Raw genomic sequence first — 72,089 nt, forward strand, 5'->3', positions numbered from 1 at the left:
AGAAGGGTTGGAGCAAAGACAGACCCCTTCTAGTTGAACCTTCATTGCTCCACAGTTATAAAGGGAAATCTGTCATTTTAAAACAAATTGAACTGTAAACACGGCTATTTTTCTTTATCTAATTGCAGACCCTACTGCTGGCCCCTCGTTGGTGCTGATTACTGGGAATTGGCTATAATTTTCCAAAGTGCTACCAATTCAATGAAAATGTTGCTCGGCCTGCTTTTTCCATTGAGGAAGTGCGGGCCAGGAGGAAATGAAGTCAATATCCTGTCTGTCCCCAGTCCCCCTGCCCCACAAGGATAGAAGGTGACCACCCACTCAGTGAGTATGGCCCAAAGGCACTTAAGTCTCTGCCCTGGCATTGCCCTCCTCTCTCATCACACATGTGGCCTTAACATTCCTTTCTGGGATTGACCAACCAGACAGGGTCTCTAAATTCAGACTCTAGGTCCTTATGAGCAGGCCAGGTATTCCTCGGATATCTTACTCCTCTCTTCTTGGCATTTTAATCATATCAATTACTTTATCTGATGTCTTGCTTAATTTGCAAAAATATGTTCTACTCTCTAATTATCCACAGGGGTTTTATTAAGGTCCCCAAGAACCCTGTAGTTCTCGAACCTTACAGCCTTTCTTCTGGCCGACCCCCAACTGTACTAGAAGTTGGGGTCTTACAAACATGAGTGTATTTCACTGCAGAGGAGGACATGACAGCTACCAGCTTTAGGTCTTGACTTATAAAATGCCATCTTCAAGGCTAGAGATGTAATTTTGAGAAGTGGCTGGCTGGATTTCTTAGGGCAATGGGACCAAATTACAAAATAGGCTGCAGACCAAATGGCATCCTTTCCCATATTCTAGTGGAAAGGCAATCCCCTCACCACAATCAAACATTTTGTGGTTGTTCCTCAATTGTCCTATCCGTTTTTTACTCTTCAAATGTCTGTTCAGCGTTGAGCATCCCTTTGTACTCAGGACTAGGCACAGCGTCCTTTCCCACCAGGACCTTCTGCTCCACTAAAAAAGACATTGAGGCCGCCGACAGTGGTGGCACACGCCTTTAATCCCAGCATTTGGGGTGGGGGAGGAGCAGGGGCAGGAGGAACTCTGAGTCTGAGGCCAGCCTGGTCTACAGAGGAAGTTCCAGGACAGCCAGGGTTGTTGCACAGAGAAACCTCCTCATCTTGGGAAAAACCCCACCCCAAAGAAATAGAAACAGAGAGAAAGAGAAAAAGGAAAAGAAAGAAAGACAGATATTGAAACCTGGTATATGGCAGCACAGGCCTTTAAATCTCAGGAGGCAGGGGCAGGCAGATGTCTATAAGTCAAAGGCAGCCTAGTCTACATAAGCAAGTTATAGGCCAGCAGGACCACACAGTGAGACCCTGTCTCAAAAATTATCTTTTTAAAGGAGGAGATTGCAAATTCTATAGAGCAGGAGACAATGTTTCCATTTGTTCATTGTTACTGTTGATTGAAGCAGAGAATCACTGTGTGGCTCAGGATGGCCTCAAACTCCATATGTAGCTGAGAATTACCTTGAATTTCTGATCCTCCTAGTTCTTCCTCCCAAGTTCTGGAATTACAGGCATGCAATGTCATACCTGTTTTATGCAGTGCTGAGGATGGAACCCAGAGCTTTGTACAAACCAGGCAAACACTCTACCAACTAGGCTATAGCCTCAGCCAAAATATAATCAATAATTTTGTTTTGGCCACTTGTGAATTATGTAGATTTTGTATATGTGTTTATATTTTTGAGATGAGGTCTTACTTTGGCCCATGCTGACCTGGAACTCATTGTACAGTCTAGGCTGGCCTTGAATTTACGGCACTACCCCTGCCTCAGCCTCCCAAAGGCTGAAAGTAGAGGTGTGAGTCATCACACTCAGCTGGCTATGTGGATTTTAGTTAGGGAACCTCAGTTTTCTCATTGTAAAGTAGGAATAATAGTGATACGTTTAGAGTCCTTATGCACAGATATGTTGAGAATTTGTGCCAAAAAAGCCAAACACAGAACCCAGTTCTCTTCCTTTTTTGCAGGTATGTTATTATGTGGCCACTATTCAAAGACAATCAACTGCTATCAACATTTTAGTGCACTTTCTTCCAGTTTTTGCTGTTTCATTTTATTTATTTATTTATTTTAGTCTTACTGTGTAGCTCAGGCTACCCCCCAAACTCTCCACCCTCTTGTGTCAGACTCCCCAGTGCTGAGATTGTTGGTGTGCACCACTACTTCCTGTCTTCTTTTTAGAGAGGTGGGGGAGGCAGTCTCATATAGGACAGTGTGGTCTGGAACTTACTTTGTAGCTAAGGATGACCTTTAACTTCTGATCCTCCTGCCTCTACCTTCTCACTACTAGAATTACAGTTATACACTATCACTTTTTTTTAATATAGTGCTGGGGATTGAACCCAGGGCTTTGTGCATGCTGGGCAAACACTTTACTAACTGAGCTACATCCCTGGCCCCCCAGTCATTTTTTAAAAAATGCATATTTTCCTCAGATAGATAGTTTGTGATTAAACTTAATACATAATTTTATAGCTTGCTTTTTAACCTAAAATTGCAATGGTAATTTCCTTAATATTTGTAAACATTATCGTAGTGATCACATAATTGTTCATTGTGTAGATTCCTGTTGCTTTTTCAAAGCTCCCAGGCCTACTGTTTCCTTTGTTCTTTATCCATGACCACCTCAGCAATGCCCTTAATGACAGAGGTCCTTGCCAAAGACAATTACAGAGCCACATGTTTCCCATCCTCCACATTCATATTCAATTATTTCCCAAGGAATTGATTGGGATCTCCACTCTTACTTAGGCATTTCCACAGATGTCTGTCCTTACACTTTGAAAAGTTAATTTTTACCTAGCATACAAAGTAATAAAAATACCAAACGCCTCACAAATTCGCTTGTCATTCTTGCTCAGGGGTCATGCTCATCTCCATGTTCCAATTTTGGTGCATGTACTGCTGAACATTGCCCTTACACTTAATGAAAGCTAAGGCATCTTCAGATCTTTTGGTGCCATGTGTACACCAATGTAACTTTAGACTCAGAGGACCATCCCCTCTTTCAGCTCATGATGTTTCCTGTTCCCAAGCTCTAGCCTGTCTTCTGAGCCCATGCTCAAATGAAATCTTGAAGAAGTCTTTGGAGGCTAGTTATGTTTCTCCTCTACCAGGTAGAGTTAGCACCTCCAATGCTGGGGCCACACTCACGTGTTTGTTTTTGAGATAGATCTCATGAATCTCACATTGGCCAGAACTTACTATATGTAATCAAAGGCATCATTGAAGTTCTGGTCCTCCTGTCTCTTCCTCCTTTCCAAGTTCTAGGAGTACAGGTGTGCACCACCATGCCTACTTTTATATGATGCTAGAGATGGAACCCAGGGCTTCATGCATGCTAGGCAAGTATTCTACCAGATGACCTACATCTCCAGCCTGTCAACTCAGTTTTTGGTGTGTACATGAGGTCAGGGTCAGCTGTGGTGGTAATCTAATTGTATTGAAATATTATTCTGATTTGTACTGAAATATTAATTTGATTGTATGTTAATAAATAAAGTTGTCTGGGGGTCAGAGCTATTAGAGCCATAGCAAGAGTGTGGCGGTGGTGGCACACGCCTTTATTCCCATAAGATCTCTGTGTGTTCAGGGATACAGCCAGCATTGGAGACATATGCCTTTAAGACCTAGGGGGCTGTACATTCAGACAGTGACGAGGCAGTCATGTGTTTGGGTTTACAACCAATGAGAAGGCAGAACAACATACTTTAAAAATACGAACGGACAGGAAGTAGGTCTCTTTTCGCGAAGCTGGGACAGCAGGAGGAAGGGTGAGATTTTAGCTCTGAGCTCTGACCTCTCGGCTTTCTCTTTTACATTGTTTCTGTGTTTCTTATTTAATAAGACGGTTGGTTACATCAACATCTGGCGCCCAACGTGACAAGAATCCATTAAAAACTGCTTGGCTTGGCGGCAGGTCCGCTTTCCCGCAAGGGCGGCAGGCGGCCTGCGGCGGCGGCGGCGGCGGCGGCGGCAGCGGCGGCACACGGCGGCCGGCGGCGATCGGCTTCTTAGTCCGAGCTGCTGGCGTCCTAGTCCGGGTAGCAACTTCTAGCCCAGGCCTAGGTCTGTGAGCAGCTTGCCTAAAGCCGGTGCTACAAACAACTCAGACCTGCCCTGCCGAACAGGGCCCTGCCTGTAAAGCACGTGGTCGGAGCTTAAGGAAGCCAGACCCAAGCCTTGACTCGGCACAAGAGGGAACACGTGGCTGCATTTAAGCTTTAGCCGGCTACGCTTTCTTGTGCGTTCTCTCTTTCCTCTCTCTCTCTCTCTCTCTCTCTCTCTCTCTCTCTCTCTCTCTCTCTCTCTGGATTTACACCTGGGACACTAGGTGGCTGCTTTGAAAATCCCCTCGGATTTCTACTGTTCTACGCAGATTTGGTAAGTCATAATATATCAGATATTTTAAAGGAAACTATCTAAAAGAGAATTTTTTTCCACATTAAAAAACAAATGGGTTTTATGTGTGCATTGGAAGAAAATTGGTTTTTGTTCGAAATTTTAGGCAGTCTGGCAATGGAACAACTATATAATATTAGTATTGGTGGAATTATGCACCTCATCACTATAATAATCCACATTTTAATATTTAAAAAGATAGTCAATTTAAGTGCCAGGATAACAGCGTTAGAAGAACTTGTTAAACCTGTAAAAATTCAGACAGAAGAAATTAACAGTGAAGTTGTTTCAAGTCGGGATCATAAGGTTGCAGAAAGAAAGCCTGTTTTCACACAGTCACCCTTAATTTATCCTGTAACAGTACAGCAGATGCCTGATCAAATGGCTACACAAAATACTTGGGCTCCAATTGAAATGTTGGATTTAAAAAGGTTTAAGGAGGCAATAGTATCTTATGGCATGCATTCCCCATATGTAAAGCAAATGTTAAACACTTGGTCAACATATAATAGGATAGTACCACAGGACTGGCGGGACCTCGCACAAGGTGTTCTGGAACCCAGCCAGAGACTTCAATTTCTGACTTGGTTTAAGGAGGAGGCTAAAAACATAGAAAAACAATGGAGGGATAAAGGAGTACAAGTTTGCCAGGATCAGCTTATGGGCGAAGGCCAATATGCTTCAGCACAAGCACAATGTTTATATGATGTCCAAACCCTAATTTTATGTCGAACGGCAGCCTTGAATGCATGGGACAAAGTTGAGGAACCAGGAAAAAAATCTGAGTCATTTACAAAGGTGAAGCAAGGCCCAAAAGAGTCTTTTACAGATTTTTTACAAAGACTGGCTTCAGCAGTAAAGAGAACGGTCTCGGATTCAGAAGCTGGTAAGGCAATAATTGAATCTTTGGCCTTTGAGAATGCGAATGCAGCATGCAAAAGAATAATCAGGCCATTAAGGGCAAGATCTGCACCTATGGAAGATTGGATTAGAGAAACAATTAATGTTGAAGCTGATGAGCATGATGATACATGGGTAGGAGAAGTAATTTCAAAAGGTTTGAGGAGTGTTAGATGTTTTGGATGTGGAAAGCAAGGACATTTGAAAAGGGACTGTAGACAGGTCATTTCCAGAAACAATGTTTCTTCAAGGAACAATGGCAACAGAATGCCCCTTCCTTCTGGAGTATGCAGAAGGTGTGGTAAGGGAAAACACTGGACCAACGAATGTAGATCAACAAAGGACAGACAGGGTAATCCTTTGCCTCAGTCTTCGGGAAACTCCCAGAGGGGCCTCAGGCAGGCCCCCAGTGCAAATCCAGTTCAAACCTTTCCGGCAGCCATAGAGGAAATGCCTGCTCTGGAGAGCGATTAAATAACCAAATGCCTATTGGAATAAATCATGCTGGTCAGAATGATGAAACAGAGAGAATAGAAAATTCAGGAGAAAACATAAAGAAAATTTTTTGGCAAACTTCTATTAATGAACAAAGACCAAAATTAACGATAAAAATAAATGGTGTTTTGTTGTCTGGTCTGGTAGACACAGGTGCGGACGTTACCATAATTGCACCAGAATTTTGGCATCCAACTTGGCCTCTTCAGGAGGTAAACGTTCAACTGTTAGGAATTGGGACATTATCTCAGGTGAAACAGAGTGCAAGATGGCTCGAATGTATAGGTCCAGAAGGACAGAGAGGAAAATTAAAACCATATGTGGCTAACATAACTATGAACCTGTGGGGTCGAGACTTGTTGCAACAATGGAATACTCAGATTAACATCCCTCCAATCTCAGAAACAAATCATAAACTAGCACATGTTACTGAGAGAAATATTAGAAGATATTGTTCTAATGAGTGGTCACCAGCCATCCATATTATACAAGAACAGGGCACAATAACTGATGATCTTCCAAAGACACCAACAGCTCTACCTTTAAAATGGTTAACAGACAAGCCTGTATGGGTCCAGCAATGGCCTTTAACAACAGAGAAACTCCAGGCTTTAGAAGAGCTGGTAGAAGAACAGTTAAATGCTCAGCATATTGAAGAATCAACCAGCCCTTGGAATTCTCCTGTATTTGTTATTAAAAAGAAATCTGGTAAATGGAGAATGGTAACAGACCTTAGGGCAATTAACAAAGTAATTCAGCCAATGGGTTCTCTACAATCTGGGATGCCTTTGCCTACTCTGTTACCAAAAGGATGGCCTCTCATAGTTATTGATTTAAAAGACTGTTTCTTTTCAATACCCTTACAAGAAAAAGACAGAGAAAGATTTGCTTTTACAGTGCCTACTTATAATAATTCTCAACCGGTTAAAAGATTTCAATGGAGGGTCCTCCCACAGGGAATGTTGAATAGCCCAACTCTGTGCCAATATTTTGTACAACAGCCATTGGAAGTGATACGTAAAAAATTTCCTAAATCTATAATTTATCATTATATGGACGATATTTTACTAGCTGACTCAAATGCAGATACTTTAGAAATAATGTTTGAAGAAGTAAAGAAAATTTTGCCTCGCTGGGGATTACAAATTGCTCCTGAAAAGATACAAAGAGGAGATTCTATTAATTATTTAGGATATAAAATAGAGCTACAAAAAATTAGACCCCAAAAGGTGCAAATTCGGAGAGATAGACTACAGACCCTTAATGACTTTCAAAGATTATTTGGAGATATTTCTCATCTACGAACTATTGTTGGGGTAAAAAATGATGAACTGACTAATTTGTTCAAAACCTTAGAAGGTGACAAGGACTTAAATAGTCCAAGAGAATTATCACCTGAAGCTGAGAAAGAATTAGCCTTGGTAGAAAAGAAAGTGCATGAAGGACACGTGAATCGTATTGATCCAAAGCTGGATTGCATTTTGGTTATCTTACCTTCTAGGCGTTCTCCTACTGGAATATTAATGCAGAGGGAAGATATTATATTGGAATGGATATTTTTACCAAATAAACCAAATAAAAAATTAAAAACTTATGTGGAAAAAATCTCTGACTTGATTTACAAAGGAAAATTGAGACTTCGTCAATTAGCAGGCATAGACCCAGCAGAAATTGTCGTACCATTAACTAAGGAGGACATTGAAAAATTATGGACAGAAAGTGAACCTTGGCAAAGAGCTTGCAGTAATTTTTTGGGAGAAATTAACAGCAAATATCCCAAAAGCAATAGAATTGATCTTATAAAGAGAGCTGAATGGATCTTGCCTCGAATTGTACGGCAAAAACCCATATCTGGAGTTCGTACATTTTATACAGATGCCAACAAAGAAGGAAAGGCAGGTTACAAATCAGAAAATTTAAGTAAAGTGGTTCAAAGTCCGTATAATTCAGTGCAAAAATCAGAATTGTATGCTATTCTGTTGGTATTAATGGATTTTTCAGAACCTCTCAACATAGTAACTGACTCTCAGTATGCTGAAAGAGTGGTGTTACATATTGAGACTGCAGAATTTATCCCTGATGCTTCAGAATTAACTTCACTATTTATTCAATTACAAGATACAATCAGGAAAAGGAATCATCCTTTATATATAACTCACATTCGATCCCATACTGGTCTGCCAGGCCCTCTAGCACAAGGCAATGAAGAGATTGATAAATTATTGATAGGAAATGTGCTGGAGGCCTCAGAATTTCATAAAAAACATCACGTTAATAGTAAAGGTTTAAAAAAGGATTTTTCCATAACCTGGCAACAAGCCAAAGAAATAATAAAGAAATGTCCTACTTGTTCCTTCTACAATCAGACGCCATTACCAGCAGGATGTAACCCAAAGGGTACTCAGAGAAATGAAATCTGGCAGATGGACGTGTTTCACTTTGCAGAATTTGGAAAATTGAAATATGTACACCACACTATCGATACTTATTCAGGATTTCAATGGGCAACTGCTTTGAGTTCTGAAAAAGCTGATTCTGTAATCACTCATTTGCTAGAAGTTATGGCCATCATGGGTATACCTGCACAAATCAAAACTGACAATGCTCCATCATATGTCTCTGTTAAAATGAAACAGTTTTTTGCTTATTACAATATAAAGCATATTACAGGCATACCACATAATCCTACAGGTCAAGCAGTTATAGAAAGATCAAACAGAACTCTAAAGGATATGCTAAATAAACAGAAATGGGTAACAAAAACCCCCAGAAATAGACTGCATAATGCTCTTCTAACTTTGAATTTTCTGAATGCCAATGAGAAAGGAACAACAGCTGCAGAGAGACATTGGATAATAGAAAAAACTACAGAATTAAATCAGCCTATATACTTTAAGGATGTGCTGACCTCAGAATGGAAACCAGGGTATGTATTACATTGGGGACGTGGTTTTGCTTTTGTTTCTACAGGAGAAGATAAGCTGTGGGTACCATCAAAATTGATAAAGGTTCGATTTGAACAAGAGAGACCTCTTAATTAGAGGAGGTGATAGTTCATCAACCAGCATGAACATCCAATTTAAACTAACTTGTATCAATAAAACATGCCTTTTCATTTCATCAGATAATAACTTGCCAAAAAAGGAACATCCCCAAAATTAGTCTTGGGGAAAGGTTTTTGTTTTTGTCTTTTAGGAGAATGAAGGTTAAGGAATCTGAAGAACACTGGACAAATGAGACAACTGAAGAAAAGGGACAAATCATCTATCCCAAGAAACAGAGTGAAACGGTGTATGGGTATATATTATCTAAAAAAAATTTTATGTCTTCCTAAATGTTTGTTTCTGCTTTTCTCTAAAGATTTAACACTATTGGTCTTCTAACAGTCCCAGTTCAATTAAAATTTAAAGCTGACTTTGGAGTTGGAGAATGGCTCTCTCCTTCTTTAAAATCAAGCACGTTGTTAAAAAAAAAAATACAAACTCCCTGTATCGTGCCAGAAGAAAAGAGCCATCTTCTGCTATGGTACAGGACAAAAGCAAATTTAATTAAGGGACTATTCTATTACTAATCTCAACTCTTTGATTCTATTCTGATTCTTTAAACTTTTCTCAAAGTATAAATTTTATATCAAAATTTACAAGATTAATATATATATATATACATTTTAAACTTTGTTAAGATATGAATGGTCACATAGAGTACTAACTAATTCTAGAAAAAAGGCTAGCTGCATATATATGTTTTTGTGTTCGAGTCTCTTATCAGTTTTCTGCAGGAAATCACGGCCAGGCCTAATATCAACTGAAGTCTCCAGAAAGAAGATGGGGCCCCACAACAACAACAATTCCACGTGGACGATAATAATATCATTAAGCTGACAAACATCATCCACAGATCAGCTTTGAACTACAAGGTGCTCAGAGCAATTTTGAGATGACTAGCTGAGATGATCCAGTCTCAAAGACTACTTGAATAAGGACTTGAGATAAACCCTGAACTTTGGCATTATACACAGACTGGATAGTGAAGGATATAGTTACCTCTCTTAGAATTTGACAATTAACCTAAAATTTTTCTTTCAGGATAAAGAAAACTTCGCCCATACCCAGCAGGAAGCAATTTTAAGAATACGACACCCACATTCCCTAAGAGGTGGTGTGGGGCAGGTGGTTTTTTGGTCTTTTTAATGGGTTTTGGGTCTAGGATAATTTTCAGTATTTAGGGGGGTTGGTTACAAGTTATTGTCAAGGGTTAGGAAAAAGGCTAAGCAAAGGAGATTAGATTTAAGGTTCTTGTTTAAAAAAAAAAAAAAAGAGAAAGAAAGAAAAGAAAAAGACAATTACTAGTTTTAAATACTTTACATTGGATTGAATTGTTTTATATTGTACACAAATTTGAAACTGATATTGTTAGAAAATGCTATGTGTATATTTCTAATTGTATTTATTCCATCCATTTAACAATGTAATGCAAATTTCTGATCCTTGAATGTTATTATTATCAACTATTAGGATATAAAGAAATGAAAGCTAGTAGTTAGACATTATCATAGAACTTGTAGTCATATTAGATATGTTTTAAAAATTGAGCAGAGATGTTTTAGACAGGTCATCTTCAAACCCTTCAGAGATCTACAGAATATGGCATTTAAAATGTTTTAATAACTTAGAAAATTTTTCTTTTTTGAGACATGTCGGCTCCTGGCAGTACCAATCTACTTTAGAGAAAATATGGGCATTGAAGAAACTGCATATGGAGTCAACTTTCATTCTGGCAAAAGTTAGCCACTGGACAACAAAGTATCCTCGAATCAACAGGACAAAATGGACAGACAGATCACGAAACAAGGGACTACTGATTCTTGCCAAAACAAGTGTGGTTATGGCTTTATCAAAAGGCATCTTCTGAGGCCAGGACAATATGGCCCCATCCCTGAAGTGGCCTTCGCATCCGGAAAAGGTACGGTGCCCTTTTCTTCGAAGGCAGCTTAACAGGCAGAGGGCCGATGGATTCTGTTGTACAATGGAACAGCAGCTGAAAGCTCATGCCTCTCAAAAGTAGACCGGCATTTAATAGAGGGATGTGGAGAAAAAGGGGATGCTGAGATGAAGCCATATATACACAGCCAAGAAGAATGGACAGCTGAATTAAAAAACTGTCAACAATTTCCAGAATTTAAAATCCTGAATCATGACAGGACACTAGTGGAATTCAGGTGTTTCTGGTACGTGGACTGCTCTCACCCAATGTGAGGTTGAACTGTTGACCTTGTGTACATCCTACTTCACAAATGAGTCTGTCAGATACACTAAGCCTATAGGCTGAAGATGATGCCCCAACACTGCGGAGAAACCTCAGGTGACTGCCCAGGCAGCTGGCTGTTTCTGTCAACTCACAAAATTTTTTTGGAAGTTGCTTGCATGCACTTCCTGTTTTTATTTTTGTTAGCTAATATTATTCCCTTCTTGGGTCTCTGAGGGAGTTGAAGATTAGTTAGTTATGGTTGAAGATTAGTTAGTTATAGTTGAAAATTAATTAGGATAGAAAGTACATTAGATACATCTTGGAATTATCAAAATAGGATAGATAATGGAATTATTTTCTCTGATTCGTCAAATACCTGTTTAGGTATTTATTACTTGTATATATTGTATATAGTTATTGTACTTTTGTATATAGTTTTTCTTTTGTTAGTCATAACCTTTTGCTTTTTTTCTTTTTATTAAAATAGAAAAGGGGAAATGTGGTGGTAATCTAATTGTATTGAAATATTATTCTGATTTGTACTGAAATATTAATTTGATTGTATGTTAATAAATAAAGTTGTCTGGGGGTCAGAGCTATTAGAGCCATAGCAAGAGTGTGGCGGTGGTGGCACACGCCTTTATTCCCATAAGATCTCTGTGTGTTCAGGGATACAGCCAGCATTGGAGACATATGCCTTTAAGACCTAGGGGGCTGTACATTCAGACAGTGACGAGGCAGTCATGTGTTTGGGTTTACAACCAATGAGAAGGCAGAACAACATACTTTAAAAATACGAACGGACAGGAAGTAGGTCTCTTTTCGCGAAGCTGGGACAGCAGGAGGAAGGGTGAGATTTTAGCTCTGAGCTCTGACCTCTCGGCTTTCTCTTTTACATTGTTTCTGTGTTTCTTATTTAATAAGACGGTTGGTTACATCAACAGTCAGCTTCTTGCTATTTACTCCAAGCTGGCCTGGAACATGAGGTCCTCCTGCCTCTGTCTTCAGAATGCTAGAGGGGCAACTGTATGCCACCAGGTCCAGCTTTTAACTCAGTTTTGCTGTCACCTAAACAGTAGGCCAGGAGGTAAGTAAGCACTATAGCCACTGTCAGGCCTTAGGGGCCCAGGTCAGGAGGAAGGATACTGTATACCAGCTGAGTGGTGATGAGTGTAAGAAATATAAGGAGCCAGTGAGGGGGTGGAGAAGAAAGCTAGGGCTTTCCTTGGGCCATTTCTAAGTAAACTCTTCGAAATTATGTCTTTGAGTTTCTCTAACCTGAGTCAAGAACCATCCAGTAGATGGTTTACTATGGGGGGCATGAAGCTCAGCAGGCCTATTCCTGAGTGGCAGCCCTTTAGCTTCAGGACAAAGGAGACTGTAGCTAGTCCTTAGCCAGAAGCTTTGGTCTGGAGCAGGCAGGTCTGGGCTCCAGAAAAGGAGAACAACCCATTGGAGTTCTAGGAGGAATGGGGTCAAAGGGACAATTCTGGAGCAAGAGTTGATTTTTAAGGGGAAATTTCACCCATTTCAAATCAGTGGAGAAGAATGCATTACTTAATGAATGGTTTGGGGATATGTGAATATTTGAGGAAAACAAGTTAGCACCTCATGTCATCACCAAAGAAAATCATAAAAGTGGCATAAAGATAAGCAGTTAGTGATTTCTTCCAGGGATTGATCCTAAGGCTGAACACATACTAATCAGTGCTCTACCACTGAGCTGCTCAGTCAAGCTCTTGGTTGCAAGCTATAGCATCTAATCCTAATGAAAGCATACGAAGAGTTTGCTGAAAGCTCTCTGGGATCTCATTGTGACCAAATCTGTGAAGATCAAGGCCGGGAAACAGCTCAGTTAGTGGAGTACTCCCCTAATATGTATGAAGTCCTGTGTTCTAACACCATCACCAGAGAGAACCAGGCACGGTAGCAAGAACTGGAGGCAGAAAAATCAGAAGTTCAAGGCTGTCTTCATCTACCAAGCTTGAGGCCAGTCTAATTTACATGAGACCCTGTCTCAAAAACAGAACAAACTAACCAACCAAACAAACAAACAAGCAAAAATCATAAAGGGTCAGCCTCAGATAAAGGGAATAGTCCATGTCATATGCCTAACTTGCTTAGGATGCCATGACATTAGGGTTCCCTCCAAAGACTTGTTACTATTCTGTACGCCTGGACACAGATACCACCAGGATTTATTGATGTTCTCCCCTGAAGCACAGTAAATGCTAAAGTCCCAAAGTCCAGAGGGAACTCTAGCATTGGGCTAGGCAAGCTCTGGGTGACATGTTTTGACCTAGCTGTCAGTTGGGTTTACTTTAAATCATCAGGGCATTGGGATACTGAGCAATATAAACCAGGAATGTCGGTGCTGGAGAGATTGCTCAGTGGTTAAGAGCACAAACAGCTCTTGTACGAGGCCTGAGTTTGGTTCTCCACACGTCCATCAGGTGGCTTACAACTACATCTATCTCCAGCTCCAGTGGAATCTGAGGCCATCTATGAAGGCACCTCATGCACACATACCACACCCCAACACATGTACTTTCTTTTTTCTATTTTTGAGACAGGGTTTCTCTATGTAGTCCTGGCTGTCCTGGAACTCGATTTGTAGACTAGGCTGGCCTGGAACTCAAACTCACGGAGATCTACTTGCCTTTCAAGCACTGGAATTAAAGGTGTGTGCCACCATGCCAGGGCCTGTTGCTGCTTTTTTTATTATTTATTTATTTAAATTTCATTTTTTTAAAAAAATTATTTATTTTTATTTGATGTTCATTGGTGTTTTGCCATGGGGTCATTGGTGTTTTGCCATGGGGGTCAAGTCCCCTGAAACTGGAGTTACAGACAGTTGTGAGCTGCCATGTGGGTGCTGGGAATTGAACCCAGGTCCTCTGAAGAGCAGTCAGTGCTCTTAACTTCTGAGCTATTTCTCCAGCCCCCAGTGGTTTTGTTTGTTTGTTTGTTTTCGAGACAGGGTTTCTCTGTGTAGCTTTGCACCTTTCCTGGAACTCACTCTGTAGCCCAGGCTGGCCTCGAACTCACAGAGATCCGCCTGGCTCTGCCTCCCAAGTGCTGGGATTAAAGGCGTGCGCCACCACCGCCCGGCTATTTTTTTTTTTAAAAGACAAAGTCTTATATAGTCTTAAAAAAAAAAAAAAAGCTGGCCTTGAACTCACTCTGGATCATCCTCCCTCAGTCTTTTAAGTGGTTGGATGCCACCATGCCAGAGCCAGTTGCCCCCTTCCTTTTTTTAGATAAAGTCTTGCTATGTAAAAAAAAAAAAAAAGCCAGCTTCAAACTAACTCTAGATCGTCTTGCCTCAGTCTTTTAAGTGGTCGGATTACAGACATGAGCAACCATGTCCAGCTTGCTGATGTTTCCTGAACACTATGTCTGAGGTGTCTGGTTGGCTATTCTACATACATAATACATAATACATGGCATAAAACAATGCCATACTTATAGTAGAAAATGATGTCATATGGGAAATCAGCCTCCTGTCAGTGTTTGGTGGGGGGGGGGGGGATTAAACGTCGATGTTTTTGTTAAAAAACATACAAACAAACCAATGCCATAGATTGGAAACTATTAGTATCTTAATTGGGAGTGTGAGTTTGAGACAGAGTCTCATACATAGCCCAGGCTGCCCTGAAACATTATGTGGCTGAGAATGCCTTGAAAAACTGATCCTCACTAGGTAGTGGTGGTGCATGTCTTTAATTGAAGCGCTAGTGGGGCAAAGGCAGGCAAATCTCTGAGTTCAAGGCCAGCCTGCTCTACAGAGTAAGTTCCAGGATGGCCAGGGCTGTTTACATGTGGAAACCCTGTCTCAAAAAAAAAAAAAAAAAAAAAGCCGGGCGGTGGTGGCGCACGCCTTTAATCCCAGCACTCGGGAGACAGAGGCAGGCTGATCTCTGTGAGTGCGAGGCCAGGCTGGTCTACAGAGTGAGTCCCAGGAACGGCACAAAGCTACACAGAGAAACCCTGTCTCGAAAAATTAAAAATAAAATAAAATAAAATAAAATAAAATAAAATAAAACAACAAGAACAACGAAAAAGAAAAAAAACCTGATGCTCTTGCTTCTACCTCCCTAGTGTTGGGATTACAGGTATGTACCACTATGCTCAGCTTGTATCTCCTCTTTAAAATTACATTTATTTATTTCGTTATTTGTTTGTTTGTTTATGGAGGTGTATGTACCACAGCACGTATGTGAAGACCAAAGGACACCTTTTGGGAGTCATTTTTCTCCTACCATGTGGGTCCCCAGAATTGAACTCAGATCAGGCCTAGTAGCAAGTACCTTTACCTTCAGAGCCATCTTGCAGGCCTTGGTATCCCATTATAGACAAGGTCGAAGATGCCTTTGATCACACAGCTAGGAAGTAAGTAAAGAATGAAGCAGAGACTTGGTTCCAGCTTCCTTTGACTTAAAGGCCATTCTTGGGCTGGAGATAACTCAGTCTGAAGAGTGTTTGCTTATCATCACAAGTCTTAAGTTTGATCCCTAACACCCCATAAACCAGATATGGTGGGGCATGCCTGCAATCCCAGCACTTAGGACATAGAGACAAGAAGATCAGATGTTCAAGGTCACCCTTATCTGCCTGGTGAATTCAAATCCCGTCTGAGCTACTTAAGACTCTGTGTTAAATAAAAGCTTGTTGTTGTCTACTATGGCCTAAAGTGATCAAGAAAGACCTCACCAGGCAGATCTCTGAGTTCCAGGCCAGCCTGGGCTACAGATTGAGTTATAGGACAGCCAAAGCTACACAGAAAAAAAAAAACCCCTGTCTTGAAAAACAAACAAACCAAAAAACCAAAAAACAAAAACAAGGCCATAAACAATCTAGAAGAAAATAGGTGAATGTACTTGTGATCTGATCTTGGAAGTAGGGCAAGTTGTTTTAGGTTTAAAGGTAAATGAAGGAACAGTGAAGGATGAAGTAGATTTGGCTATGTAAAAGCATAGAACTTTTTTTTTTTTTTTTTTTGGTTTTTCAAGACAGGGTTTCTCTGCGTAGTTTTGGAGCCTGTCCTGGAACTCACTCTGTAGACCAAGCTGGTCTCAAACTCACAGAGATCCACCTGCCTCCTGAGTGCTGGGATTAAAGTTGTGTACCACCACCACCACCACCACCACCACCACCATCACCACCACCACCACCACCCGGCCCAAACATAAAACATTTAAAATTTTTAAATTATGTGTATGAGTGTATGATGCATGTGTGGGTATGTACCCATGTATGTGAGTGTCTCTGAAGGTCAGAGGCATCAGATCTGCCTGGAGCTGGAGTTCATACAGGTTGTGAGTCACCTGATATGGGTGGTGGGAACCAGGGTTGGGACCTCTTCAAGGACTGCATGTACTTGTAATCACTGAACATCTTTCTTGCTCTAAAACGTCTTTTCTTAAAAAAGTTTGTATGTCCCCACAGGAGCCAGAGGAGGATATTGGGTTTCCTAGTGCTGGAGTCATATATAGTCATGAGCCACCCGACATGGGTCAACTCCGGTTCTCTTAGAAAAGTAGCAAGAGCTCTCAACTTTTGAGCTATCTCTCCAGCTCAGAATGTCTTAATAAAAAAAAAAACTGAAAGTCTTACAGGTTTACAAGAAAAGATGAGCACTTCATAGAAAAACAGTCAAAGACTAGGCAGCGGTTGCACATACCTTTAATCCCAGCACTCAGAAGGCAGAGCCAGGCAGATCTCTGTGAGTTTGAGGCCAACCTGGTCTACAGCGCAAGATCCAGGACAGGCACCAAAACTACACAGAGAAACTCTGTCTCGAAAAAAACAAAAAAAAAACCAAAACAACAACAACAAAAACAACAAGCTGGGTGGTGGTGGTGGTGGTGGTGGTGGTGGTGGTGGTGGTGGTGGTGCACGCCTTTAATCCCAGCACTCGGGAGGCAGAACCAGGCTGATCTCTGTGAGTTCGAGGCCAGGCTGGTCTACAGAGCGAGTCCCAGGACAGGCTCCAAAGCTACACAGAGAAACCCTGTCTCAAAAAAACAACCAACCAACCAACCAAACAAAAACCCAACAACAACAAAAATAGTCAAAGGACACAAATAAACAATTTAAAAAAATTTAAGTTTTTGGTTTCTCTGTGTAGCCCTGGGTGTCCTGGAACCACTTTTGTAGACCAGGCTGTCCTCGAACTCTGAGACCCTCCAGACCTTGCCTCCAGAATGTTGGGATTAAAGGTGTGTGCCATTATGCCCAGCATATAATAAATTCTAATAGCCAATAAACTGGGAGTGGTGGCACATGCCTATAATCCCGACATTAGAAAAGCCAAGCTGGAGGATTATCCTGAATTCAAGGACAACCTAGGCTACACAGTGAATTTGAGACCAGCCTTAGCTATATAGCAAGACCCTGTCTCAAAAAAAAAAAAAATCTAGTGCAATGACTCAGCAAGTAAGAACACTTGATTGGGAAGCCTGATGAGCCCAGTTCAATCCTTGGAACCCACATACAGGTGGAAGGAGAAACCTGACTCCACAAAGTTGTTCTTTGACCTCCACACACATATACTCTAGTACGTATACACACACACACACACACACACACACACACACACACACACACACACACACTCATATGACAATAACAAAGTTGAAAAATGAAACAAAAACGAATATGGATAATAAACTAGAAAAAAATTCAACATGACCTATCCTCTGTCCTTCCCTTCCTTTCTCTTTTGGCTTTTTGAGATAGGCTGTCCTGTAGTCCATGCTGATCTTACACTAGCTGTGTAACCACGATGACCTTGAACTCTTGTTCTGCCTGCCTCCACCTCTCAAGTGCTGGGGTTGCAGGCATGGAATACCATCCCCAGTTTGTACAGTGTGAGGGACAGAATCCAGAGCTTTATCCATGCCAGAGCAGGACTACCAACTGAGCTGCACTCCCAGCCCAAGAAGTGCAAATACTGAACTATACATCCTAGTATTTATTTGTTTCCCTTCAACTCAGTATCAGAGTGTTTAGGAAAGCCTTTTTAAAAAATCAGTTTGTTAGCCGGGCGGTGGTGGCGCACGCCTTTAATCCCAGCACTTGGGAGGCAGAGCCAGGCGGATCCCAGTGAGTTCGAGGCCAGCCTGGGCTACCAAGTGAGTTCCAGGAAAGGCGCAAAGCTACACAGAGAAACCCTGTCTCGAAAAAAAAAAATCAATTTGTTTCTTAAAAATATATGGAACTCAGGCTGGAGAGATGTTTCAGTAGTTGAAAGCACTTGCTGCCCTGTCAGCTGTCAACTGTCTTTACAGCTGGGTTCAATTTCTAGCACCCACAGGACAGCTAACTTCTGTCTGTAACTCCAGTACCTTGGAATCTGATACCTTCTTCTGGCCTCCATGGGCGTCAGGCACACCCCTGGTGCCTAGGCATAAACGAAGGCAGAACAAGCATACATACAAAATAAAATAAAATAAATCTAAAAAAAGAGTTCCAGCCAGGCGGTGGTGGCACACGCCTTTAATCCCAGTACTTGGGAGGCAGAGGCAGGCGGATCTCTGTGAGTTTGAGGCCAGCCTGGGCTACAGAGTGAGTTCCAGACAGCCAGGGCGACACAGAAAAACCTTGTCTCAAAAAACCAAAAAGTAAATAAATAGAGTTCTTTTTAATGTAGACAGACTTCTTTGAAGTATACACATACATGGAACTCTTCATAAATGTTGTGATGTCCTTACATAGGAACTGTGCTAATCTTCTCCATCATTTCAGTTTTAGGATATGTGCTGCCAAAAGAAATGCTACTTTTTTTGAGAAAGGTCTTACTTTATCTCAGACTGGCTTAAAGCTCATAGCTATCCTTCTGCCTCTACCTCCCAAGCCCATACACATAAAACATAAAAACAAATCTAAAACTATTAATTAAATATAACTATGGCCTCCCATTGCTAGGAAAGCACTCCACATATGAGGTACCCTCCTAGGCCAATTGAGTTCATTTAAATTATGCTGTTAGGTTCAGGGACCACTAGCAAAGGGACTGAAAGAACGTCAGAGTAGCCTGGCAGTGGTGGCACACACCATTAATCCCAGCACTTGGGAGGCAGAGGCAGGTGGATCTCTGAGTTTGAGGCCAGCCTGGTCTACAGAGTGAGATCCAGGACAGCCAGGAATGTTACAGTGAGAAACCCTGTCTCAGAAAAACAAACAAAACAAAACAGAAGAAAGTAGGTATGTACATCATTATTCCATTTTCATTTAAAATATATAGTAAACCGGATGTGGTGGTAGACACCTAGAAGCCTAGCACTTGGGAGGCTGAGACAGGAGGGTTGCAAGGTTGAGGCCAGCTTGGGATACATAGCAGGATTCTGTCTGAAAGGAACAAAACAGAGAGCCAGTAAGATGGCTGAGTGGGTAAAGGTACTTGCTACCAAGCCTGAGAACCTGAGTTCCATTCTGGTCCCTGTAATCCACATGGTAGGAGGAAAAAAATCAACTCAGCAACTTGTGCTCTAACCTCTGCAAGTGTGCCATGGTGCTCACACTCAAACACACACACTCACTCATTCACTCACTCACTCCTCAATCAATCAATCAAAGAAGAGCTGTTGTAGCTGGAGAGATGGCTCAGCGGTTTTAAGGTTAAGAGTGCTGGCTGGTACATGAGCGGGTTTTTTGGAGCCCACTACCTGTGGTGGGACACCTTGCACAGCCTTGATGCAGGGGAGGGTCTTGGACCTGCCTCAACTGAGTGTACCAGGCTCTGCTGACTCCCCAGGAGAGGTCTTACCTTTTTGGAGGAGGGGATGGGGGTGGGTTGGGGGAGAAGGCTGGGGGTGGGAAGAGGGGGAATCTGTGGTTGGTATGTAAAATGAATAAAAAAATTTCTTAATTAAAAAAAATAAAGGTGAAGATATCTTCACTTGCAGAAATTTTAGATGGGGAAAAAAAGAACACTGGCTGTTCTTCCAGAGGACCCGAGTTCAATTCTCAGCACCCACATGGCAGCTCATAACTGTAATTCCAGTTATAGGGGATCCAACACCCTCACACAGACATATATGTAGGCAAGACACCAATGTACACAAAATAAATAAGTTTTAAAAATAATAAGAGCTGTCAAGATGGCTCAGTGAATAAAGTCACTTGCCACCAAGGCTGTTGACCTGAGTTCAATACCCACAGTAGAACGAGGGAACCCGCTCCCACACATTGTCCTCTGATCTACACACACACACACACACACACACACACACACACACACACACACACAGTAACATGCATACACATGTGCTTACACTCACACTAAATAAATGTAATAAAAACGTTTAAAATAAGAAAAAATATTAAAAGCGATGTGCTAAACTTAACATGCTATCAGTAATTTTGCATGTAATCTATAAATACCAAATTAAAAATAAGAAAAAATGTGTAATAGATATAAATAAAATACTAAAATGTTAACAGTAGTAAGCTTTATGTTGCCTGTATTTTCAAAACTTCTACAATGAGCATGTGACAGTCATACATATGTATACATACATATATACACATAAATATATTCATTTTTGAGAGAGGAACTCATATAGCCCAGTTGGCCTTAAATTTACTACATAGTTGAGGATGACTTTGAATTCCTGATCCTCTTGCCTCCACCTTCATGCCGGGATTACAATCATGCTCTACTATACCTGGATTATTCCATGTTAGGGATGGAACTCAGGACTTCATGGATGTTAAGCAAGCATTTGACCAAATGAGCCAGATCCCCAGTCCTTTCTAGAACATTTTTTTTTGAGACAGGGTTTCTCTATGTAGCTTTTGCAGCCTGTTCTGGAACTCACTCTGTAGACCAGGCTGGCCTTGAACTCAAAGAGATTCACCTGCCTTTGCCTCCTGAGTGCTGGGATTAAAGGCATGCACCACCACCGCCCAGCTCTAGAACATTTTTAAAAAATTTATTTATTATGTATACAGTGTGCTATCTTTGTGTTTGCCTACATACCTGAAGAGATCATCAGATCTCATTATAGTTGGTTATAAGCTGCTATATGGTTGCTGGGAATTGAACTCAGGACCTCTGGAAGAGCAGCCAGTGCTTTTAACCTCTGAGCCATCTCTCCAGCCCTCCCTAGAACATTTTTTAATGGAGGAAACCAGTATTTCATTTCGCTTTACTACTTTACATTTTCCCAATTCTTTTCTTATATTTTCTTATGGGGCCCTAGAGATTAAGACTGCTTTTTAGCATTGATTACACCAGGACTCAGGATGGGAGAGGGGAAATGAGTTGTCTAATGTCCCGGGAGAAAAGTAGTGCCAAACTCTGGGATGGAAGTTGGCCCCTGAGGCTGATTTCATGAACCTTTACAGAACAAAGGATCCCGAGTGAACACAGTTCCTGACACTTGGTCACTTTGGGGATGGAACCCAGGGCCTCCTCTGGACTAGGCAGCACTCCATTGCTTCCTCACACTCCTAGCCCTGTGATTGCTATCTTGAATAGGATGCCCCCAGGGACTTGACAGCCACCCTGACTTCTAATCCTGGTCTTAACAACAGACTGAACCTTCAACTTACTCTAGGCCACAGTGGAGTCCTCAAGTACATAGACAGACCCATTTCTAGAACCTGGCCTAAGTGTGACCCCTCATCTGTGATATGTAAAAAGTCTTTTTTCATCTCCTTACTCCAATATTATACATATTTGTGGTTGGAAGGAAATGGGGAGCTTGATGTGATGGTACTCACTTGTAATCTCAAGAAGTTTGAGACAGAAGTATTTCAAGTTCAAGGCCAACCTGGGGCTACATGGTGAGTACTGGCTCAGCCAGTATAAAATAAGACCCTGACTCAAAAGAAAGTGTGTGGAATAGTTAGGGAGGGAGCAGAATATGGGTCATCAGTAATTGCCCCTATTTAAGGGTCAAAGATGGTACTTTTGTTTGTTTATTTTTTTTGAGACAGTTCATATGCTTCAAACTGGCAGTGAACTTGTTATGTAGATAAGGCGGGCCTTGAACTGCTGATCTTGCTGCCTCCATTTTCCAAGTCCTGGGAATAGAGGCATGTGGCACTATCTCCAGTTCACGTATCCCCCAGCTACTCTGGCATTCTTTCAGTCCCTTCTGGAGTAGTGTCTGAGTCTTCAGGAGTGTATATAGCTGCCCCCCCCCCCGCCCCCTTTTCAAAGGTGGTATTTTCTTATTCGCAAGTGGAAGGGCATCTTTTAACCAGAGTGGCCAGATCAAAGCCAGAGTTACAACCTACCAATTACCCACTTTCCAATGCCTGGACAAATGATTAAAAGGTGAACTGGAACTCTCCTTACTGGTAACTAACTAACTTCCTAGCTAAGGCTGAAATCAGAAACATTTCAAGCATTTTCTGCTATATGCATTCTCACTTTGCCTGCACTACAAGACACTAGAGCAAGGAGGCTATCATGGGGCCAGTGAAATGGTTCAGCACACAGGGGCTTAACATCTGGCTTTAATCCCCTGAACCTACATGGCAGCATTTGAAGGTGGGTAATTGGTCTAGGCCTTTTTTGTTTGGTTATCTGTTTTTGTTTTTTGAGACAGGGTTTCTCTGTGTAGCCCTGACTGTCCTGGAAATCGCTCTGTAGACCAGGCTGGCCTCAAACTCATAGAGAGATCCTTCTGCCTCTGCCTCCTGAATGCTGGAATTAAAGGCGTGCACTACCACTGTCCAGCTTGGTCTAGGCCTTTTTTTAAAAATCCCATTCATTTACTTATCTGTGTTCATTTGCATAGGCACTCATGTCACCACATATGTGTGGAGGGTAGAGGGAACATGAGGTTCATAGGCAAGAGAAAGGGGTTTATTTGATGAAGTCTTTCTTTCCTAAAGACTTTCCTTTATTTCTCTCTACCTGGAACTTCAAACTCAAGGGACAAGTGTGGTCAAGGGAACAGCTCCCAAGGAGCAATGAGAGAAGGGGTCGGGGCGCGAGTGCAAGCCCAGAAGGAAGATGAGAATCGAGATTTGGGTTCTAAGAAACATCAGAGCTGGCTGTAGCGCTGACGCACCTGTAAGCCCAGCACTCTGGAGGTTGACCAGGAAGGTCTAGGGTCTGGGCCAGATGGGGACACATAGCACAATCAGACCAGATCAAAAAGCTGGCAGGTGATCAGAGTCTGGGAAGGCTTCTGGAAGGAGGAGAAACTGGAACACTGACTTGGAGAATTGAAGTATGGAGAGTGGTGGGGGAGGGCACCGCAGGCTATTGGAACATCAGGAATCCACATGTGTGTGTGTGTGGGGGGGGGGGTAGCATGGCGTTTTGGAGATATTGGCACAAAAACAAACAAGTACCCAGATAAGACAACTGAAGTTGCAAAGAATGAGACAGACAGCAAGAAGCCAGTTAGACTGAAACGGGGGGTGGGGGTGGGGTGGGGGGGTGCAAGTTCCAAGGTCACTGTAGAGTTATAAAACTTGCTCTACAGTTAGGAGCATGAGAAAAGAAATTCTATATCCCTTTGGAGAAGTACATGGCTGTGCCCAGCCATCCTCTACTCCTCACTAGGTTGAGTTGATTTAGGAGTATTTTCATATAAAAAAAAAAACATCAACACAAGTATTTTATAATCACATTGCAAACATGCAGGTCACAGTGTGTGTGTGTGTGTGTGTGTGTGTGTGTGTGTGTGTGTGTGTGTGTGTGTGTACGTACCGAACTTCCAAGGGCATGCCCAAAGTATGTCTTGTATGCTGTAAAATGGAAGCAGAGAAGGTGGTAGACTCATTTGGGTACTTTGGGAAGCTGCAGGATATAAGGAGAAGGTCATTGGACTTGAATTTGAATCCCAGATCTTCTATTGTCTTATCTGGGCAACCCAAGGTAAACTCCTTCATTTCTCTGAATCCCTTTTCTCATCTGTAAAATGGGCACAGCAACAGTACCTATTTGCCAGGCAGTAGTGGCACGCACCTTTAATCCCAGGGATCAGGAGGCAGAGGCAGGCAGATCTCTGAGTTGGAGTCCAGCCTGGTCTACAGAGTGAGTTCTAACGCAGACAGGGCTGCACAGAGAAACCCTGTCTAGAAAAAAACAAAACAGAAAATAACTACCTATTCTACATAGTTGTGATGAATGTGAAGTGAGATAACCTGTGAAACACCTGAAATATTGAAGCATGGAAGCATGAATAACTTTTTTTTTCTTTGTAGGTGATGGGCCTGGAACTTGCTATCTTGACCAGGTTGACTCTGAACTCACAGAGATCTGCCTGCCTCTGTCTTTTGACTGCTGAGAGCAAAGGTATGCACCACCATGCCTGGTACCACATGACCAACTTTTTGTTAGTTCCTGATGACATCATCCCATGTCACCCCTAGGAGCCTGTCCTGTAAACCATAACACCCTCCAATTCCCACCAAGTTGTGGCTTTGTCTTCCTGTTTTGTTTTATTTTATTTTATTTCGTTTTGAGACAGGGTTTCTCCGTGTAACTGCACTGGCTCTCCCAGAACTCACTACATAGACCAGGCTGGCCCAGAACTCAGAACTCCACCTTACCTCTGTCTCCTGAGTGCTGGGATTAAAGGCGTGTGGTACCATGTCCTCTGAAATGCGTCTTGTCCTCAAGAAGGTTACATGTGTCTAAGAGAAAAAAAAATTATGTCAGATAGTTGGCAAGGAGGCCCTCTAAGGGGGCATACCTGTTGTGAACTACTAGGGAAAAAAAGCTGAACTCACCATGGGGACCATGGGCAGCTTTCTGCAGTGTAGTCAATTTAGCTGGTCCTTTAAAAAAGAGAATTTGATTGGCAGAGAACAAGGTGAGGGGCTAATTTGGGTGGCCCAAATAGGCAATGCAGTTGCCAACATTTGAGGCTCTGGAACAGAACGTGGGCTCGGAGAAGTGCAACTGACTTGTTGAAGGAAGAGGGAGAACACATAAACCTCTTAATCCCCGTGGAGAGTTTACGAGTGAATCCGCGGTCTTTTGCTTCGTGTTCTCCGAGCCAGGACTTCAGCATGCATGCCTGTAATTTTAGCACTGGGAAGACTGAGGTGGGAGAATTTTGGAGACTTTGAAACCAGCCAGGACTGCAGAGTGAGACCTCCGAAAAAAAGCAAATGCAAAAGGGTGGAGCCAGGAGGGAGCCTGCTTCAAGGCTTAGGTGTAAGGGTAACTGGGAGAGAGTGGAGTTTGAGAACTAATCCCATTGCTAGTGTGGGGGTAGTCTAGCTGCAGAACTGGAGAGCAGGACGTCTATGGGTGTCGATGACAGTCTGTCTACTCAGGACTCTAAGTGCAAGGCAGAATTTACAAAGACGCAGCTGAAGATTCGGAAGCTGGGGATATTTACTCAGTTGACAGAGGGCTTAGCTAACCTGTACCGAAGCCCTGGGTTCTTCGCTCTAGCACTTCACCAAACCAGGCATGAGAGCATACAAATCTGTAATCCCAGCACTGCGGAGGTGGAGGCAGGAGGATCAAATGCTCAAGGTTTTCCTCAGCTACATATTGAATTCAAGGCCATCCTGGGCTACTTGAGACCTTGTTGCAAAAACAGGGGCTAGAGAGATGGCTTAGTGGTTATGAGCACTTGCTGCCCTTCCAGAGGACCTGGGTTTCGTTCCTGAGGTACCCACATGGAGGCTCACAACTATCTGCTCCGCACACATGCAGTGCACATACATACATACAGTGACACACTCATACACATGAAATAAAAGACAAATCTTTAAAAAAGAAAAAGTGAAAACCAAACTAACAGAACTGTGCTGGCAAGAAAGCTCAGCAAGTACCTAACGGTGCTTACTGCCAAGCCTGACAACCCGAGTTTGAGTCTCAGAACACGCATGATGGGAGGCGAGAACCTACTCCAGCAAGCTGTTCTCTGACCTCCAGGGCATGTCCCTCCAATAAATAAAGAAAAACCACTAAACTCTCCCAACCAATACAATTCTAACAATGACAAAAATAAACAACAACTAAATAAACCATTGAAGATTGGGGACCAGAGAGTCGAATTTCTCTTCCATACCACCTTCACCTGTTAATAGACCAGAAAATGCCCTCAAATCTATTATTTCTTTCTGGGTTCTTCCAGAGACTTTTGTTGTCATTGTTTTTAAAGTAATTTATTTACTTTTATTTTATGTGCATTTGTGTGTTTTTTTTTTTGTTTTTTTTTTTTGTTTGGTTGGTTGGTTGGTTTTCCGAGACAGGGTTTCTCTGTGTAGCTTTGGAGCCTGTCCTGGAACTCACTCTGTAGCCCAGGCTGGTCTCAAACTCACAGAGTTCCACCTGCCTCTGCCTTCCGAGTGCTGGGATTAAAGGTGTGTGCCACCACCGCCCAGCGCATCTGTGTTCTGCCTGCATGAATATTTGTGTGAGGGTGTCAGATCCCCTGAAACTGGCGTTACGGTTATGAGCTGCCATATGAATGCTGGTAACTAAACCCAGGTCCTCTGGAAGAGTAGTCAGTGCTCTTATCCACTGAGCCAACTCTCCAGCCCTGTTGCTATTTTTTGCTTGAGACAGAGTCTCACTCTGGCCCAGGCTGGCTCCAGAACGATCCTCCTCCCTCAGCCTCCAAAGTGCTGGGATTCTAGGCTTGAACCATTAGACAGGATTTCTTTTTTCAAGTAAAAAAAATGTAGTTGCTATCATACAACCACAAGACTCAGCAAGGGGAAGGCAGGTTAATGCACAACCAGCTTAATTTCTTAATCACACAGAAGGAATCCCCAAATCTCCTAGAATAGAAAAAGAAGAGAAAAAGCAATGTGAATGTCCATGCAAGAACACAGGGGCTGATAAAGGTGCTTGTCACCAAGGCTGATGACCTGAGTTCAGTCCTCAGAACCCTCAAGGTGGAAGGAAAGAATTGACTCAATGTGTCTTCTGACCTCCACATATATGCTGAGGCATGTACAATCACACACCTACATCCTGGGTGGTGGTGGCCCACAACTTTAATCCTGGCTCTCAGGAGGCAGAGGCAGGTGAATCTCTGTGAGTTTAAGGCCGGTCTGCTCTACATAGCAAGTTCCAGGCCAACTAGGACTACGTAACGTGACTGAAACAAAGAAAGAAAGTTAGAACCAGGTAGGCTCAGTGATCCAGACCTAAAATCTCAGTGTTTGGTAGGTGGAAGCAGAAAGATCAAGAGTTCAAGGCCATCCTCAGCTATATAGTGAGTTTGAGGACACTCTGACTATACTAACTCAAAAATAAAAACAAAATTCTCAATCAAACAAGGCAAACATGTTAGAATCAACCAAAAGCATGCCCTTGCCAGATATATGGTGAGGTATGGGGACCTGGAGACAAGAGACATGCATACCTATAGAGAAAATGTCAATTCTTTTTCATTTTTAAAAAGTGCTCACTGTTGCAAGTTACCTCACGTTATCATGTGTAGCCAATAAGGCACGGAATGCTGATGATATGTTAGGCCCACTATCAACAGCTTTATTGGTATCATCTCAGTTCAGCCTCTAACAATCCTGTAATATGGGTACCATTATTATGCCCATTCTACAGAATGGGGAACAGAGGCTTGGGGGAAATAAAAAAAAAAAAAAACTTATGGAAGACAGTGAGTGCTACGAACTGTTTGAGGGCAGGATTCAAACTCAGGTCTTCTTGGCTCTAAGCCCCACATGCTAAGTGCTTGAGCTGTCCACTACACAGCCTCCAGCATCCTTTGCTGCCTTCTTCCTCACTACTCCATGGCTTCTCCCAATTAGTAGATTAGTCATGTGTTGACACTTCTAGTCTCAGTCTAATGGCTTGTTTATTTAACTGATGGATGCTGCTCCCCATTTGAGGCCATTAGCATTTAAACAAAACAAAACAAAACTGTTGAGCCTGGCAAAGTGACACTGTGTTTACTGTTTTTTCCCCAGTGTTAATTGTGAGCATTTTCCAAATATGTATTTTGATGTGCTAACAGTCCCTAAAGAGATCTGCAGAACAGTTCAGTAATCTCATGCAGCTCCAGTCCCACTCCCCTTAATCTCTGGTGAGGGGGAGAAAAATCTTGGCTAGCATGGGGAGAGGAGATAGTGACAGTCTCAAGCTGATGAATAATCAGGGGGCAGAGGAACTGGGCTGGGCCTTGGGGATAAGCCTTGCAATATCCCCTCTCCAGCTTCAAGAGGGAATTTGGTATTTCTTTCCTGGACAATGAGAACATCTGTGCCAAGGCAGAGGAGGAGGCCGGGCCATCCGAGGCATCTCTGCCGGAGTCTCTTGACACTGTCTGATTGTTACTGTTTCAGTTTCTGCTTGGATCACTGACCGTGGCCATTTAGAGCAGGCTGGCTTGGGTGAAGACAGTGTAGGGCTGAGGAAGGACAGAGAACACAGACCAACTGGGGGTGGGGTTATGAGGTGGGCAGGGAGTTTTACTAACCCTAAAGTGACCAGGTTACAAATGAGCTGCTACAAAGCACAGGGTGAATATATCCATAAATGGGAGGAAACAGTCTTTTCACTGTGTCCCCCCCCCGCCCCCCCCCCACCCCGCGGTAATTGGTGTTGATGGATTCCAGTCTGTTTGCAGCCTTTTTCTTCTGACAGATTGGGGTTCAGCTCGACCTTGGGACAGAGCTACAGGTTTGTTCCTTATATGGGACAGTTTGTTTCACAGTGAGAAAACCCTGGCTACTTACTTTTTTTTTTGTTTCAGTTGTAAACTTGGAATTGATGACTTTATGTCTCCTTGCAAACCCACTCCCAGTGGCGGAGAGTCCTAACACCCACTGTGTTCAGTTGATGACTGGAGCTATACCTGGCACCAGCAGCTCTGCTTTGGATTGCAGATGAGCTAAAGCAACTTCCTTAGTTTCTCTCTCAGGTGCATCCACAGTTCTGGGGATCCAGAGGTAGGCATTTGCCTCCTGCATAATTACTTTCATCAGTTTCAAAAACCATTGATTGCCCTTTCAAAAATCGTTCGGGCACCATGCTGTGCTTGGTACAAGCTAATAATCCCGATCTGGTCCTGGCCCTCGCCAGTGTACAACCTTAAGTCACAAAAGGCGGGCAGTTAACAAACACATCCAGTTATCTGCCAATCACAAGAGATCCATTGAGTGAGCTAGGGTAAAGGAACAGGGACCTCCTTCAAAGAGCTTCCAGTCTGGTGAGTAAATAAGGTCTTGGCAGCAGAAGTTTGGGCGAGAGATACCGTCAACGTGGGCATTATGGAACAGACATGTTTTAAAGTAGTTATTGGCCTGTAGCTGGGCTTTCTACTTAGGACGCATCCCTCACCTGAGATAAAAGAGTTTAGTTCCAAGCCCTCCACCTGCAGAAGGTAGATACAAAGCCCAGAGGCTCTCTGATGGGCCAGAACTCGGGCAGGGAGGTGCCCCCTTCCTCAAGCACTAGGCTGGGATGTGAATTCTCTCTGTCTCCCTGGGTGGTCAAGGCGTATCACCGGCTCTCACTAACGGGGCAAGATTGTCCATAACTAAGGCTCCTGATGCTGGGGGTGGGAGGTATTGGACACAGCGTCCCAACCTCGGCCCGCTGAGCGCGAGTCCTCAGGTGGGAGCAGCATACTGAAGGTACAGGTTTGGGGCAGAAGCTGGAAGGAAGCTCTAGGTAGACATCCCTGGCATTGTGGTTGCAGCGTCTCCCCTGGGCGCGCAGGGCAGGCCAGAGGAGTGGCGCTCAGCCGGTCCCTATACACTTCCGACGGGCGCCAGGTCCCGGGCGGGTTCCAAGGGCCGGGCTATGTAGAGGCGGCTCGGGCCCGCCCAGCTTGGGTTCCCGCTCTTGGGCTGTGGGTCCACTCGCGAGGTGCCCGCAGCGGGCAGCAAAGAGAGACGCTTCCCCGAGGGCGGGTTGCATGGTGCCCGGGGTAGGACGGCTTTCGGGCCTGGGCGAGGTAGCGAGGCAGGGCGGAGGGAGGAGTGCATGTGTGGGGAGAGCGCGCGGGAGCGTGAGCTGCTGGCCCGGGAAGGGTGGGTCTGGGTTCCGCGGCGGCGGCCGTGGCGGGAGGAGCGAACCAGGGAACCAGGGAGGTGGGCCCGGCTAGAGGGCCCGAGCCCCCGGGGGCGGGGGGGGGGGAGAGGTAGGGGAAGGCGGAGCGCTAAGGGCGGAGATGGGGCCGCGGGAGGGAGGGGGCCGGCGGGGCGCGGCCAGGGGGCGGGGCGCCGGGACCTGGGGAAGATAAGAGAGTGCTGGGGGGGGGGAGCGAGGGCGGGCGGGAGGGAGGGGCGGGGGACTTAGAGACCAAAGAGGAGACAAAAGGACCGGGTGTGTGGGAGGGGCATAGACAAGCGGGGCCAGGGGAGGGGTGCCGGGGGACGCCTCGCAGGGAGGGGTGTGAGTGTGTGTGTGGGGTGTCGTGGGAGGGGCTTAGAGTGGGACGTGAAGGGACAACATAAGAGAGCGCGGGGGTACAGAGAAGAGGGGGGTGCAGGAGTGCTCCACCACGCTGGCTACGAAGGGGAGGGGACGCCGCGAAGTGGAGGCCGCTGGGAGGAACCGCCACACACAGGGAGGGAGGTCCCGGGGATGGATGGACAGTCCGCTAGAAAGAGGGACCGGGAGGGGAAGGGTGTACAGACTCTGGGAGAAAGGAGCCTTTCGAGAATCCAAGGGTGGAGGCGGATGGGCGTGTGGAGCGAGGAGGGCTGGGATTGAACGCTGCCCTTTGGGATGACCAAAAGACCAGTGGGGGCTGCAACAGACGGGACGGGGCTACCAAGGCAGTGCGAAAACTGCTCAGGGGAAAGTGGAACCTAGGAGGGTTGCAGTACGGTGGCGGGGGTGGCTTCGGGCACGGCAGGAAGGCGCCACCACCGCCTTCTGCCCGTCCCCAGTGTGCCCCGCCCCGTCCGGGGGCCCTAAGGGCAGCGGCCTGGCCGTGGGGGAGCCGAGCCAGGGCGGTACCATTCGGAACGGAGAGGGGGGGTTGGGGGGAAGGGAGGAGCCAGGGGTCAGAACCCTGTTGGGGGCGGGAGGGGGGCGCCACACCCTGGGAAAAAGGCTTGGGCACATCCAGAGCCGACCAATCAGCAAGCAAAGCCTGGGTGGCGTCAAGGGGCAGCTTTGGCCAATGGGAAGGAAGAACACTTCGGAGGTTCGGAGGAAGAAAAGGAAAAAAAAAGCCCCACGAAACAACAATCGAATCCGTTTGGGGGCTTGGAAGACGGGGAGTGGGCGTCGTTAATGTCATGTTCCCATGTCTGCCCTCTCCTTGGAAGGATGGGCGGCTTGCATCACTCTACTGCTGTGCAGCGCAAAAGGCGCTCAGGAGGGTCTGAGAAAGTAGACCCGGAATTGTCCACTTTGGGGTGGCGCTTCGATTTGGGGAGTGGGTTGCACAGAGGTGGCAGCTTTGTGCTTAAGAGTGAAAGAATGTTGAGGTATCTTACATGGAGTCAGGAAGAGGTAGGGGTTCCTCATTCCCCTCCGCTGGCTGCTGATTTAAGTGTCAACTAGCGGAGCCGATTATGGACAATCTCAAGTCAGTGCATAACTTAAAAAATGCCCTTTGGGCATAGAACACTACTCATTATATTCATTTCCCTTGACAGCCAGTTCCAGGTACTTCCTGAAGACTGCTGGTAAGAACCCACACAGCTAACACTCAGAAATTCAGGAAAAAAAAAAAAACCAGCTGTGACTTTTGGCTTCCAAGTTAGCCTAAGGTACTAGTTCCTATTAATTTACTGTATAACACAGGACTTAATCACTCTACACTGAAATCTTTTGCCTATAAAAACCAAGGTACTAGGGGGGTCTAAACCCCCTCCCCCCCAATTTTTGAGGTCTTAACATTTCAGAACTGATTTGGAGTAGCGTGCTTGACAAAGGTCCAGATGGAGAGGAGAGGTTATAAAAACAGAAAACCACAGTAGCAATAGGTCCAGTGATTATAAATGTCCAAAGCTGAAACTTTATGTAAAATAGTGTACTCTCGTGTTTTCCTCAGAAGGGTTCATAACTATCAGCACATTCTCAACGTTTACAATCCGTGATACAAACTTACCATAAGGTTATGAGGGGTGAGCCTCCATGGGAGGACATGAAGTACAGTGTGGTCCAGGGCCTGAGGCATGCTAAGCACTTAACTCTACCACTGAGCTACACCTCCAGCCTTCCAGGTACTGTGATACAAAAGGAGGCAGAAGTCCATGCTAGCTACCATATGGCTAAATACTGCTTGAATCAGTGGTGAGGAACTGGCTGGGTGAGTTGGAAAGGAAACAGGTTTACTTCTGAAATTGCATGTGTACTTGTAAAGAAAGTGAGGATATGAGTTCGAGGCCAGCCTGGGCTACCAAGTGAGTTCCAGGAAAGGCGCAAAGCTACACAGAGAAACCCTGTCTGGAAAAACAAACAAACAAACAAAAAAAGAAAAGAAGGTGAGGATAAAGCTTGTCTTGTTACAGAGGCATACAAAAATGATACACCTCTGGAGTGTTGGGGATTACACTACAGACCTAGTATATCTCCATGATCCCATTTTTAGGGGTTCTTGGGGGAATCAAACCTGGGCCTTCTAGGTATGTAGGTTGGTACACTCCTGTTGTGACCAAACTTTTCCTGGGGAGACAACCAACACACGTCTACTCACCCCAGATAGCGTGCCTGAGATAGACCAAAGCAGGGATACCACCCAAATCTAACTTGGTAAACCAGTAAGTTTTACTGGGGTTAATTACAGGAGGAAAATGACTCAAAGACAGCTACATGACCAAAGCCCACCCTGGCATGGGTGACAGCTCACAAAGCTGAGAACCTGGAGCACATTTCATAGCCTGCAGGTAGCTCAAGAGGCTGGAGTGTGTCCTTTCTGGGTGCCTCAGTTGATGTCAACCTCCTCCAGGCAGCTGGTCTAGTCTGAGGCTGGAGAGAGCAGCCTGGCTCGCTCCATCCGCGAGGGACTCCCAGCTTTTATTACTTACTCGGGCAGGAAGGGGGCCTAGTGAAATCTGGTCAGTTGCAGGGAGTTCCTGAAGCTATTCTGGGTTGTTACCTTATGCTTCAAGGAGCCTCCTGCAGGATAGAATGTTTCTTGGAGGAAACAAAATTCCCCACTGAGCTACATCTCCCCAAAATGATACTCTACACAGCAACCTGATTGAACTAGGAAGCTCACAAGATACAGTTGCAACTCCTGAGGGTAGACCCCACTTCAGCTTGGTTCCATGACCAACCAAGGGCAGGATCCAGCTGTGGTTTGTACATGCTGCTTCTGGATTCGGAGGTTAAACCACGTAGTACTTTGTCAATCCCTCATTATAAATTGGTATTTATGGTGGATCATGATTGATGGGTGTCATATGTAAAACCTTCGTTTTCATGACCAGCTACAAGTCTTGGTAAAGAAAGGAGATGAAGTTCCCCTTACAAAGTGGTAAGTAGAGAAGTACAAAGCCGGGGTACTCAAAGTGTCTGACTTAAAGAAAATGATTCAACAGGGAGATAATACAGACAGCAGTCGAGTTATAAAGGTAAAAATTTCTTTATTTCCAAGATATGGCTTAACTACACACAGTGTATTAAGCCAGTTTTGGAGTTCATTTTGCAGCACAGGACAAGCAGCGGAATAAATAGTCAGGACATTTCTGACAATTCAATCTATAGAGCTTTTCTTCAGCTGTTTTTTATGTTTGGAGTGTCCTTTTGGATTGCTCTGCATGACAGACAGATCAGACCTTGGGGAAGATTGGTAACCCACATCCTCTGCTTTTATGGGCTTGATAATGTGGCCTGCCTTGGTGATGATCTTGGGAGCAGTCAACTTTTGGAAGGCTCTCTGGGTGTTCCACGTGGACCCTATAGGATTCTGGATGGTCCTTTCAAACTGCTGATGGTGCGTGAATGGATATGGAAGCATCCGCACCTGGAAGGGAAAGGAAGGATTTGGTGTGAGGTACAGTTGTTTAAAGGTAGCCTAGAGAAGGGGCATAATGGCTCATGCTTGTAATCTCAGCATTTGCCAGGGCTGGGACAGGATGATCACAAGTTTAAGGCCAGGCTGGTCTACATAGTTCAGTCTTATGTGACAATCACAAGGGAGGTAAGCTTTGGAGAGGTCAAAGCACCCCAGTGTTCCCATATAATCTTAGGACTGCTAATCTGTTGGAAGTTATTTATACCCATACTCTCAGTCTTAGCCAATGGTTTTAGAACAGAAAACCCAGAAGACCACTCCTGTTTGGCTATAGTAATTCTAAGGCTGCTAACCAGTGGGTGCTTCTAGACAACACTGTTACTTCAAGAAGCCCCAGAGCATTTGTGCATCTTTATAGATTCTGACCCTTTTATTCTCTTCCTGCTCTCTATTCTCTCCTTTCTTCCCTTTTTTTTCCCTTGTTTTTTGAGACATGGTCTCACTATGTAGCCCTGGCTGGGCTGAACTATTCAGAGATCTACCTTCCTTTCCTCTTTATGATTGATGTTTTAAGGAAGCCAAAGATGTTTCTGAATCCAGAATGCCTCCAGGTTCTTGAGCTCAGCTTCATCCTCTTAAGGCATCAGAGGATGCAGAGCTGGTTGGCCCTACTTGATAGCATCAGTTATCTTCCTTGGCATCAACTTGTGTCCAGACAGGGGAAATGATTTCCCCAAGTAAAGTAAGCAATGTGAGAGAAGAGAACAGAACCCTTGGGTTCCTGGTCCTTGCCCTGTGCTCTTCTCCACTCCAGAATGCTACCCTCAGATCTGTCAACACTTCCCCAGCATCAGTACTGAGAGAAAAAGGCTTCCTTTCCCTTTAGGCTAAGAAAATGTCTTGTTTAGGTTGATATTTTTTCTATCTGTGTATGTTACTGAGGGTATGAAAAAATAAGGTCAGACAGGAGTCCTCTCCTGTCTTGACACACTTCACTCTCTTGCTCCTGTAGTGGCTAGCTAATTCAGTGGTTCTCAACCTGTGGGTCATGCCCCCTTTGTGGGTTGAATGATCCTTTTCACAGGTTTCACTTATCAGATATTTTCACTATGATCATAACATTATCAAAATTATAGTTATGAAGTAGCAATTAATATTTTTATGGCTGGGGCAGCACAGCATGAACTGTATTAGGAAGGTCACAGTATTAGGAAGGGTGAGAACCACTGAGCTAATTAAAAAGAGACAGAGTTGGTTGTAGTTCAGTTGGTTGTACTTATCTATCACATACAAAGTCCTGGGTCCAATCCCCAGGATCACATAAGCTAGATGTGGTGGCATATATTTGTAATTCAAGCACTTGGGGAAGAGGTGGCCGGAAAAACAGATGTTCAAGTTCAAGGCCATGCTCAGGAACATAGTGAGTTCAAGGCCAGACTAAGCTGTACATGAGATCCTGTCTTAAAAAAAAGCAAATCAAAAGTCAAGAAAGATCCCTGGAAAAACCATTTCACAGTTTGCTGTGACAATAGTAAATCAACATGGAAAGAGCTCTGGGAAGGAAAAGGCGAGCCTTTCGGAGAAGCATGCTCTTAGCTGTCACCTGTAATTTTGGCCTATTGGAGCATTCTCCTCCTACAGTGTGGGCCCCTGCAGATTAAAATCAGGTCATCAGGCTTGGCAACAAATGCTTTTACCTACTGAACCACCTTACCAGTCCTATCAGAGTATTCCTTCCCTTCCCATTTATATCCAATTGTCTAGAATAGTCTCAGCTGGATTATATTGGCAACAGTTTCTGCAATGATTGGCTTAGAAACTAAGATCAAACAACATGACTGAACCGTTATCTCAAGACTTTTTTTGAGAGGGCCTCATGTATCCCAGGCTAGCCTCCAACTCACTGGGTAGCCAAGGATGACCTTGAACTTTTGATCTTCCTGTCTCCACCTCCAGAGTGCTAAGATTAGAGATTAAAGGTGTGCTTTATGTCCAGCTTTACACAGTGCTAGGCAAGCATTCTAGCAACGGAGCCAATTCCAACCCTCATCTGTTTTGTACCCATTACATAGTTCGTTTCTCTTTTAGGACAAGTATAACTCATTTCAATATTGTACTAATGAGGGGCAAACCTCGGGACTGAAGGGAACATGCAGGTTATGCAGTTCAATGACTTTTTTTTTGGGTCACGTCCTCACCCCAAGAGAAGCCCAATTTCTCTCTGGATCTTCTGCCCATTTCCTAATTTTTCTACTTTATGTGACTCTACAACAACAGCACTCAGTATTGCCTGTGATATTCCAGAGGACAATGACTATGCTCTAGTTTCCCATAGTGCAAACATCCCTTGCTCATTATAACTATTTTTTTTTTTGAGACAGGGTCTCACTATGTAGCTCTGGCTGTCCTAAAACTCATTCTGTAGATCAGAGATATACCTGCCTCTGCTGGGATTAAGGGCGGTGCCACCATACCCAGCTCATCCCTTGCTTATTAGCATATGAGTCAACTGAAAATCCCTTCACTTTTGTGGACAGATACTGGTTCATCACCACTTTTCTTGACACATGGTCTCTGCATGTTACCTTGACTACAAATCCAAGCCTACAGCAGAATGGTTAATTTTTACTTTGGCAAGACTCATTTAGAGCAGAATGATCCGGAGCACCAGTTGAAACTGTGACTTAGGGCCTCTGTTACTGCTTGCAAAGAATCTCTTTTCAGCCTAAACCTGGTCAGTAGTCAGAATAGCACAGCCTGCCTGGCTTTGTTACTGTCATAGCCAGTCAGTTGAAAAGACAAATTTGTTCTGTTGATCATCATCACACGTCCCAGCCAGGTATGACGGTAAGGGGTGCGGGTGCTGAGATCAGGGATTAATGGTGCAGGTCATGCCCAGCACAGCGGATTTGGAGTTCAAGGCCAGCCTGGGGTAAGCTGTCTCAAAAAAAAAAAAAAAAAACCGCAAAAGTAAACAAACCAAAAAAGGAAAACATCACAATCCCTCTCCCCACCGATACTAAAATAGTTCTTCTCTCAAGCAAGAGGAGCGGGTAGTGGAGATCAGACAACTAGAGAGTGCTCTGAACCTCACCTGGTGAGCTGCTGCGTGGATATTGCGCTTCTCATTTATAATCACATTGGGCAAATTCTTATCTTTTCTCGGAGGACCTTCAGGGGCTTTAATGAGAAACCTGGAAAGCCAAATAGTAAAAGGAGTATTCAGGATTTAGTCAAAAATGCAGGAAACACACTTCAGGGTGGGCTGGGGAAACTGTGCTCTTCTGACAGGGTTCCCCTCCTCTCACCGGTGTCTTTTCTTGGCGCTGGGCTTCAGGTCCATCCCGCCCCACTCTCCCCAGCCAGGCAAGGTCAGGTCCAGGTCCTTTGGCTTATTGGCCTGGATAGCTTCTCTCTTCTCTTTTAGGAACTCCTTGATGACATCATCCCCGGCAAAAGCTTCCTTTATCATTTGCTTTTGGTCTCTCTCCACTTCATCTTCCTGGGAAGAAACAAGTGCAAAGAACTGAAACTTGTCTTTCGAGTGCTTCATGACATGACCGAATCCTGGGTTGTGACATCTTAGCGCCCCCTAGGGGGAAGAGCTAAAAGGATGATCGATTCACAATAGGAACCAATCATGCAATCATGCTCCGATTTCTCTCTCTAGGCTGAATATCCTTAGCTAGTCATCATATGACACAATTTAAAACCTTCAATAAGGAAGTTTTAGGGTGGGAGAAAGGATGGTCTGGGTCAACAGCAGAAGCTCCAAGCGAGGCCAGAATGGGAACTTCCAGCAGTTTATATCCCAGGAAAAGCGGATAGGGTGTTTTGCCTTGCTAGTTTTAATTACTTAATTTGGGGTTGGGTTTGGGGTTGAGGGCAGACTACTTGTGGTAGGAATTGAGGGGAGGGAACTTTAGCAGTAACTCAGTAACTGAACTTAGTTGTTGGGCCTGAGATCTAGTCAGAGCTTTCAGTGACTACCGCCTCCACTGAGGACCGGTTGACAGTCACCCCAGGGAGCGTTAGTGGCTCAGAATTTAGGCTGCTTGTGTGGCTCCGCTGTGTCCACAAATCTGTATCTGTTAAACTGACTCTTGGGCCCAGCCTCCCACCATGGTAATCTGGACCTCAACTCCTGAAATGTTTTTCCAGCAAAACCAACCTTCGTAGATGGTGCTGTAAGAAGGACCTAATGTGTTCCAGTTCCAGCCCCCACAAACCCAAGACCCTGGCTCTGCTCACCAGCTCCTCTACTGTTGTAGGAACTGCCACTGATGTCACAGAAGGAGTTCTTGTAGTCAGGATGTTCTGCAGACTGATCATTTGCTCCTTCTTCTTCTTCTTCCCCTTCAACTGAGTTTGGGTGTTCCTTCTCATCTGCTCCCCTTCTACTGCAGCTCTAGGGAGCTCCTTATTTGGAAGACAGTCCTCTTTACCTAGCTCTTCTAGTTCCTCCAGAGTTTGTAGTCTCTCTGGCCTCTGCAGCAATAGAGGCTCCTCTTCCTCTGGGGCAGGTTCCTCTTCCTGGACCAGGGGAACAGTCTTTGCTGAACTCTCTTTTTGCTTCTTTGGTAGATGATTTTCCTTACTGAGTTTCTGGGACAACGCCCTCAATTCAGATAATACCTCCTTGCTGGTAGAATCTGGAGGGGAAAAAATCTGTCAGAGGAGCTTGGAAGTTTCCCAGTTAATGAGGATTTGTCAAGCAACTACTGAGTGCTGAGTACCATGAACTACTCTAATAAGGACAAACAGGGTCCTATTTCCCAGGTGACCGCTAATGACCAGGACTGGGGCTTAACTACCTTGTATTAACTACCCTGTCAGTTAGTTGACTAACTCTACTTGGAAAGATTCCCCAGAAGTTCTTTTTATTTATTTTTAAAAGTGTGGTGCTGGAGAACAAACCCAAGGCTTGGTACATACCAAGCAAACACTCGCCACCAAGCTCCACTTCTATCCCAAAGCTCCAAATCAAAAGGAAAAAAGAGGTGGAGGTGACATTTTAACAGGTACCACATCTGAATGAAACAGTCTTGTACTTTAGGCTTCATGGCCTAGACAAAGCTCCTTTGGAGGGTTTTGTATTGACTGACCCAAGAATCCTCATTTTATAATCTTTTGGTTATTTATTTATATATGTATTTTTGGGGACAGGTTTTCATGTAGTTCATATTAGCCTTGAACTTGCTATGTAGCTGAGGATGACCTTGGAGCTCCTGATCCTTCTACCCCTACCTCCCAAGTGCTGGGACTATAGGCATGTACAACTATGCGAGCCTCAATTCATACTTTTGAACTAGTTAAACTTACGTTTTCATAAGTACATGTCATACGTTGAACAGATCTCCCTACTACACTACACATCTCAAGCAGATTATATAACTTGTTGTATGCGACCTAGTCAAGAAAAAATGAAATAGCTGTTTTTTGGAGTAGAGGTAAGCTTCCATTTTCCAGTTACTGCCCAAATCTCTAGTCTTAGAGCCTTGAGGGAAACAACAGCAGCACACTATTCTTCTAAACTGCCCCTTTTGATAACTAAAGTTGTCTCCCTTCCCTGTGGACCTTGCTTTCTAGCTTTGGCTTGAAGCTATCATATCATTTTAGATCTGGCCTTGAGACAGGTATACCAATATTTCTCAAAAGTAAATTTCCAAGCTCATTTTAATAGAGTGTGTGTGTTGGAGGGGGACATCCATGACTTCCTCATATTTTAGGGCATTACTTCTTATAATATGCCTTATAGTTTGGGGAAGCTCTTATTGATTCTTAAAAATCTACCATTATACTACCATACCACAACCAACAGCTTCAAAATATTTAGCTAGCTAGATGACCACCCCTTTTATAATTCATTAATTTTTGCTTTTTTTTTTTGAGACAGGGTCTTGCTATGTAGACCAGGCTGACTTTGAATAGAGATATTCACCTCTGCCTGAGATAAAAAGGTACGTGCCACCATGATTGGCATCCCTCTCCCTCCTTTTTGAAAAAAAAATTTGGTAAGAGATAGGGTCTCACTGTGTTATCCAGGCTACCCTTGAAATTCTGTGATCTGTTACCTGACACTAGCTGGGTTTATCTTTCTGCCAGATAAATGATCAGTCCCCTTTCCTCCTTGGAAATAGGAATCTTACAAGGTATCCCAGGTTATCCTCAAATTTGCTATGTTGCCTAGGCTGGCCTTGAACTTCTTAGCTCAGTTTCTTTCCTAAGTGCTGAGATTGTAGACATGTAGCACACTTGTCTTAGATAACCAGTCCCCCTGTCCCCTGACACAGGGTTTCTCTGTGTAGCTCTGGCTGTCCTGGAACTCACTCTGTAGACCAGGCTGCCCTCATATTTAGAGATCCTCCTGCCTCTGCCTCCCGAGTGCTAGGATTAAAGGTGTGTGCCAGATAACCAGCCCCCCCCCCCCAGACGGGGGTTTCTCTGTGTAGCTTTGGAGCCTGTCCTGGATCTCTCTTTGTAGACCAGGATGGCCTCGACTTCAGAGATCCACCTGACTCTGCCTCCCCAGTGCTGGGATTAAAGGCGAGCACCACCACCACCACCACCACCACCACCACCTCCACCACCTCCCAACAGTGACACACATTTGTAATCCTAGCACTCCAAAGGTAGAGGCAAGAGCATCAGGAGTTCAAGGTCATCCTTGACTACATAGTGAGTTTAAAGCCAACATGGGCTGCATCTTTAAGAAAAAAAAAAAATCAAGCAGCCTCTAAAGCATAAATATTGTTTGTAGAAAAAAATCTCATCACAAGACTGAGGATAGCCAGATGGTGGTGGCACATGCCTTTGAGCCCAGCATTCAGGAGGCAGATCTCTGTGACTTCAAGGCCAGCCTGGTTTACAAAGTGAGTTCCATGACAGCCAGAGCTGCAACACAGAGAAACCATATCAAAACAAAAACAAAACAACAACAAAACCCCAAAACCAAAAGGTGGGTGGGGAGACCAAGGATATCAGGCAGTGGTGCAGCACTTGCCTAGAATATCCCATCCCCAGGGCAACAGCACTACACTAAATAAAAAAACTTACATGTAGCCTGCAGAACAATTCATTCTGGGGAAGTGTCACCCAAATACAGACACAGAAAAATCTAGCATTATGACGTGCTAAAAATGCCACTTTCTCACTTTACAAGCAAGACAAAAAAAAAAACAAAAATTGGACTCCAGACATTTAGAGCAGTTTAACAATTTCTCCAAATCTACCTAATGTCTGAAAATATGTATAGATTTTGGCATTTACCATCTTACTAGATTCAAGTCTGTAGGTACTAGGAATGACAAGCCACACCTTTTCAAGGCTAACTTAGTAATGTCTTTTTGAAGATTATAAGCCCCAAGAGCAGAAAATGTGTTTGAGCATGTTTGATTTGCTTATCAAATGCCTTAGAAAAAAATAGTTATTATGAATCTAATTTCACTTCAGGGACCTAGTACACACTCTTAAAATAATCACTATGTAGCACGTGTGGGTGGACATTTCTTTTTTCTCTCAGTCCATCCAGAGCAAATAAGAAATTGCCCCTTCCACTTCACAGCTCACCTTTTGTTTCTTGGCCGCCCACTGGCTCAGCATCCTGGTTGAGCTTAGCTCTTTTCCTAAGGGCTCTCCTTTCCTCAAATTCTTTCAACAAAACATCTTCCTCTGCCACTGGCTTTTCGTTTCTCTCATTTTCAGAAAACTCATGGGCCACAGGCTCAGGCAGTTCTTCGGAGTCTGCCTGGACCTCCTCCTCTTTTGCATCACGATTGCAACCCCTGAGCATCCACGGATTGGATCCATGAGCATTCATTTGTACTTCATTGGCTACATCAGGAACTCGGGCTTCCTCCTCTTCAGCGCCTCCCTCTTCCTCACTCTCTGAAACAGCTTGGAGCTTCTGTGTCAGTTCCTTGTTCTTTGCCAACTGTTCCTGCATAGCTTGGCGGGCCTAGAGGAAGGAGACCCCCAGCACAGGAACTTTGACATTAGTGACCACAGTAGAAAATATCTTTCCCCTCATTTCTCAAAGTGGCCCCCGGTTCTTTCATTCTTTTCTTTTCCTTTTGCTGACAGGGTCTTACTAGGTGGCCCAGTCTGACCTTGCAATGGGTGGTCCTGCCTTAGCCTTTCTAGCGCTGGGTTTGTAGGTATGTGTCACAACATTAAGCTCAAGCTACCGCCTGTATTTTTTTTCTTCATAGTGTTGGGTTGGAACCCTAAGCTTTTAGCATGCTAGGTAAGTGCTCTACCACTGAGCTACAAACCCAGTTTTCCCATTTCACTTGCTATTTCTTACTGGCATCTACTGTTAAAAGAGTACACATACTTTATTTAGTAGCCATAGAATAAAATAGAAAGACAAATTATCCTTAAAGAAGCAACAGGTGAAATACAATGGTAAAAAAAAAAAAAATAACAAGTTCCTTCCTCTTTTATTAGATTTGCCTTGATGTTATTTTCCTTCGATCTTTTCCCTGGTCATTTTCCTCTGTGCCTTAATTTTTTTCTGGTATCTTTTTATATTCCTGGTTTTTCATTCATCCTTGTGGCTTTTCCCCAATTCTATTTCTGCTACCATTCTTGTGTACTGATTTTCTTTTTTCTTCCAATTCCATCTCCTATTGTCTGGCCTATTTCTTACCTCCAGGTCATACTTTGCCATAATTGCCTTCGACTTGGCCCATTTGCCACTGTTTTGATGCTTAAGACTCATTCGCTCCTGGAAAGGAAGGACAAAATGAGATCTTCAACCCCTTCCAGGGACAGTCATTGGCAAAGGTGTGAAAAGCAAAAGGCAATCTCACCATCATTCTGGCTTTCTCAATTTTTTCCAGTTCTTCCAATGCAGCATTTGGATCGACCTTCCTCAGCTGCTCAAAGTCTTTGATGGCTTTCTTGGCCTTTCCTTTCTTCACAATTTTGTGGTATCTACAGGGTAAGAGAGGAGGTGTGGGAGCTGAGATTTAGCTGAAACACTGAACACCACATGCAAAAGTGCCCACGGTATCCGAGGGGTTCCTTAAGCAGGTGCTAGAATGGCTACCACAGTTAACACGGAACCTGAGAAGACGGACAGGACTCTCTGACCATTCAGACTTCTGCAGAGCAGACTCTCCTGTTTCTATAGGTCAAAGAAGGAACAGAACACGTTCCAAAGAGGCAAAAAAGCAAAAGAAAAGTCCTACTGAGCAGGGCAGTGGTGGCGCATGCCTTTAATCCCAGCACCTGGGAGGCAGAGGCAGGAGGATCTCTGTGAGTTCGAGGCCAGCCTGGGCTACAGAGTGAGTTCCAGGAAAGGCGCAAAGCTACACAGAGAAACCCTGTCTCGAAAAACCAAAAAAAAAAAAAAAAAAAAAAAAGAAAAGAAAAGAACGAAAGAAAAGTCCTACTGGATTCAACAGCTGTGAAAATTCAGAGCTCACTCTGCAGAACCACTCCATGATGTTTTGGAAGGAGAGAGAGTAACCAAACAGTCCTCGTGTCAATGTCAAGTATAAACGCTAAAGCCCAAGCAAAGGGCATTGCTGAAGCAGGCACAACTACGTGAGGCTGGTTTAGGAAAAGGCGACTAGTCGTTCCTACTTGGGACTTCTTTTACATGACCCTAACTGTCATGGTAAAAGTTCTCTCCAAAGAATTCGTGATTAACCCCACCATTTTCTTCAGTGAGATCGGCAGCTGCCTTACTTTTTACTTTTGATCTTCTTCATTCTTCGAGCCCGGGCTTCATAGTAGGACTGCAGAGCCCGGGCCCTCTGAAGCTCTGCTCGGCGAATCTTAGCCTACAATGAATGACATGGACAGTAACTCCTGGGCCGGAAGGCGAATGCTGGGAGAACCATGGCTTGCCTGGGTACGTGGAATGGTCTACAACACTTACCTCTTCCAGGCTCATGGCTCGGAGGGAGGCTTTTTCCACAGGAGTCAGTAAAGGGTCTGTCACTGGCTGTTTGTTTTTATGGAGGAGGTTAAAAACTTCCTGTTCCAGAGGGGTTCTTGCCTTAAGGAGGTAACAAAACAGGAAAAACCTTAGGTTCTTACCTAGCTGTTCTGAGGAATAGACAATGTCTTATTTTATTCTGAATTTTAAAAATTTGTTCTTTTTTTCCCCCTTCCTTTCTTCCTTAGATAAGACCTTACCATCCAGACGTGGCTAGCCTGGAACTCACTGTAGCCCAGGTTGCCCCAGAAGTCATGGTGTCTTCCTGTTTCAGCTCCCCTAGTGTTGTGATTACAAGCAGGTACTATTACACTCAGCTTGACTTTTTAAAAAATTCTAATTAAGACAACTTTTACAAGGGGGCTGAAGTACTCTTTAATATTACTTGGGGGAGGGCCAGCCAGGCAGCGGTGGTGGTGCACGCTTTTAATCCCGGCACTCGGGAGGCAGAGCCAGGCGGATCTCAGTGAGTTCGAGGCCAGCCCGGTCTACAGCACGGAACAAGAAATTACTTGGGGGATCGTCTTCTCTTATCAATTGTGAGAAAACAGAACTCAATTTTCTTAAGAATCTAAGTTTGATTCAGTCAAATGCTGGGAAGAGAGCAGTACCAAATTGTCACATTAATTTTCAAAGTCCAAAACTTTCAGAAGTGATGGTGAATGCCTATAATCCCTATAACTTGGGAGACAAAGGCAGGGTGATAGCTGCAAGGTCAAGGCCAGGCTGGGTGATATAGCAAGCTTCTGACTCAAAAAGAAAGCAAACAAAAGTTAAAAAAAATCCCAATATATAAAATATATTGAAGCAAACACCAATTAATTACCTTATAGTTGGGAATCTCAGGGTCTTATCATAAGCATCCTTTAAAGATGCTTCCCTACAGGGAAGGAGAGGTTAGATCTTAAGCATTATTTGCCATTGATGATATTAACTGGAAAACCAATCGAGAAGGGAACTCTAATTTTTAATGTACTTATTTATTTTGGTAGTGCTGAGGATTGAACCCAGGGCCTTGTGTATGTGAGAAAAGTGCTGTATCACTGAGTTATAATTCTCAAGCCCTCTTCTTTGTTTTTATGATATAAGGTCTTGCTGGCCTTAAATTTTAATCTTTCTGCCTTAGCCTTCCAAGTGCTGGCATTACAGATATGTGCTACTATGCCTGGCTCTCATATTTTTATTCATTACCAAGAAGACAAGAACAGTCATTCTTAGGTACACTTTGCCTAGTAATTTGTTTTATGGCAGGGTATGTGTTTTAATTTTCTGAGCATAAGGAATTTTTTTAAAATAAATATGACTTTCATGTAATCATCCACCTTCCCTTTCATATAATCATCCAGCTTCCTTGGAGTTCAAATTGAACTCTACTCAGGTTCTGACTTTGGCTCCAACTCCTTAGTTCCCATTTACTTTTGTGTGACAGGAGGTATCTACGAAATAAACTGTCCACTAATTACTTCATGTGTCGGTCAAAAATTCCATTTGCTGCTTGACTGCCATTGTGAGGATGACTAAAACAATCAGGCCAATGAGGCCATGGTCCATCCTGACACAGTACAAAGACAGCCTTAGGCAACAGCCAGTTTCAAACCTCACATTTTATGCATGTTTTTCCTCAGTAGCCACATGCATCATGGTCAGTATTAAACTTACAAATATCTGAGCAAACGCATAAATACACATCATCACATGTTACACGGTGCTATTGATTTAGCCATAAACCTATTCTACTGAATGGTAAAGGTGCATGTTCTTCCATTTTTAGTATCTGCAGAAGTGATCAATCACAGGCTACAAAGTGATTTATATTACAATGTTGTAATCGCCCTTCAAATTCAATTCAATTTGCCAACATTTATTGATTTCAGCTACATTTCAGGCACTTGTGAGGGGTGCTAGGACTACACCATTAATTAAGATAGATCCTGTCTTCATAGAGCTTAGAGAAAAGAGATACATATGCTGCTAACAATGTAACATGAATGGGTTAAATGTTATTCTATAAAGGTAAGCACACAGAAAGGAACCGTTAATTCTGATTAGGAGGTGGGTGGGTTAGAGAGGGAAGGAAATAACTCTTAGATGTAGGCTTTAAGGCTTAAGCACAATTCTTTCAAGAGTAGGAAAAGTCCAAACAGATGAGCATAAACAAAAACACAGGTACCAGGAAATAAGTGGTATGTAAGAGAATAATGTGTTGTTATTCAGCACAGCTAAAACACTAGGTGTTTTTAGTTTGTCCTCTAAGTGGAATGCCTTTGATGGATTTTAATTTAATTTTTACAATGACTGACTGACTGATTGATTGATTGACTGATTGTGTGTGTGTGTGTGTGTGTGTGTGTGTGTGTGCGCGCGCGCGCGCGTACATGTAGGTGCTTATACCATGGTGCATAGATGGAGGCGAGCAGACAACTTTTTTGGGAGTCAGTTAATTCCTTCCACCACATGGGGCCTGGGGATAGAATTCGAGTTGCCAGGCTGAGCAGTTAGCATCCTTAGCACTGAGCCATTTCACTGGCCCATGATGGATTTTAGGTAGGAGAGTGACAAGTAATTTTGTGTTTCAGCATGGAAATCCTGATGGTTGTGGGGACCTGGAGCCACAACAGAATTTATAAGATTAGTCCACCACATGTGCTAGGGAGGGGACAGCTAAGGGGATGGGTAGGGATCAGATGATCCAGGTTTTCAACCCAGGTGACCGAATAGGGAGTTAGGCTGTTAACTGAATAAAGGTGGTGGTGAAGGCTTGGGAATCTAGAAATGGGATGCTCTGGTAGGACAGGTCACATGGAGATGCAGGGGATGCCTGTTTTGTCACACAGGCTGTGAAACTAGAATTTAAGAGAGACTGTGAATGACAGCCAACTCAGAGTTTACAGAGCAAGAATTAAAAGGCCCGTGAAAAGCTGGAGCAATAAAGCAGTAAGGCTAACAGAAGCCAAGGACAGGAGAGTGTTTAAGAATGTGGTATGTCGATGCTGTTGCCAGATAGGTCGAAGACTATGAGCGCCTAATTAGGTTAAGGCAATTTGGAGGCCCACTACTAAAGAACGGTGAGACTGGTAGCAGTAGGAGGGGAACAGTAGAAACAACAGCAGAGACCAGCTCTTCCAAAGGCATGTTCCTCATTAGATGACAGTGAAATTTGCTTCAGTTTTGTAAAAGCTTCAAACACAACTTAACCTTGCCATTTTTTTCTATCCTCAACTTTACATTTTTTTTTTTTTAGTTGGAGACAGAATGTTGCTAAATTGTCCTGGATGGCTGAACCTTTCAAGCCTCTGCCTCAGTCTCCCAAACAGCTAGGATTACAGGCCTAGGCCATCATGGCCAGCCCTATGTCCCTTGAATTTGCCTTGAACCAGAACTCCTTGAGTCTTACATTCCTAAGTGCAGGAATTGTAGGCATGCACCACTTCATATTTTTGAAGCCTGTAAATTGTTATTACCTCTTCAATTTTTTTTCCTAAAGTCTCCCTTCATCCTGCAGCCACACTTTATACCTGATTTCTGAAGAATCCTAGAAAGAGAATGGTAGTGACTTCAAAAATACTATCAGAGAATAGAGCTTAATCCCTTAATAAGTGACTATTTGTTTAGTTATGATGGCAAGCAATATAATTTTAATTAGCTTTAATTAGCTAAACTTCCTGACATAGGACACTATCACTTCTGGTTTTTTAGAAAGCATGGAGAAACATAACACCTTTGTGGTTAGATCTGTCTATCTATCTATCTATCTATCTATCTATCTATCTATCTATCTATCTATCTATCATCTATCTATGGTGTAGGTACTGTTTTCTTTGACTATTTTTCTTTAAGACAGACCACTCTAGATGAGACTCCATACCAAAGGTATACTAGAAAAGTAGGCTGGCTGCTTTGAAGGAGTTGTTCATATAGTAAAAAGTACATACTCTAGGGACCAATTTCGCCAAGAGTATAACTGCCATTCTTCTTAAACACCATCATTTTCTACCAGCATCATTTCATTTACAAGGAGATTGCAAAACCACTAAAATGGGAAGAATACCATCCATGATTATGCATAGTGGCAGGGGGTCAGTGTTTGGGAAACAAAGTTTTAAACTATTCCTTACCCCCTTCATGAGTTACTTGCTAAAGTTCTCATCATTAAACAGTACTATATGTTTGGGTGGTAGCATCACAACAAAATAGAACTAGGGGATAAGAAAGAAAACACAGGGGTTGGAGAGATGGCTCAGTGGTTAAGAGCTGGGTTCAATTTCCAGCACCCACATGGCAGTTCACACGTATCCAGTTCCAGGGGATCTGACACCATCACACAGATATACATGCAGGCACATCAACCAAGAACATAAAATAAAAAATAAATCATATAAAAGAAAAAAAAACAGTATGTTCCTTTTATCTTGGCAGACACACACACGTCTTTTAAAATTGTTTTTGAGACAGGGTCTCATGTAGCTAGCTCAAGCTGGCCTCTAACTCCTGATTCTTCTGCTCCCACCTCCCAAGTGCTAGGGTTATAGGTATGTATCACCATATCCCAGTCTTTGTCACCAGATGTTTTAACACTGAAACTTATAAGCCTTGTTTTGAATCCCATGGGCACAGACAGAATGACTAGAAGAGCGCCTGTGTGGCTTGGCTATTCCCTGACTGACAGTTAAGATAGATATGCTGTCTCCTCTCTCTTCCTCTGACCACTAAACGACAATGACATAAGCTGGCATTCAGGCTTAAACTACTCATCCACACGCTGGAAGGTTCGAACTCTTCATGTTGCACCTCGGCTTTCAAGGTTTATTTCCATTCTGTTGCACCCACCTTCCAGTCATTAAACACATGTTCAATGGGAACAAAGGAAGACGGCTCCTTCTGCAAGGGAAAAACCAGCTGCTCTGCTTCCCGGTTCTTCTGAACAACAGAATCCCATTTGGAGAGGGTTTGCGAAGTTTTACTGAATGCCACTTCTCTGTTGATCTAAACCAGGCAATGTACATGAAAGGAAATGGCCATGAAATTCCACATCGAACTCAAAGGAATAACAAGAAACCAGGAGGCAATGTTTCTTAGTCACCCCCACCCCAATAATCAGAAGCCCAGAAATGAACTCTTGCTTCCTCCTAAAGACTTCAGCTGCCCCTACTTTACCTCCCCTTCTCAGTTCAAGTCCTTCCCTTCAACGGGCCACTTTCCATGTGACTTACCTGTTCAAGCTCTCCTTTGTTAAGGGGTAGTTCCAGAGTCTTCTTTGATTTGACTCTACTCAGTTGCTTTTTTACAGTAGCCAATGAAGATGAAGGTTTAACAGGCCCAAGCAGATCTGAAAGGGCCAATTTTTCTCCAGAGCCTGTGGAAAGGCCAACTTTCTGGTCAGTTTGGGAAGTGAGACCAAACAATGTCAATATCATGTAGGTGGTGGCCTGACTAGAATATGTTGATAGTCTTGAAAATGTACAGGGAAGTACAAATAATTCTTATTTCAATCCTTTATCCATAGCCATAGTGACACCACTAGTCTTGTACATTTCCAAATATGTTAGGGGTACAAATAAGGAGAAAACCAGTTATTCAAAAAGCAAGTTATTTACTCTTTTCCTGTCTCTGCCTGACCCCCAAGACAGGGTTTTTGTGTAGTCCTAGCTGTCCCAGTACTCGATTTATAGACCAGGCTAGCCTCAGACTCACAGAGATCCACCTGCCTCTGCCTCCTGAGTGCTGGGATTAAAGGTGTGCGCCACCACCCAGCTTGTCCTTGTCTTTTTACTTCTACTCATTCATTCATCCCATAGCAGCCAGTCAGTTTTTGAAAATGTGTATCTCAATATGTCATAATCCTGCCGAAAATGATTCAGTGCTGCTGAATTCTACCTGGAATCTCATAGCCCTAAAGGACACATCCCGATAGGATTTGGTCTTCATCTGCCTCTAACAAACATTAGTCTGCTACACTCTAAGTCATATAAGTCCTTTTCCCAAGTCTTTGAAACATGCTCTGTGTTTCTTTAACTATTCCAAAGTTGTTCCTTTGACTGGAATGCTTTCTCCCACCTTTGTATGGTTGGCTTTTCATTTCCTTCAACTTTGCCTCTTGTAGGACCTTTCATGACCAACCAATCTGAAGTATTCAATTAAGTCATTATACCATATGGTTTTTGTTTTGTTTTTTAACACAGGGTCTCATGTAGACCAGGGTGACCTTGAACTGTGTGGCCAAGCTTGGCCTTCAATTCCTGATCTTCTTACCTTTTTTTCAAGTACTGAGATTAAAGACAGGAACCATTGCTGCATCATCCTGTTTTAGTTCTTCCCTTCATTACCAGACTGCAGAGCCCATTCGGTCATGCCTTATTCTTCACTGTTGACTTAGTATCTAGAATATCACCTGCTATTGATTTAGCTACTTTGCTGGATACACTGCAGACACTCAATAAATACCTGTTGAATCAATTCAATTAGCTTACTGGTAGCACATTGCTAAGTGCTCTGAGGTTCCAATGGTGATTCCTAGAAGCACAAAATTCTTTCAAGCTGCCTAAGTTCAGAAAAGGGTGAAAAAATGGTATCTAGACACAGTAACTATGCCACTTAATAGACTTTTTTTTGGTGGGGGAAAACAAGGTCTCAGAATGTAACTCTTGCTGGCCTGGAACTTGCTATATAGATCAGGCTGTCCTTGAACTCACATAGACACACCTGCCTCTGCCTCTGAAGTTCTGAGAATAAAAGGCATATACCACCACACCTGGTGGAGCATGCATTTTTAACAGGGGTGATTTTATGCTCTCCCAACTCAGGGGTTAACATGGGCTCTTGAGGGGGCGGGGATACATGAAAAAAAAAAAAAAACCTTAGATACTCCTAAGCTTCGTGCCTTTCCAAGACTCAACATGTGTCCATTCTTTAGTTATTGATTTCCTGGACAGGAAGGCAATGGGGCTAAGAAAACGTCTGACACCTCATTGCCAGTCATGTAAGGATTTGTTACCATGTCTCCTTTCTGCTGAGGAGGCCTGGGATTCTCTACCTGATCCTCTGCCCTATGACATGCTGCATTGGGGAGAACCACAGCAAAGATGCTAATGCTCGGAAAGCCAGAAATAAAACAAAAAACAAAACCCTCCTAGTAGATTAAAGACTACAACATAAAACCTGGAACCCTGAAGTGCTAGAGGAGAAGCTCACCGTCACTGTCAGCCTTAAACTGGTCATGGAGGAAAACTTCCTGAGACTTAATCACCCAAGTGACCGTTGCCATGACACAACACTTAGTCATAAATGCTATCTGTATTACCCACTTCAAGTCTCAGGGAACACTGTGAAAGAGGGAGGGAGGGGCCTGTTCCATGGCACTGGCTTCCAAACCAAAGCATTCCCATAGGAGGGGCAAGGCTCCTAAGGAAAACAAATTTTATGTGTCTGGGAAAGCTGAAACTTGCAAAATTATCCAAGTCCACCCCCACTACACAACTTTATAGAAGTAGTTAACAACTGTTGGGGAAGATATCTGAGCAACTAGCTACAGAGATTTCCTTGGTCAATTCCTGCAAGAGGTCAAGGGGCACAGCATTCTTGAGTCCTGACCAGCGTTGCAGTGGGCTGCTGGTAATACACCTGTTTTGGGGGTCATTCCAGCTCCTATAAGTAACCGCTCACCCGTATTTCTGTTAGTCACCCCAATATAGACTCATTGGTTCACCAACAGCAAACCATTCTAATAAGGTCCCAACAAAGCTGATTATCTGTCTGTCTTACCTCCAAGCATCACGAGAGAACTAACATACAAAGGCAGCTGTGAACATTAAAGAGCCATACAAGCATGGCAGCTAAGCTAGTAAAAGATGCGTGGAACCACCACTCAAGTCACTTTATGCAATGGGCATCCCATTGGGCTCCACAGGCAACACTGACCTTAGCATCCTTCACCTGACTACCCTTAATGCATTCTCATTGGTAAATATTTATGGTTTCATGCATAAATAGTTTTAAAAACTTACCTTCAGAACTAACATTAAACTCGGACACTTTCAGACTAGCCTCAGATCTCTCAGGCAATTTCCACCTGAAATTAGGGAGAAAATGATATACTAGAAATGGATACATTTGCATGGGAAACCCAAACACTTAGGTTCATTGTTTTTTTTTCCCTAAGATTCTGGAATCTAGGGGTTCATATATGCTATGTAGGTGCTCTATCACTGAGCTACATCTTTAAGTACAGTGTTTCTTTCTTCAAAGGCAGCTGTGGTTTTATGGTCCACTTTTGTCACAGCAACCAAACTGTTCCTAAACTTAGACTTAGTAGTCTAGTCCATATCTCATCTTTTCATATATAGACCTGGCCCTTAAAAAATATAATGTAGTACAATGAAAAAGATTTAAGCAGACATGGATTTGAATCTAGGACCTGCCACTTATAAATGGTTGACCATGGAGATAAAATTTTAATTAACGTCTTTAATGGGGTTAACTAACATGTGTTCAATGCTTCAAAAGACTGTAGGTGTGAATTAAATAAAACTTCCAATGTATGAGTTCTAATACAGTAACAGCAATAAGGAAAATAGCCAACAACAATCATACAGTTTTTCACTATATGCTACACACAGGTAGGTACCAGGATCATTCAGTAAATCTTAGGAGACATCTCATAGAAACAGCTAGTTATAGGGCCAGCAAGATGGCTCAAGAAGTGAAGGCCATTGCTGCCAAGCCAAATTGAATTTGATCCCTGAATCTCCCCCATGGTGGAAGAACCAACTTTTACAGGTTGTCCTCTGATCTCCCCTTATGCTAAGTGGCATATGTACATCCTGAAAGAAAGAAAGAGAGAGAGAGAAAGAAAGAAAAGGAGTTAGAGAAAGAGAAAGAAAGGGAGAGAGAAAGTAAGGAGAGAAAAAGAGAGGAGAGAGAAAAAGAGAAAGAAAGGAGAGAGAGAGAAAGAAAGAAAAGGAGTTAGAGAAAGAGAAAGAAAGGGAGAGAGAAAGTAAGGAGAGAAAAAGAGAGGAGAGAGAAAAAGAGAAAGAAAGGAGAGAGAGAGAAAGAAAGAAAGAAAGAAGGGAAGGAAGGAAGGAAGGAAGGAAGGAAGGAAGGAAGGAAGGAAGGAAGGAAGGAAGGAAGGAAGGAAGGAAGAAAAAGAAAAGAAAGAGGAGGAGGGCAGGCAGATCTAATTATAAGCTGTCCAAACTGACAGGGATGTTACCTATTTTTTCCAGTAAGGGAACCAATTGCTTCCAGAAGTTTTTGATGCTTTCTTTCTCCATCACTGTCCCCCTAGACTCAGAAAAGGAAAATCCATTAGGACAACAAGGTGAGGAAAAAGACAACTTAGAAACAAGTCCACATAAACATTTTGGTTATGGTTGGTAGAGAACAGGGGAAATCAGATGAGATATTATATGACCACTCTGATCCAAGCTGGAGTTGAAATTAGGAATTGTTTCAAAATCCAAACATTATCTTTATAAAAAATGTAGATCCTTAGTAACTTGGATCCTAGTACCTTGGCTAATGTCCTAACTGATTTTAAGAAAACAGTTTAAGCCGGGAGGTAGTGGCACATGTCTTTAATCCCAGCACTGGTAGATCTCTGTGAGTTTGAGGTCAGCCTGAGTTCTGACCTCAGTTCTCTGATGCTTACAGAGAAACCCTGTCCCAAAACTGCCCCACCCCAAGGTCTTTTTTTTTTTGTCAGCTTAGTGGCTGTACAAGTATCTGATATTTTAATTATTATCTACAGAGAAACTCTGTATCAAAGTGTCCCCCAAAGAAAAGAAATCAGCTTAATATGCTGTTTCTGCATAAAGTATTTTTTTTTCTTTTTTTGGAGCTAAGGATCGAACCTGGGGCCTTGCACTTGCTAGGCAAGCACTCTACCACTGAGCTAAATCCCCAACCTCATAAAGTATTTTTTTTTCATACAGAAACACTGACTAACAGTTCAAGTCATAACCACAGTTCTCAAAGTGGCTTTCTATCAAGAGAAAGTACTCCACCCCCCTTTTTGAATCAGGGTCTCACTATGTACCCTTTGGTCAGCCTGGTCTGGAACTCATTATGTAGACCAGGCTGGCCTTAAAAATCATAGAGATCCACTTGAGTCTGCCTCCTGAGTGCTGGATTAAAGATGTGTGCCACTGAGCTTCACAATAAAATCCCTTCAAAACAAAGACAAACCCTCAGTTCGTAGCCTAGGCTAGCCTCAAACTTAAGATCCTCCTGCCTCAGCCTCCCGACTTCCAGGATGACTACCGTTGCTGGTCTTTCCTTATCATTAAAATTGGTACTGTTTTACACAAGAGGAAGAACAATTTAAGTAGTTTTGTCAGAGAATTAGGTTTAAAATTCAGGTAGCATAGGCTGGAGTTTTAGTTAGCTCCCCTCCACATACATATCTCTCCAATCCTTTCCTCCCCAGGAATGTGGTGTTCACCCTAATTGAGTCAGTTCAACACTTGTCACCCACCTCATCTTCACTGGCACTCAAGGAGTAGTTGCTTGGCAAATCCATTAGCTCTTCCTGCTGGCTCAAAGCCAGAAGGCTGTTTTAAAAAGGCAACATAGAAATATTAGTGCGTAAAATAATCCTATTAAAATAATGTCCAGCCGGGCGGTGGTGGCGCACACCTTTAATCCCGACACTCGGGAGGCAGAGGCAGGCGGATCTCTGTGCGTTCGAGGCCAGCCTGGGCTACCAAGTGAGTTCCAGGAAAGGCGCAAAGCTACACAGAGAAACCCTGTGTCAAGTCCAGCCGGGCGGCGGTGGCGCACACCTTGAATCCCGGCACTCAGGAGGCAGAGGCAGGCGGATCTCTGTGCGTTCAACGCCAGCCTGGTCTACAGAATGAGTTTCAGGAAAGGCGCAAAGCCACACAGAGAAACCCTGTCTCGAAAAAACAAAAACAAAAGCAACAACAACAACAACAAAATGTCCAGCCGGGCGGCGGTGGTGCACGCCTTTAATCCCGGCACTCGGGAGGCAGAGCCAGGTGGATCTCTGTGAGCACGAAGCCAGCCTGGTCTACACAGCGAGATTCAGGACAGAGAAACCCTGTCTCAAAACAAAACAAAACAAAACAAAAACAAAACAAAAAAAATCCAAACCACCGGTTCTCAGCATGTGATGTGGGTCGTGACCCGCCACAAGTCGTCCGACGGAACTTGCGACCCGCTGCAAGTTGTCGGACGGAACCACTGGGAAACACCGATAATTACATTACGGTTCATGACCAGTAACTAAACTACAGTTCTGAAGTAGCAATGAAAATATTTTTATGGTTGGGGGTCAGCACAACATGAGGAACTGTATTAAAGGGTCGCAGTCGTAGGACGGTTGCGAACCACTGCTCTAAACCAATTCATTCAGTTTTTCCAGTTGAGAAACCTTATCTGAGACGAGGCGCAAAAGCGCAATAGTAAGAGCCCCTTCGGTAATTTGTCAAGGTCTTACATTTAGACCGAAGTCAGGCAGCACCTCCAAGGTAACAGTAACTAATGGCATCATTCAAATCCACAAGAAAAAGACTTAACACTCGTTAGTGATTGGCACTGCATTTCTCAATGCTACTGCTGGCGTTTCTATGCACCTCCTGCCAGTCAGGTGCCTTGAGAAGTGCAGCGTATTCAAAATGTAAACTTGTTCATTTGTTCCCAGAACCGGTGAGATACGGGAATGATCGAAACCAACTGAGTTCGGGTGTTTAACTAAGGAGATTGGTATTTAGAAAGAGCCTACTGTTACTTAACAGTATCTCGGTATTTATTAGGCAAACATTACCAAATGGACTACATTGAGATTTTCTAACGCTGAGGGGGAACACATGAAATATCACAGGGGAGGACATATTGTGGATGACTCTCAAACAACTTGGCACTGCCTGCGCAGGTCCCGCGTGGCAGAGGCAGAAAATGGGCACATGACAAATAAAGGGAAATCAATAATATTAACTTTGTCAAGAGACAGATGGACGACCATCGGACCTAACAGCGACGCACTTAAAGAGCCGACAGAGGAGCAAAATCAGCTTAAATTAACGGGCTTTAAAGGATGAATCGCAGTTACATTAACTACTGGCAGGGTCTTGGGAGGCGAATAACTAACTACTGATTGTTAGAAGGCGACTCTACTTCCCTAAACCCAGGAAACTCTGCCCTTAGAGACCCGGGATCTCCCTTTTACTCCTTACCCCTTCGCAGCTTTGGTCGCGTTCATCATTGCAGGCTGTCTCTCACATGGATCAAGAGCGGAAGCCCGAAAGAGAGCAAGTTACTCGCATGCGGTAAAGCAATTTTGGCTTCCTCCAATCGCGCACGACGATACGCGTCATTTCCGCCCAGGGAGAGGTTGGTGAAGATTGAAATACATTTAGGATTGGCTGGCATAAAAACCCGTCTGCCTGGCCGTAGGCGGCACGGACGGTGGGCGGGCCTTTGCATTCTCCGTTCTCGTCGAAGGTCTCCAGCTTCGCTGTGGCGAGTCTCATGCGCTTGGTTTTTTAGTTTTCCAAGATGAGTGAAGTGAAGGCGAGGATGTCCTAGCCCCGCTGAAAGCTAAAAAAAAAAACATAAAGCCTTCAGGGCCAACCCCCGTTGGACAGTGTCACACAAAGTCATCACTGGCCAGCACCAGGCTGTGTTGAACTCCCGAATAACCCCGCCGCGCCCCACCCCTCCGCCCGCATTGAGCCAGAAGGATCGAAGGGACATGAATATAGCAAGTTTCCTCCTATCTTAAGGGAATCATTTTTGATTATGTGTACCTGTGATTGCAGTCCACTGTTCCTTTTTTCTATGCGACAAAATGTTATTCAAGAATGAGTTATTGAATTATTCCTAGCACTGGGAAGGCAGAGACAGGAAGATATCTTAGATTTCATCAGGGGCTACATAGTGAGACCCTTTTACACACACACAAAATGTTATTTCGTTAGGATTGTAGCTCACTGGCAGAGTGCTTGCCTCACAGGCATGAGGCACAAGGTCCTGTTCACAGTATTATCTGTGATTGCATTTTCTCACCTCTTTACAAACATTTTTTTTCTTGTTTGAGACAGGCTGTACATAATTCAGGCTAGCCTTAAATTGGTGATCCTCTTGCCTTAGCCTCCCAATTGTTGGAATTTCATGCTTATGGCACCACATCTGGCACAATAATTCTTTTTTTTTTTATAAACCTATCTATGTGTGTTAGTGCATTTGTGTGTGTGTGTGTGTGTGTGTGTGTGTGTGTGTGTGTGTGTGTGTACATGTCACTGTACACATACGAAAATCAGAGGACAACTTGTGGGAGTTCCTTCCACCATCTGGCTTCAGGAGATTAAATTTGGGTTATCAAGCTTTAGGTGAAATGCTTTTGTCCACTGAGCTACATTGCCAGTCTGAGACTTCTTGCATGAAAATGTTCTTGCCATTTCTTTTAGGTCATTTCCATTTTGTTTTTCTCAACTGTTCCACTGAAATTTCTTATGATGATCAGTGGCACGCTAAAATTCTTAAGTAAAATAATACTTCTTAGTCTTTGTCTTCCTAAAATTTGATATGGGATTTGATAGTCATTTTTGTTTTTCATTATTCATTCAGTAAAAATTTTTTAAATCATTGTGTGCTAGGTTTTTCAGAGTTGTTGCTACATTTGGTGAATAAAACAGATATATTCTATGGCTTCATAGATACCATTTTCCAGTGGGCTTTAGCACAATTTTAATGTTGTTAAAACTCCATCCCAGAGTTCCCTGACTATTCTCTCCTGGTATCTTAGCTCTATGACCATCTTCAATTTTCTCTGCTGGATACTTCTAAATAGACTTATTCCCTAAATGATGATATTCCCTAGATTTCTACTTTCAGCCCTCTTTGTTCCATATGTTTTCTTCCTGGAACAAATTGCTTTTAAAACTGGTATGTCTACTCCAAAGTCTACACTTCCAGCTTAGATGTCTTTCTTAACTATAGACCAGTATCTCTGGTTGCCTTCTTTGTTCTCACAAACACAATAGAAATGACTAGTGATTTCTGTCTTTCCCACCAGAATTCTCTTATATTCTTCATTTCTATAATTCATCAATTAACTGTCCCATCAAGTTAGATGTTTGACAGTCATCTTAGACTCACCATTCCGTGGTTATTCCCCCAATACCATCACTTTTACTTCCTGGTTCTCTCAATTTTGTCCCCGCTTTTCTGTTATTATTGTCTTTACATTAATTTAGATTCTTGCAATTTCAGGTCTGTGGTATTGCAGTAATCTTTTTGAAAGGGGGAATATTGTAGCATTTTGAATTTGAGTTCTGAAGCTAGATTATTTGTGTTTGAAACTTGGTTCTGCCAATTCTTTGCCCAATCACTGGGCAAGCTTTAGTGAAACATTTCACTATTAAGGTAAGAATTTGTACCATATCAAGCTGATGAAAGAGTATGGTGGCTGTACTTCCAGGAGGGGAGGCTAAAATCTTTTTAGATTATGGATTATCCTATAGAAAAATGTCTGCTGTAAATCCAACAGTGAAGGGGAAGATGAATAAGAATCTCACTTATACAACTTAAGTAAAACGTAGCTCTCTGAACAGATGAAGACAGGTTTCTTTTGTATCCCAGAATCTAATCAATATTTATATGTATACTTCAGCTATTATATGGCTTAAAATGGCTTATTGGGAAATGTTATCATTTTTACTATTTTCTACAGAGAAAATATTTTCCAGTTTCAAATAACCCTGGACTTTTGAATTATAACCTATTTTTATGTTTAAAAAATCTATATGATATACTGGTTTTGTGCATTTTCTGTCTACTTCCTATAATAAGAGAAGCATTTTTTAAAGTTTATTTTGTTCAGTGACAGGATTTTCAAATATGTAGAACAGTGCTTTGTACAAGGTTAGCACTTGTATTTGTTCAATAAATAAATTATGACACTTTCAAATAAAGAAAAAAAGAAACTTGGTTCTGTCACTTATTAACTTGATAGCTACTTTTTAACATCTTTAAAAAATATATTTTGTGTTTGTTAGGGGTACATATGACATGCTGTAGATGGAAGTCAGAAGGCAATTTGTGGGAGTCAGATCTCTTTCTATCATGTGCATTCCAGGGTTAAACTCAGGTTGTCAGGCTTGGGGGAAAGTACCTTTACCTGATGATCTTGGTCTAAGATTGGTACTTCTTAAGGCTCTCTGTGTCTTTACTTTCTTATCTTTATAATGGGGATAATAAAGCCAGGCAGACATCGGTGGAACAGGTCTATAATTGTAGAAAGTGAAAGTGTGAAGACCAGGAGCTGAAGCTCATCCTCACTGACATAGTGAGTTACATGAGACAGTTTCTCAAAAAACGGGGATAATGCTACATTAGGTAGTTGTGAAAACTAAATGAATCAATTTGTACATGAAACAGTAAAATAAGTGGGAAGCTCTTAGAGTTAGCCGCTCATACATCAAAGGCTCAATAATTGTTAACTATAATAATGACAATTGTTTCAACCAGTTTTTCAGTTGCTAGTCTCTCCATCCAATTACGTACTTAAAAGATGCAAAGAGACTATTATTAAGGAGATAAAAATAAAGTACAAGTTTAGTCTATCCTCTTTGAATTACTTGCCATTTCCCCAAGACACTACAAATTATGATTGAATAGAGAATATTTTATGTACAATATGAATATGCACATTTTAGAAAACATCGGCTTTTTTGTTCTTTTTTTGAGAAAAGGTTTCTCTGTGTAGCTCTGGCTGTCCTGAAACTCACTCTGTAGATCAAGCTTACCTCAAACTCAGAGATCTGCCTGCCTCTGCCTCCCAAATGCTGGAATTAAAGGCACGCACCACCATGCCTAGCCCTTCCAGTTTCCTCTAATGTAGAATTCTAGGAATGTCAATGCCATATTGTCGCTAAAACCTAAAGGATGAGAAGGAACCAGTTTTGCAAAGAATGGGGAAGAATGTTCAGGGCAGAATCAACAATGTATACACAGCCACTCAGGGTTGGGAAGACCTTACAGTATTTTAGAAACAGAAAGGCTACACCACTGTGAATAAGAAGGTAATAACAGGCAAGGGTGGAGAGATAGAGTTCAGGTCATGTAAGACCTCATAGATGATGAAAGAATTTAAATTTTACTGCAAGTAAAATGGGTCACAAACATGTAGTAAGAGTGACATTTTTAATTTTATAAATACCATTTTCCTGCTATGTGGAGAATGGATTGGAGATGGGCAGGAACAGAGGCAGAGACAAAACTGGGCGTGGTGACATGCCTGTAATCCCAGCACTCAGGAGCCAGGCGGATCTCTGTGAGCTCCAGGCCAGTATACAGAGCGAGTTCCAGGACAGCCAGGGTTCTGTTACACAGAGAAACCCTGTCGTGAAAAAACAAACCAAACAAAACCAAACCAAAAGAAAAAAGAAGAAAGAAAGAAAGAAAGAAAGAAAGAAAGAAAGAAAGAAAGAAAGAAAGAAAGAAAGAAAGAAAGAAAGAAAGAAAGGAGAATCAGAGAGCATCCAGGAATCTATTGTGCAGACAGCAAGAGAAGATGGTGGGTTGGAATAAGGTGGCAGCTTTGGAGACAGAGTCACTGATGGACCTACCAGAAGAATGTGGGAGGAAAGAGAAAGATCCAGCCCGAAGGACTGGCTTCATCAAGTGGCTGGGTAGTAGGCTACTTACTGTCAGCTGCACAAGACTGGTGAGGGAATGGGTAGAGGCAATTGCGGAGTGTGACTAAAAATTCAGTCTTCTATTTTGGTAGTTTGAGAGTTATATAGTTTGAGAGTCACCTTTCTGTTGGTGTGATAAAATGCCATAGTCAGAAGCAACTTAATAGAAGAAATTGTTTATTTTGGCTTATGGGTCCCGAGGGATAAGAATCAAGCCTAGCAGGAAAGCGTGGCACAAAGTGGCAAGCATGGAAACAGGCAACTGAGAGATCATCTCTCTTCTCTCTCTCTCTCTCTCTCTCTCTCTCTCTCTCTCTCTCTCTCTCTCTCTCTCTCTCTCTCTCTCCTCCCCCCCTCAGGGTATCACTATGTAGCTCTGGATAGCCTGGAACTATGTATGTCTGATACGGCCTCTGCCTCTTGAGTGCTGGAATTGAAGGCAACAACCACCATAGCCAGCTTGAGATCACATCTTTTAATGCAAACAGAGGCAGAGTGAATTGGATGTAGGGCAAGGCTGTAAACTTTCAAACCCCATTCCAGTGACATGCTTCCTTCAGCAGGGCCACACCTCCTAAAACTCTTAAAATAGTACCTCGAACTGAGGGGCCCAAGTGTTCAAATATCTGAGCCTATGGGGGACATCTCGCTCAAACTACTACAAGAGTTAAGTACTTAATTGTAGAGGTAAAATGTATAGTGGGATATAGGAGTTATGGAAGATATGTAATTAGTGAAAAATGTTTGCTCTTTATTAAATTATTAGTGATTGTCGTTGAATAAAAATATAAGCAAATTCACAAACAAGTGAAAATAACAAAAATTATTGTGTGTGTATGTGTATGTATACCTCCACCCCACAAATAGATTTATATTTCATTTGACTTATGTTTCACAAAGACCCAGGCAGAGGCAAAATTTGTAATATAGCACAACTGTGTGCGTTTTGTTTGTTTTTTCAAGACAGAGTTTCTCTGTGTAGCCCTGGCTGTCCTGGAACTCGCTCTGTAGACCAGGCTGGCCTTGAACTCACAGAGATTGGCCTGCCTCTGCCTTCAGAGTGCTGGGGTTAAAGGTGTGCACCACCAGACCTGGCTTTGCAATTGATATTTTTTTCCCTCTGATCCTCAGGTAAATTTTATTGGGAGACACAGTATATTGGGGGACACAATACATCACCACACCCCAGGTTCCTCTGCGGTCATTGGGGACAGAGGTCCCAGGGCAGTATCAGTCTTCAGCTGCCAGGCCTAGAAGATCTGACGGACTTTCCTGTGGAGTAGGAATTTAGGGAGACCAATTTGCAATTGAGATTTTAAAATTTGCTGTGAATTCAGCTTATTGTGCGTAACAGCTCATTCTGCTTTAAGTGTACAACTCAGTGTTTTAAAACTTGTTTTAGTTGACTCCTGCCAGGGAAACAAGTAGGCTGAGGGCAGAGCTTCACCTCTCCTTCTGTTCCTTCAGATCCAATGCCCTGGTCTCATCCCCAGCTCTGTAGCAGAACACCTGCTGTGGTCTTCCTTTCCTCTCTGACCCCATCCTCAGCGGATCACTCCTCCAACCTTCCTGCCCCCAACACATCCCATTTTCCCAGCCTCCAATACCAGCAGGACTTCCCCAGGGAAACACATCAGCTGAGCAGGCTGGGGAAACAGCTCCCAACTCCAGCAGGCACTCCCTGCTAATCCCCAGGCCACGCCTGCCAGGGAAGTAGGGAGGCTGACTGCAGATCTTCACCTCTCCCTCTGTCCTTCCAGACTCAATCCCCCAGTCTCATGGCCAGCTCTGCAAGAGAATACCTGCTGCAGCCTTCCCTGTCCTCCTGCCCCATCTCCTGTGCTTCCCACAGATCTTCTCCTAACCTCCCTTCCCCCACTTATTGCTTTATTCCAGCTCCCAACTACAGCAGACACCCCCTGCTAACCCACAGGCCACGCCTGCCATGGGCACAGGGAGGCTGAGTGTAGATTCACCCCTCTCTTCTGTCCCTCCAGATACAATCCCCCAGTCTCACCCCCAGCTCTACAGCAGAACTTCTGGGTGTCCTCTCCACTCTCTACACCCATTCTAAGGGGACTAAACAAGCAGACCCTGGTGGAACACTCTGCTTTCCTCCCTCCTGTGAACCACTTGCTTGAGACCCCTAACCTATCCCCATTCCTATCAGCTTTCAATGCCCTGAAACACATTTTAACTGGAGCCCCCAGTGGGCCACACCTATCATGTCCACAGAACATTTCCTCCCTGGAAACACACAGCCATTCTAAACTAACTAACTCTCTCTCTCTCTCTCTCTCTCTCTCTCTCTCTCTCTCTCTCTCTCTCTCTCTCTCTCTCTCCTAAAATCCAGAGAAGAAACAGAAACCAAGGAACAAAACACCCTCCAACAACAGCAACAACAAAAAACCACAGGTATCAGCACCTAGACCTATAATCGTCCCAATTCCAGATGCCTAGATGCCAGCATAAAAACACAATCAATAACAACCAAGGCAATATGTTTCCACCAGAGTCCAGCAACCCTACCACAGCAGGCCCTGAATATTCCAATAGCTGAAGCACAGGAAAAAGACCTTAAACAGCCTTTATCAATATGATAAAGGTCATTAAAGAGGAAATTAATAAAACCCGTAAAGAAACCCAGGGAAACACAAACAATGGAAGGAAATGAATAAAAATGTTCAAGACTTAAAAATGGGAGTAGGATCAATAAAGAAAACCCAAAGTGAGGGAATTCTGGGAATGGAAAAATTAGGAATTTGAACCCGAACTACAGAGGCAAGGGTCACCAACAGAATAAAAGTGCTAGAAGAGAGATAATCTCAGGTGTTGAAGATATGATAGAAGAAATGGATACATTGGTTAAAGAAAATGTTAAATCTGAAAAGCTCTGACACAAGACATCCAAGAAACCTGGGACACTATGAAAAGACCAAACCTAAGATTAATAGCAATAGAAAAAAGAGAAGATTCCCTGTTCAAAAGCCCAGAAAATATCTTCAACAAAATCATAGAATAAAAATTTCCTAACCTAAAGAAGGAGATGCTTGTAAAGATACAAAAGCATACAGTGCCCCAAATAGATTGGGCTAGAAAAGGAAGTCCCTGTGGCACATAATAGTCCAAAGACTAGACACACAGAACAAAGAATATTGAAAGCTGCAAGGCGGCTGGGTAGTGGCGGCTCACACCTTTAATCCCAGCACTCAGGAGGCAGAGGCAGGAGGATTTCTGTGAGTTCGAGGCCAGCCTGGTCTGCAAAGTGAGTTCCAGGACAGCTAAGGCAGTTACACAGAGAAACCCTGTCTCAAAAAACAAAACAAAACAACAACAAAGGTGTAAAGGGAAAAGACCAAGTGATGCACAAAGGCAGACCTATTAGAATGACACCCGACTTTAAAAGCTAGAAGGGCGTGGAGTGGGGAGGAGAGTTGGGGTTGAGGGAGGGAATGTGGAGAGACAGCTAGACATTTGAGGCGTGGTATGAAAACTTAGTGCAGTGGAAACTTCCTAAAATATATGAAGGCGATCCTAATGAAGTCTCCAAGTAGTGAGGGCCACAGATATCAACACAGACCCCAGCTGCAGCTGGACCACAGACCCAGACATGGCAGCAGCTTGGGCCTGGAAGACATCATGGCTCTGAGCACTTCATTTCTTATTGGTGAACAATCTCCCACTGTATAGTTATGCCACATTTTATTTATCCAGTCACTGGTCCTCACACAAATTAAAAATTAAAAATTCAATCCCACATATGAGAAAAAATGCTATATTTATTTATTTTTGTTTATTTCACTTAACATAATGATCTCCAGTTGCATTCATTTCTGCAACTGCTCTGATTTTATTCTTTTATATACCTGAACAAAATTACACTGTGTTTATAACACATTTTCTTTATCTACTGATGGACATCCATGCTTGTTGTACATACATACATACGTGTGTGTGTGTGTGTGTGTGTGTGTGTGTGTGTGTGTGTGTGTGTGTGTATAGGCTATTGTGAATATTGCATCAGTAAACATGGTTGTGTAATTAGTTCTGTGGTATGCTGACCTAGTCTTTCAGGTACATATTCAGGAGTGGAATCTCTGGGTCATTTGGTAGTTCTATTTTTAATTTTTTGAGCAATCTCCTTATTAATTTCCATAGTGGTTGTACCGGTTTGCATTCCTACCAACAGTAAGTAAAGGTTCTCCTTTCCCCACGTTCTCACCAGCATTTCTTCTTTTCCCAAATGAGTGCTTTCGTTTCTTTTCTTTGCCTTATTGCACTGGTTAAAATATCCAGGACAAACTTGAAATGAAATAAAGCAGACATCTTTTCTTACCTTCAGTTCTTTTGGAGAAAGCTTTAGTAGTTCACCATTAAATATGTTTGCTGTTACGATTTTTCTTTTATTTAACATTCAATTTATTCTCTCTCTCTCTCTCTCTCTCTCTCTCTCTCTCTCTCTCTCTCTCTCTCTCTCTCTCTCTCTCTCTCTCTCTCTGGTGTGTTGGTCAAAGGCAACTTTTCAGAAGTCGATTTTCTCTTTCCACCTGCTGAGGCAGATCTCTCTCCCTTCTTCTGTCGCTGCGCTGTGTACTCCAGGCTAGCTGGCCAGTTCTCCCATCTCCCTCACTGTAGGAGGGCTGGGATTGTAAGTGGCCTTTTTTTTTAATGACAGGTTTTCTCTGTGTAACATCCCTGGCTGACCTGGATCTTGCTCTGTAGACCAGGCTGGCCTCAAACTCACAGAGATCTGCCTGTCTCTGCCTCTCAAGTTCTGGGATCAAAGGCATGTACCACCACCAACTGACTTAGAAGTGACTTTTTAAGGGGGGATCTGGAAATGGTGAACTCAGGTTGTCAGGCTTGTGCTGTAAGCACTTTTACTGGCTGAGCTGTCTCCCTGGTCCTGTAAGATGTTCACTGAGTCTTTTACTGAGGCAGGATCTTACCTTAGCCCCAGACTGATCTGGAACTCACTATGTAGACCAGGCTGGCCTTGAAATTGTAGTAGTACTTTCTTGTCAGGACTACCAACCCACAAATAATGACATGGAGACTTATTATTAATTATGAAAGCTTGGCTTTTAGCTTAGGCTTGTCCCACTAGCTCTTATAACTTAAATTAATGTGCTTTTATTAATCTATGTTCTGCTACATGGCTCTATTACCTTTATTCTGTACCATGTGTCTGACCTCTTCAGTGTCTCCCTGGCATCTCGCTGGCATCTCCCACATGCTTAGATTCTTCTCTTTGCATTCCTATCTTTTCCCAGAAGTTCTACCTATTCTCTCCTGCCTAGCTACTGGCCATTCAGCTCTTTTTAAAACCAATCAGAAGTAGCTTTGGCAAAGACACATCTTCACAGTGTACAAATATTCTGCAACATGAAATTGTGACTCTGTCTTCTGCTACCACACCTGGCTCTTTCAGAGATTTAAAATAATTATTTTATTTTATGTGTATGTGCCTAAGTGTATGTTTATGCACCACATGTATGCACCAGCCTTTGTAGGTCAGAAGAGCTTGTTGGATCCCCTAGAACTGAAGTTACAGATGGTTTTGAGCCACCATGTGGGTGCTAAGAACAGAATCAGGATCCTCAGCAAAAGCAACAAGCACTCTTAACTTCTGAGACATCAGTTCAACTCCTCTTGCATAGATCCTTATTATTAGACTTTATATTCCCATCTTGTCAAAATTTTCTAAATATCATGAATGGACATGAATTTTTTCAAACATTTTCTGCATTTAATAAAGTGAATATTTGAATTTTTACTTAATTTTTTTTTTGAGCTGAGGGTCAAACCCAGGGCCTTATGCTTACTAGGCAAGCACTCTACCACTGAGCTAAATCCCCAACCCGAATTTTTACTTAATTTTCTTAAAGTGATTAATTACATTGAGTGATTTCTGTTTTTTTTTTTAAATTGTAGGGGGCTGGAGAGATGGCTCAGAGGTTAAGAGCACTGGCTGCTCTTCCAGAGGTCCTTAGTTCAATTCCCAGCAACCCAGCAACCACATGGTGGCTCACAGTCATTTATAATGGGATCTGATACCCTCTTGTAGCATGCAGGTGTACATGCAGATAGAACACTATGTACATAAAATAAATCTTTAAAAAAAGAGTAGGAAATTCTCCTACCCCCCTGGCCATCTCTACAACCCCACACTCTGTCTTTAAAAAAAATTTTGTGCTACAGAAGGCACCCAGATGTCCTCATGCATGCTAGATAGGGGCTCTATTATTAGTTATCCTCTCCCCCCACTGGGTATTATTCCTTTTAATATATTTCTGCATCTGATTTCCTACTATTATAACACTGAATTGATACATTGTTATTAATCAAAGTTCATACTATATTCATATTTTTAGTTTTTTCCTATTTATTGTATTCATATTTTCTTAGAATTTATCCTTTTTCTGTTCCAGAATCTTTAAACATCACTTATCTATCTATCTATCTATCTATCTATCTATCTATCTATCTATCTATCTATCTATCATCTATCTATCTATCTATCTATCTATCTATCTATCTATCTATCTATCTATTTTTGGTTTTTTGAGACAAGGTTTCTCTGTGTAACAGTCCTGGCTGTCCTGGAACTCACTCTGTAGACCAGGCTTGACTTGAACTCACAAAGATCCACCTGCTTCTGCCTCCCAAGTGCTGGGATTAAAGGCGTGCGCCACCATATTTCACTTCTTTATTTTTTATCTTAAATTTTTAATTAATTATTTAATTATTTCTGAGACAGTGTCTTACTATGTATCTCTGGTTTTCCTGGAAATCTGTATGTAAACCAGGCTGGCCTCAAACTCACAGAGGTTCCCCTGTCTCTGCCTCCCAAGTGCTGGGATCAAAGGCATGTGCCCCTTGGCGCTGTTCCAGACTCTTATCCAGAATGCCAACTATATTTAATCGTCAGATGTCCTTAGATTCCTCTTGTTTGTCACAGTCTCTCAGACTCGCCTTGCTCTCAGCTACCTCGACACTTTCCGGAGTACTGATGAGGTCTTTTGTAGAATATCTCTTTGTTGGAATTGAAGTGTTGCTTTCTTCTTGTTTCTGAAATAGAGTCTAACTCTGTAGTGTAGCTGGCTAGAACTTGTTATGCAGCCTAGATTGGCCTTGCGTATGTGATCCTCTTTCTTGCTTTAGCTTCCAGAGTCCTGGGACTGCAGGCTTGTGCCATCCTAGCTCTTGTTTTCCTCATGCATAGCTTTCAGTACTGCTAGACTACAGAAGTAGAATGCCATTTCATCCTATTGTATCCAAGGTACAGTTACAGCTTGACTTTTCACCACTGATAGATAGGGCCCTTGACCACTGGCTTGGGTAGTACTTTGTCAAATTTTATCCGCTGCTAACTGACCCTTTCCCCTTGTTTTCCTTGTTGTACTGTTTGGAAGGTTGTCTGTCTACACAATCCAGTAATGCTACCTCTCTTTGAGGCTTGACTAGTGCTATAAATTTTTTTTTGATTCTTCAAAAAATGTGAGGTTTTGTATCTTATCTTGTTATTAATGTCTAACACTATGGACCCATGAATATTTATTTTATGCGTTGGTTTATAATCCAACAGTACACTGTTTTGTTGCTTAAGTTAGTTTGCCTTTGATCACTAGGAATGCTTTCCGCTGGTTCTTGTGTCTCTTTGAGACAGGAACTCTCCTCAAAGTGGTCTTTCTTGGTTTGTTTGGGCGCTTCCTTACTTTCTGGCACCACAAAATGTTATAAGAGCTTGTAGTTTTCCTGTCTCCGTCCTAAAATTAGCCATTCTTTTTTTTTTTTTTTTTTTTTTTTTTTTGGTTTTTCGAGACAGGGTTTCTCTGCGTAGCTTTGCGCCTTTCCTGGAGCTCACTTGGTAGCCCAGGCTGGCCTCGAACTCACAGAGATCCGCCTGGCTCTGCCTCCCGAGTGCTGGGATTAAAGGCGTGCGCCACCACCGCCCGGCAAAATTAGCCATTCTTGTTAAGATGTCTGGCTCTTCCCTTCATGTAACAGAATACTATTATAAACCAGTAGCTATGATTTTTGTGCTTTTCCATTATTTTGTTATTCATGCTTTTGCATTTAAATACAGGTTTTAAAAGAAAGCTTTTTAGAGTTTTCATCAGGATTCTGTTGAATTTCTAGATTAATTTGGACATATTTTTTTCTTTTGTTTTTTTAGACAGGGTCTCACTGTGTAGTCCTATCTATGCTGGATACAATTTCTATTAAATAATATCAAGTTATCTGAACCATGAATTTACCTATATTTATTTAGGTCTTTTTAAATTGCACTACTACAAGTCTTGTAGATTTGTTTGTATTTTATTATTTTTACACTTTAAAATTGTATTGCTTTTAAAATTTACATTTCCAGTTGTTTGCTGTTAGTATGCATAGAAACAAAATTTTCATTTGCATATTGACCTTTTATTCTGCAATCCCACCCTCTCTCTGAGATAGGCTCTTGTAAAGCCCTGGCTGGTCTGTAATTCATTACACAGGCTAGCTTGTCTTAAACTCACAGGAATCTACCTGCCTCTGCCTCCTGAGTGCTGTAATTAAAGGTATGTGGCTCTATTCCTGCCTTATCCTGAAATAATTTAAGGTTGCTTATTAGGTCTTCTAGTATTTTTGTTTTTTTGACTGGCTTTTGTTATTATTCTTATGAAGCAAGGTTTCACTGTGTAGCCTTGGATGGTAGCCTGGAACTCAATTTGTAGACCAGGCTGGCCTTGAACTCACAGAGGTCAATCTGTCTCTGCCTCCCTAGTGCTGGGATTAAAGGGCTGTGCCTCCATGCCCAGTCATGATCTACTATCTCCTTTTAGATATTCTGTCCAGTTTTCTATTATGCATAATCATGTCTTCTAAAAAGAAAAAAACAATAGATTTATTCTCCTCCCCTCCCCTCCCCTCCCCTGCACTCCCCTCCCCCCCTCCCCTCCCCTCTCATGCCTCTCTTCTCTTATCTGCTCCTCTTTTTTTCTTTTCTTTTTGCAATGCTGGGGAAAGAACATAAGGCCTCACACAGTAAACATTCTGTCTCTTAGCTAATCCCTAACATTATTTCTTCCTTTTACATCTTCATGTTGAGCTACTTATTTCTTTTTCCTTATTGAATTGGCTAGAACCTGCATGTGGTACAAGGTTGAACAGAGGAAGCCAGACAATGGTGGCACACTCCTTTAATCCCAGCACTCGGGAGGCAGAGCCGGGTGGATCTCTGTGAGTTTGAGGCCAGCCTGGTCTAGAGAGCGAGATCCAGGACAGGCACCAAAACTACACAGAGAAACCCTGTCTCGAAAAAACAAAACAAAACTAACAACAGAGAAGTAGGAGTGGATATCCATGTCTTGCTCCTAATCTTAGGGAATGCATTGTATTTGAGCATTAAGTAATATTTAATTATAGTTTTTTTTTTTAAACTTGGCAGCTCTACTTTATCGGTGTCGTGGTTAATCTTCGTTGTCATTTTGACTGAACTTAGAATCACTAGGGCTCACATCTGATGTATGTGTGAAGGTGTTTCTAGAGAGGGTTAACCGAAGAGGGAATGAACTTGGCTTGTCAAATGCTTTTTCTGTACTTATAGAGATCATTATATGGTTTCTTTGTTAATTAATTTTTTTTCCCTTTATTTTACCTCCCGACTGCAGCTTCCTGTCCTCCCTCCCCCTTCTCCCCCGCCCCTGTGTCTCCCCTCCGGACTCCACCCCTCCTCCTCTGTTCAGAAAGGAGCAGGCCTCCCATGAGTGTCAGCAAAGCAGATGCAGAGATCTTGCAAGCACTGGGCTGAGCCTGGGGAATCTTGTTGAAGAGGGGGAGGAAAGATTGTACAAGCCGTGGGGGGGGGGGGGGGGTTGGTCAGGGTCATCACAAGGGAACCCACAGAAGTAACTGGCCTGATCAAGGGAGCTCACAGATTATGGACCAATGGCTAGGGAGTCTGCATGGGACCAGCCTGGGCCCTCTGCATAGGTGTGATGGTTATGTGACTTGGTCTACTTGTGGAACTCCTGGCAGTGGGAGCGGGGCCTGTTGCTGATGCTGGGTTGCTTAGCCCGGCCTTGATACACGGAGATGGAGCTTAGTCCTACCTCAACTTGATATGCCATGCTTTATTATATGGCTTTTTAAATAAAAAAATGTGTACAAGGCCGGGCAGTGGTGGCACAAGCCTTTAATCCCAGCATTCGGGAGGCAGAGGCAGGTGGATCTCTGTGAGTTCGAGGCCAGCCTGGGCTACAGAGTGAGTTCCAGTACTGTCAAGGCTACACAGAGAAACCTTGTATTGGAAAAACAAAAGTGTGTGTGTGTGTGTGTGTGTGTGTGTGTGTGTGTGTGTACATGTGAGTGCCTGTGTATATGTGAGTGCAGATGCCTTCAGAGACCAGAAGAGGGTGCTACATTCCCATGGAGCTGGAGTCACAGGTGGTTGTGAGTCTCCTCACATGGGTAAGAACAGCAAGGGTACTTAACCACAGAGAAACCTCTTGAGCCCTTGCTTTTATTTTTTAGTTTGTTAACATGGTAAATTACATCAATTAGATTTTTAATATTAAACCAAGTTTCCAGTCTGGTTTAAAGCCGGGGTAGTCATGATGTGTTATACTTTTGAATGTATTGTTGAATTTGATCTGCTAAACTTGTGTTTAGAATTCTTTTTGTTCTGTTTGAGACAGGATATCCCTATGTACCACAGGCTGGCCTTGGACTCAGTATGTTCCTTAAGATGGCTTGAAACTTGAGATCCTTCTGCTTCAGCCTCCTGAGTTCTGGGATAAGATGTATCCATCACTCTACCCAGCTCCAGCTTGTTTAGGATTTTTAACACCTTTATTAGATGTAATTCACATGCCATGGGCCATGGTTTCACTCATTTAAAGTGAGCAATGGAGATTCTCAGGTTTGGGATTATAGATATGTGCCACCATGCCCAATTCATACTTAATTTTTTTTGTTTTAAATTGTATTTGTTTTAATTGTTTAGCTTGCATGTATGTGTATGCAGTATGTGTGTTCCTGGTGCCCAAGGAAGTTAGAAGAGGATGTCAGATCCCCTGTAACTGGAGTTTTGTATGGGTAAGACATCATGCTCTTAAACACTGAGACAACTCTCTATCCCTTGTATGCTTATTTAAGTGAACTTTGACAGTATGTGGTATTTTTTAAAATTTGTCTGTTTTACATTCATTTTTGTGTTCATTAGCATGAATTTATCAACCAACTGTCCTTATTTTCAAATGTCTAAAGAATCTGTTGTGACGCTAACTTTTTTTTAAATGTTATCTCACATCTGAGATTTATTCATGTGCTTTTGGTGGTGATGCAAAGCTCCAAATGGATGCTGCTAATGTTTCCTTCTCTTTTATCCTGATGAAACTAACTGGAGTTTTGTAATTTTTGTTGATTTATACTCAATTTCATTTCTTTTGCTTACTTTGAGTTTCATTTGGTCTTATTTACCTAGGCTTTTAAAGTTGAAGATGAAGTCATTGGTTGAAGACTTTTCTTATTTTATAACATAAGCACTGGCTATT

The 72,089-nt window shown here is 43.0% G+C and overlaps 1 protein-coding gene and 1 pseudogene across 1 annotated transcript; both read right to left on the reverse strand.

Annotated features, from left to right (window-relative positions):
- Window positions 1–2,895: 2,895 nt before the first annotated feature.
- Window positions 2,896–2,994, reverse strand: LOC121825916 (U6 spliceosomal RNA; annotated as a pseudogene).
- Window positions 2,995–33,557: 30,563 nt separating this feature from the next.
- On the reverse strand, window positions 33,558–56,221 carry Utp14a (UTP14A small subunit processome component). The gene is made up of 15 exons (XM_006994977.4): window positions 56,086–56,221; window positions 54,366–54,441; window positions 53,103–53,173; window positions 51,898–51,962; window positions 49,108–49,250; window positions 48,725–48,880; window positions 43,838–43,957; window positions 43,645–43,739; window positions 42,762–42,885; window positions 42,599–42,676; window positions 41,518–41,905; window positions 38,200–38,600; window positions 37,257–37,450; window positions 37,043–37,142; window positions 33,558–33,957 (listed from the first exon to the last, which is right to left on the reverse strand). Exons 1-15 carry the CDS (start codon window positions 56,112–56,114, stop codon window positions 33,688–33,690), a joined length of 2,310 nt encoding a protein of 769 aa, XP_006995039.1. The 5' UTR covers window positions 56,115–56,221; the 3' UTR covers window positions 33,558–33,687.
- Window positions 56,222–72,089: the final 15,868 nt, after the last annotated feature.

This window comes from Peromyscus maniculatus, chromosome X (genome assembly GCF_049852395.1).
Source record: "Peromyscus maniculatus bairdii isolate BWxNUB_F1_BW_parent chromosome X, HU_Pman_BW_mat_3.1, whole genome shotgun sequence".
Taxonomy (NCBI): domain Eukaryota; kingdom Metazoa; phylum Chordata; class Mammalia; order Rodentia; family Cricetidae; genus Peromyscus; species Peromyscus maniculatus.

Excerpts from the sequence above, each read along its gene's own strand:
- Utp14a (XM_006994977.4), bottom strand. The coding sequence starts at position 56,114 with ATGATGAACGCGACCAAAGCTGCGAAGGG. Across the intron at positions 42,677-42,761 it reads TTGAGAAAGCCAGAATGATG|GAGCGAATGAGTCTTAAGCA; the intron begins GTGAGATTGCCT and ends CTTCCTTTCCAG. Across the intron at positions 37,143-37,256 it reads AGCGCCAAGAAAAGACACCG|GTTTCTCATTAAAGCCCCTG; the intron begins GTGAGAGGAGGG and ends TTGGCTTTCCAG.